Consider the following 72,089-nt stretch of genomic DNA (forward strand, 5'->3'; position numbering starts at 1 on the left):
GATATTGCAGCGCCACGGAAATGTTCCTGGAGGGAAGAGTACACTTCAGAGCGCTTCTCCGCCATCACATGGGAAGCTTATGGCGCAGACTGCGCCAATCAAGTAACAAAATCATCGCTGCCATGGTTGCCTGGATGGAGTCCCCTCTGATGACCCTCTGGAGAAGGGAGATGTGCAAATATCGCCCATAAATGGCTGTTCAAACTCATTTTTGTGTTTATATTTTATCTTTTTTCACTTAAATTCCGCTTTTTTTGTGCCTGTTGGAATCACCTATGTTATTACCTACCTTATTATTATTTTTCTTACTCTAATTATGTATATTATTTCAAATATGGAATGTATTGCATGCACTACCCCTGCTTATTATTATTATTATTTAATCTACTTCCGATTTTATGTCCGGGTTAAATCTTCCCCACAGGAAAAACTAAACCCTTCCACTCACTTTTCCACAAATGATCATCTAGTCAATCAACATTATGTAATTGCATTATATAAGTAAAATAAATACAAAACAATACAAGAACAACACGTCAACTCACCAGAGATCAAATGTGAAAATAATTCACCGACTCCAGATATTTTCATATCAGAGGGTTCGGCTCGGTAGAACTTCTAACAGGACCTATAAATCCTACTGATCCCTCAACATAAATATTTAAAAAATCTTTCGTTATCCTACATGTATTCAAAATGACCGACTTTTGCATCTTTATATATAAATTCTTTGACAGATCTAATACGCCTAAATTTTGAATGAGAGAGCTAGGTATAATGCCAGTAGCCGAAATAACGAATGGTAATATTTTTTTAGTCTGAGAATGCCAAATTATTTTTATTTCATTTCCTAAATCTGTGCATTTTCTTATTTTTTCATTAGCAGACTTTTGAATATAACAGGAATTTGGAATAGCAATTTACTTCCGATTTTATTGTCCGGGTAAAATTATTATTATTACTAAGGCGATGCCATACGTAGTAATGCAAAATCATGTGGTTTAAATTTGGTCGCCTAGAAATATTTCAGATGCTTTAATTAAATACTGCGAGTAGAATACATCTTGGCCTTTGAAATAATCGAGTATTTTTTAGATAAGTCTTTTTATAAGCCCAGAAAAAAATAATGTATAAGGCTTTTGAAAACTGCTTTAAAGTTCAAAATCTCCTACTTACGAACCCATTTTCGGTTATGATTTTATTGTATAATATGGCAAATTAAGTTATTTATAAAATGATCAGAAAAAAATTAAATATTTATGCCTGAACATCCACAAAATAAAATAAAAGGCACTTTTTGGTCATGTTTTTTTCTTGAATAAATCAAAACAGGCAGATGGTGTTAAGCGGCAATTTAAACCTTATCGCCATCTACGTAAAGCGTGTTATTGATAGCGGCTCGATTTAAAATATTACACGACGTAGTGCATCGCCTTAATTTGAAAATTTCAAAAATAAAATTTGAAATCGTTTTTCATCACATTTCAAAATCAGTTTTTAGTTTTTGGATGCAAACAGAATTATTCAATTTATATGGATTTTATTGCAAAGCGGAAATACTCCGATCTTCTATAAGAAGATGCCAGAGGCCTGAGGGGTTCAAAGTAAATTTGAACAATACTTCTTATCACTAAACACATTATAATAATACGCAATACACTTAACAATGGATGTATATTAATATTCCTTATCATAAAAACAATTTTAAAAAATTACATAAATTCTTCAATCTATTGTCACCTTAAAGCAATAGTGGGATATCTTCGAAAAATACACTTTTGAGATAAGTATGCAGTTAGATGTAAAATTGTGAGCTCTACATGATGCATTACTGGGATATTTTGTAAAAAAAAATGCCAGTGTTACAAGTAAAATGTCAATATTGAAATGTTTGGTCACTCAGAGCAACACTGAGATGAATCCTATAATTTCTATACCCGCTATATCCGATTTTTTGACAAAATGATCTGAGTATGACATCTTGTTCACATTTTTGCGAGCAACAAGAGGAGCCTAAAATTGAGTTTCAAAACCCTCCTTATCACGACCAAAAACCATGTTAAAACTGCGAGTGAGAAACCAAATCCGTTATATCATACAGAAAGTTACTATCAAAACGCGCTTTATCGGATTCAACCATAGACATATGAATATTAGTAGACCTGCCCTAAGTGATTAAAAGCGTATTATCCCCACTCCCCATACCGGTTCCATTGGAGCCGGCTGTGCTCGCGTATGGCCTCAAGTGAAATTTGAAAACGTGACGTCATCATTCTTGTGCGAACTATGGTCGAGGCATCATCGGTTCATTTTACGAAATAACACGGCAAAATTTTGACTTGTGCTATGAAAACTTGTAAAAATAGATGTGAAAAAGAGAATAAACCCAATTGTCGTATTACATTCCATATATAAGCATTATTTTACTTTATTTTAAGCTTATTCACATCGTATAATATGGATCAGTTGTAGAAACATGTCTGGACGCGAAACACAAAGCTGGTTGGTTGCTGGGAAGTAAATTATGAACATTTATAAAAGTGTCTTAACTAAATACTTAAACGAAATATTCGACTCTGAAAATAGAAGCGAATTTTTTTGCCGAATTTGGACTTCGCAAATTAGTTCATAACGTGGCGAGTAATTTGCGCTCCCATGTAAAAATGTCTATTCATTCAAAAGCAGATTTTACTTTTAAGAAGTAAATGGTGATATTATAATGCGAGATGCCTATTTACTGTCAGATTGATTTATTGACGAATCACAGTCAGCTTCACCCCCTTCGTTCTTCAACAGTTGATTTTACCCCTCGCCATTATCTTCTCGTCTATTAATTCCTATGTCTGTGGATTCAACCAATCACGAGCAGTCATTTTACCAAAATACAATATGGCCGCCGCTCTGACGCCACGCTCGTGTGTCAAAATGATCTACGCGTGTGTTTCTAAACCCGCCATGTCGGCTCAGTTGACTTTCAAAAGCCTCTATATTACGAAGTGAGTTTCGAAATCCGCTTTATCCATTTTATTTATCGAAATTACTTAATTATTGCTAGACATATATAGAAAAATAAATGCTTTTCGAAATTTTATTACTCCAATTCATTATATAAAAAATTGTATTGCAATTACTTATGTACGCTAGAAATGTGGCAGTAGTTTTTTGCGGTTTTCTCCAAATCAATGAAAGTTGATATAGCGGGTATAGAAATTAGACAACTCAGATATTGATGTTGTCCAACTGTTGCTTTCAAAAGGTCGTTTAAAATACTGAAATAAATTCATTGTCTGTAGCTCTATAGTTTTCAACAAGTTGGGTGATCTTGGAAGAGAAACATAAAGAAACTGAAGGTGAATACTGGTCAGGAGTATGTAGCAAAGTCAGGAAAGGTATGCAGAGCAAAACAAATTATACCTGTACTGTGTACTAATTGTAAATACAAATGTTCAGAATATGTTTTGGAAGTTGGTTATGATTCCATGAATCCTAGTTAGTAGTGGTTATTATTTTGAGAGAGATGGACATAACCAGAGATGTGCTTTATTTCAAATGGAAATGCAAAATGCAAAATAGGTATTTTGCATTTTAAATGCTTTTCTCAATGCATTTTCCATTTTAAATGCTTTTTTGCAACATTCTGACGGCCGGCATAGTCCAGTGGTAACGCATTGGACTGCCATTCCGAAGGTCGCGGGTTCGAACCCGGCGTGCGCAAATAAATTTTATTTAATTAATTTGTGTTATATATATAGTATATTTGCGGCACGTTCCAGAGTGGAAGATACTACCAGTATCGCCCTGGTGTAAGACCACCATTCAGAATTGAAACGTTGCTCCAAATGGCTTTAGCCGTGTTTAGTGACTAGATCTGAATAGCCAGGTACTTCCCCACCTTCCTCTTTCCCTTCCCCACTTACCTTCAGCCTCACAACATCCCCCAATTGGGGATGCCATAGTCTCACTGGCTCCAGACGGGAGCAGTTGGGACTCTTGTGAGGTATTCACTATAAAAATAAAAAAATTCTTCCTACTATCTTCTCCACTCATCTTTTTTTCATAATCCCCAAATATCAGTCGGTCCTCAACCTTGCTACGAGAGATAATTTACATTTGTCAAGTTGCTCCCTGGTAGGAGCCCTGGCAATTGAGTGATACCATTACAAAAAATACTGATTCAAATACTGAACATGGGGCCATGACGCTGTAATATTAAATGTTAGATAGCAGTTTCTATGTTTTTACGTTGGCAACATTAGTCCGCGCAAATTTTTTGTGGTTTCATAATCCTTAGTCAGGTGTTTTTGGATTTACCATCATGTTAACGTTCTACATTGATATCCATTATTAAATGACAAAATTGTTTAAAAATTCTATAATTATTTTGATTGTTTGACCTGAGAAACCATTTTGCATTTTCAATGCATTTTGAAAATAGGTATTTTGCATTTTGCATTTGAAATGCTTTTCTAAAAACCATTTTGCATTTTGCATTTTCAAATGGAAAAGTTTTGACCCATTTCCATTTTGCATTTCAAATGGTTTTGGGTACCCATTTTGCACATCTCTGGACATAACATACGTTATGGTAACCTTAGATATAAGCAATAATACCATAAGCGCTGCGTTAACAGTCAGCTTCCTGCAAAAGGATGATTTAGTTGATGGTGTTATGAATCACATCAACAGCTTGAGTAGAGTGGAATCGCACTATTGTCGTGCAGGATCAGCTCGGATCAACAAATATACAAAAGATGTACAATTTGTACAAATAGAAGTGTGTCTCGGTAGCTAATCTCTATGTTACACACTCTTCTTCTTCTTCTTCGATGGCGCTACAGCCCATATCGAGCTTTGGCCTCCTGCAACAGTCGCCTCCAGCTCCTCCTGTCCTCAGCGGCTGACTTCCAGTTTGTCACCTGGAGAAGCTGTGCTGCATCCCCTCTTACCTCATCTTCCCACCTCAGTCTGGGTCTTCCCACTTTTCTCTTTCCACCTGGGTGACCAGTCAGAATTCTTTTTGGGACGCGTGTATCCGGCATTCTCTGTACATGCCCAGCCCATCTCAGCCTGAGGAGTCTCATGTGTGCAGAGATGCTAGGGGCCTTATATATCGTACAATTCTATATTGTGCTCTTTCATGGGTCACGGGTTAAAATTCTTCACTGTAGTAATAAAGGCAAAAAATTAGATAATTTAGAAGCACTTGAAATCAGAAAATCCCTCAATAATAACTCCAGTATAATAAATAACCAAATTAATCTGTCTTATAGTCCTATTCTAGACATATTTCCAGTAAACCGCTCTGTTCTTCCTGGAATTCCCGTAATTACCCCTTCCACTTTGTCCACCCCTCCCTCAAACACTTCATTTTTGTATTTATTTGTCAATATTTTGGTGTAGTAGATCAGTTTTAAATATTCTCCTGACGAAGGAAGGGATCTTCCGAAACCGGTAGAGTGAAAATAAAACTATCGTGGTCAAAAACAAATTTACCTAACTGTCAGTTATCAAATACAAAAGCACCTACACCGAGGGTCCATTCAATCAGAGTATTAACGTGAGAGAGCGACTAAAGAATGTTCGGAATGACAATAGTATAATTGTAGGACCAGCTTATACAGTTCCATCTACAATTCCACCCAATAAAAATCGTGATTTCTTATTTCTTTGCCAAAGTGGTGTTATACCAAAAAAACCTCATAATTTTTTTGAATTAATTAATACTGCCAATACAGACCGCGATGTACAAGAAGAAAATAACGATGAAGGTTTATTGTAGGTTTCCAGGGAATCAACACATATTTGTTTTATTTTTTTGTTCTTAAAGTTTTCTGTAAAAAAAAATATATACTTTTTATTCTAAAGGTTTTCTGTTATTTTTGATACTTACCTACTTTTTACTCTTGGTTTTCTGTTAATTTTGTTACATACTTTTATTCTTAAGGTTTTCTGTTATTTTTGTTACATAACGCTGCCTTAGTTCTTGTATGTTCAATAGACCATTTAGCAAATTTTACAGGAGACGTTTTTTTTGTTTTTACAGGCAAATTCTAAAAAATTCTCGATTTTGGTCATTACATATGTGTAACAAGAAATTATTAAAGATCATTTTTCGAAGATTGAAGCTATTATATGGCCATATTATGACTTTAAAGGTGGACGTTGAACATGGCATGAAAATGATGAATGATTATTTTGGATATTGAACATATCGTCTGGAGATTGAACAATTCGGCTCCCATAAGTTTGAGGTATTTTTTGTTCAATTAGCCAATTAGTGGTAAATTGCATATACAGGGTGATTGTCAGATTTCAAATACTTTACTTTTATCTTAGTTAGTAGTTGACTCCCAGTATATTTGCCTAGCAAATTCAAGAAGTACATGTAAAATATGGTGAAAAAGCCTATAAATGACATAATTTTAAGACTTACCTTTCTATTTGAGCTACTGTTCTATGGTTTATTGATTCTGCAGCCGGTGAAGTCATTTTTTAGTTCAATAACAGTATATATTCGCAATTAAACGTATTTTTAGTGGAACAATTTCGTTGTTAGAAAACAACTAAAAATCAACATGGCCGCACATTTTAACTAGCCGGCTCCTGATTGGTTGACAGTGGAGATTGAACATTCAAGACCTCAACCTTCTGCGGGATATTGAACAAATATCTATGAACTTTTTAAAAATATTATATTCATAACTTTGAGTGCTTGAATGTTCAATATCCAGGAGATTGAACAAATAAGAACTTAAAACATTATTCCGTGAGTGGATATTGGCACTCGAAAAATGCTTAAAATGTCACTTAAAAACCAAAAAATATGGTTTTTTTGAGCTTCATTAATGCGCAATAGGCTAATGAACATTTTGGCATTCATAACTCAGTTTTGCAAAAAAAGGTCTATTGAACATACAAGAACTAGGACAGTGATACATTATATCACGCTTCTCATTAATAAATTTACAAGCACAAATATAATTTTTTTTCATTTTTATTCCACCTTACTCCCATACAATTGTCGTATTGACAAACTATAGGAGTGAGTACTGTTGAAAATGTATTTATGATTATAAACAGCATGGAAAAACATGTAGAAATAACAATTATTAATTATTTTAAGCAATAATTATTATTATTATTTTTTTTTTTTTGTATTTCTTTGGCATTCACTATGTAACAATTTCTAGACATTTTTTGTTTTTAATGAGTTTTTATTATTCACAATGTACATTTGTTACGTATAAATTTTTTATAAAATTAGCGACCGGTTTCGACACGTCCGTGTCATTAACTAGCTATTTTAAAACTAAATTTTTTAAGTGAATAATAAATAATAATGTAAATAATAAATAAATAATAATGTGAATAATGAGTGTAAATAATAATAATAAATAATAATGTGAATAATGAGTGTAAATAATAATTATTAGCCTGAAACAGTCATCCACATTGAAAAAAATCTCCCTACAAACAATTATTAATTCATAAAATAATTAAAACACTTTGTCACACACAAAACAAAGTGTTTTAATGATTTTATTAATAAAATGGTGCCACAAAGTGAATTTGAAAAATTTGAAGAAGTAATTATTAATTCATTTATCCATCTAAACTCTTAATATTATTACTACGCTACACTGAGATAATTTGAGATGATTACCAAACACTCCACGCAACAGTGAGATATTTCCAGATTTACGTATACTTTGTCAAAATTAGTATGAAAAAATTAATTATTTTTCGATTATTACAATTTTGTGTTGAAGTTAAATAATTTACCTCTCTTATACCGTACCATTAATCTGCAAGATTAGTTAATTTGATGCTGCTAGAGCGCACGCAAACCTAAAAGTCCTATTATCTCAGAACAGCATTTTTTAAGATATCCCACTGAAGATATGTTGAAAAAAATTCATAATTTTGATGAAAAATTTATTTTTTTAAATATTCTACAATAAATAGTTATGTAAGGATGAAACTTACCTTGAGCAGAAGGAAATAAAGACACAAGATACACATGTTTAATAATGATTCAACATCACAAATATATTATCATGAACTACGCATTATATTCAATTGTTATTAGAATAAGTTTTAAAGGTTATGTAAAATAGCATAAGAAGATAATACTAAAAAATAAATACAAAACATGAAAATAATTAGGTCTCAATGGCTGAGTAGTTAGGGGAGTTGTCCCGGTAAGACAGAGATGCTGGATTCGATTCCAAGTTGAAACCGTTTTATTTTCTGGGTATTGTTCTGTATCATGTTTCATTTAGATTTGTCAGTATTATCTTTTCTTGAATATCTATTCTATTTTAAAAAAACATATTATCAACTTTTTTAAACATTTGGCAATTTTTTATCGTTATATACAGTATACTCTCTCGGTAATCAACCAATCGATTGTCAACAACTACGATAATCGGCCGTTACTTTCACTAACTGACCAGGATTCATTATTGTCTTCCTAATGTCGCACTGTGTGTTTCTGAATTAGTTTACAAAATGGACGATCAATTCATGGCTTCTGGAAGTGTACCTCAAGGATTTCAATTAAGTCCATTTTTATTTTTAGTAGGCCTTGACGGAAATCATTTCCCGCAGAGCCATTGTCATCTTTGGGGATACGGAGGGGATCTTTGAAGCAAATGAAGCCGTGAACTTTGGTCTTGACACCTTAAGGTAACACACCTCAGGGTAATTTGCTTTTTTGGAACAACTTGTAGAAATCCTTGGTGTCATGTGTGTCGTGGTGACAAATATGAACTAAACAGTGTTGAAAAAGGATGAAACACCACGCTTTATATTCAAATCGAGAAGTTAACTACAGAAGAAAATAAAAAGTGCACCTGTACGAATTCAAAGGTTCCGAACGCAATTTGAAAAAAAAAAAATAATTTGTGAATATTTGTTTATTTTTATATGAAATGACAAAAAAAAAATGAGTTGACAAATAATGTTTGTAATACATTTGTCTAATTTGTTTTTCTTTAATATTTTTCAGTAATTCTAGTTACAAAAAATGTTAAGTGAGCCATTTCCGCGTTCGCATCAAAAATTATAATATTTTAAAAAGATATGTTAATTTCAAACATAATACAATTTGAAAGCATGTTTGTCACCTTTCAAAAAAACAATTCAAAAATATTCTATTTGTTTGGATTTTATGCAAAGCGGAAATACTCGGACCTTCTGACAAAATATGCCAGCGGAAATACTCCGAAATTCTGTCAGAATATGCCAGCAAAAATACTCCGAAATTCTGTCAGAATATGCCAGCAGAAATACTCCGAAATTCTGTCAAAATATGCCAGCAAAAATATACTCCGAAATTCTGTCAGAATATGCCAGAGGCCGTAGTGTTTGTTTGTTTTTACGAAATAGAGATTAGAGAGAGATAACTGTACTAACAAATTATTATACTAGATTAACAAAAAGGAATAGGTAATGGAAGACAAAAAAATATAAAATTTAACAATTTTATAAACCTCTAAGAATTTTGGACAATTTTGCTTATAATGTATACACAGTAATAAAATATCAACCATCAATTTATAAAGGTGGCCACACATAGCAACAGTCTTTACATAATTATAATAATTCAATGATTGGATCATTTGTACAGCGCCGTTCTTGGTGAGAAATCACCTCAAAGGCACGATATGCACTCTGCTTAACAGACTCAAAGCTGTGATTCCTGGACGCCAGCACGTTTGTGAGGAAGGAGGGTGGCTACCAAACACAGCTAAAGCCATTTCAAGCAACGTTTCAATCCTGAATGGTGGTCAAACACCAGGACGATACCGAGAGTATCTTCTACGAGTATCAGCACAGACATCCACGGTGTGCTGCAGTCAACATCACAACCCCGAGATAAACAACACCCCCCTCACAGCATCACCAAAGATAACATAGGCCCTGAAGGTAAAAGTGACAGTAAATGCAAACTAAAAATTAATCTCTATGTATTTTTGAACTCAGGCAACAATTGAATCCGCAATCTCCAAATTAAAGGAGAAACGCTGTAACAATTTGCTATAAATCTGCTTATTTCTATAACCAAAATAACTTTCACAGCCATTCTGTGTTGTATTTCTGTATGACGAAGTTCTAACATCAACTTTTTAAAGTTTCCATTTATTTAACCTTTCCCTTACTGTGCTAAAAAAATACACGCGTTCCGGTGCTGTGTAGTCAATACACATCTCAAAATAAGCGATTTAATATCGGAAAAATATGAATATTCATAGCTAATCGCTTATGTTTATTATATTTTATATCAAAAGTGATAATAATTGTAATTTAATTGCTGAAAACACGAAAAAACCATCGGCAGATGCTAAAGAAACGTGCGAGGGGTCCACATCTAACGACGGTTCGCGGCCAACTGGCTAGCGGCGCGGCTGGCACAAACACATCTGTGCGGTCGTAGGTATCGATGGTCTAAATTAAATACTACAACTGCAGAAGTGTGGATGTCTCATGTTCCCGCATAGCGAATTAAAGCGGGACATCAATAGCGTGTCATTTCCTCGCACACTCTTCGCGTATTTAGTATCACACGGTTGATTGTATTGGTGTATTTGTTCCCGATTTTTAACAAAAAACTCTGATTTTTAATTAAATTTGATCACTATGTAATATATTATTTTTTAATTCAGTCTATAAATGTATAACGGAAGAATACCTAAAATCTGAACCCAGAATTTATTATATTTATAGAGTTATTAACCTCTCAGAAAAAGACTTTTATTTACTTTGGGTTCCTTTGCGAACTGTCAAAACGTGAAAATTTTTGTGTTATTCACGTGTTTTGTTAAAAGCTTCATAACTCACGTTTTGGGAAACGTAGCCTCATTCTAAAAAATGTTTTGGAAAGATTATGAAATTCACTATCATATTGTTTTGTTATACGTAAATATTTGCGTTTCTAAATATACATTTTCTGAAAACGTCAAATAATATGTAAAAATCGCTGACCATTATTTCAAAGCTGTGAAAAATGTACTTTTTTCTGAGTATCATAAAGAAATAACACTTTATATATTGAAGAAATATAATTAAAAACTATTAGTCACCTCAAAATATTAACCGTCCAAACTAAAATATTTTTAATAAATTATTTAGAAACGCAATAAATTATGAACGAACAAGATGACAGATCCAATCGACTTAGATAATGCACCTCTACGTTCCATAGATATTCTTGAACACAGACGCGTAGCGTTATTCATTATCGATACTCTGTTTTTTAAATCATGGCAATCCGTATACTAGTGATGGAAATAAATCGATTTTTGTAAAATCTCGCGCGTTTACGTGAAAAGACGTACTAATGTCTTGACCGCTATTATCATATTTACGTCTTTTGACGTTCTAATGTTCCGAGTGGTTAAAGTTATTAGAAGCAATATGTAGTAAATACACACCACAGATGAGGAAAGGTTAACAAGGTTCTACTTAGAACCTTTTGCAATTGCCCCTTTGTTTGTATCTAACTTATGAGATGTCAAACATTACAAAGACGATTTCTCATACTAAGTATTTTAAAAGGAATATATTTAATTATAATGTGGACTTATCTAGGAATGGCATAATGGAAATGTAGTTAGAACCTTATACAATGAATTATTATGCCCCAGCTAGTTGCGCATGGTTCTATCTGCACATTTAAATATGTTAAACTAAAATACCGATACTAAAACACAAGATTGAATCACAAAATCAGAAAATGTTAAATAGATTATGAAATCGCGTTAGAACCCTCTCCAACTGAGGTGACGAAATGTTGCAACAAATGGCTTCCAATGCCGTCTAGGTTTTAGGTAAAATTATTATTCTTGGTTAAGGCGATGCACTACGTCGTGTAATATTTTAAATTGAGCCGCTATCAATAATAACCCTTACGTAGATGGCGATAAGGTTTTAATTCCCACTTAACACCATCCGCCTGTTTTGATTTATGCAAGAAAAAAACATGGCCAAAAAGTGCTTTTTATTTTATTTTGTGGATGTTCAGGCATAAATATTTAATTTTTTTTCGATCATTTTATAAATTACTTAATTTGCCACATTATACAATAAAATTATAACCGAAAATGGGTTCGTAAGTAGGAGATTTTGAAATTTAAAGCAGTTTTCATAGGCTTTATACATTATTTTTTTCTGGGCTTATAAAAAGACTTATATAAAAAAATAGTCGATTATTTCAAAGGCCAAGATGTATTCTACTCGCAGTATTTAATTAAAGCACCTGAAACATTTCTAGGCGACCAAATTTTCAAACCAAAAACACATGATTTTGCATTACTACGTATGGCATCGCCTTAATGCTAAGATTACAGAATATAATTAATTAATAAATAATAAAAATATTTTTAATCACTATAAAATGCGTTTTATGACAATACATGATGTCTAGTTTTTCATGTGAAAATTTTTGCTTTTTGATTAATTGACATCAAAAATTCTTGTAGTTTTTGTAAATATGTATATATGTAGTTTAAATTTCTCTCAACAAATGTCATTAGGATATATAGTTTTTTTTTAATGTAGTTTAGAGGTGTCTCCATAGGTGTCAATAGTAGTGTCACATGATAGAGACGACTGTCGGGCGTTTGGGTCTAAAAACGAGATAGCCAAAGTTTTAAACGCAAACACAGATAATGTTTGTATATAGAAAGGTTAGTTTAATGTTCTGGGCGTGACATTTGTACCGTGGTTCGCTACGTTTGGTGATTTAGCAGGAATGCCCGGGTTCATCGGGTGAGAGGTGTTCAGGATGCGCCTGCCCACCAACTGCGTGGCTTGCCAGATCGGTAGACTAGTATGGGGAGACCTTTCGACCTCTCCAACTGGTCTCTCGACGCATCGCCTTGCGCCCCAGTGGGAAGGATATCTTATACAGGGTGTATCGACAAGTACCCGACAAACTTTAACCAGCTATTCCTCAGCACATTTGGAGTAAAAAATGTTATGGGCACTTTGCTGTCCGGTAACATTTTTTTTCCATTAAAAACAAAAAATAAATAAAAAATCCACACTCCGTCACTGTCATTTGCATTGTTTCTCGCGTTCAACAGCTGTTATTAGCAAATGGGTCAAAAAGTGTCCTCGCTCTTTCGTACACACTAAATAATAATAGTTAAAAATGAGACGAATGGTGCCGTGCCATTTCGTTGTGATTGTAAAAGCGCGCCAACGTAGGTATGTGCGTACATTATTCAACGAAACTCGAACAAAATATTGCCAGACGGGTTTTCAAACTTTGACAAAGGATAAAACATTGGTGACATGTGGTGAAAATATGAATAATAAATTTTTTATTAAAAAAAAATGTTACCGGACAGCAAAGTGCCCATAATATTTTTTACTCCAAATGTGCCAAGGAATAGCTGGTTAAAGTTTGTCGGGTACGTGCCGATACACCCTGTATATTACATATTGATCCCTAGATTCCCACCCAATCTTCATACGTTTTACCTTCCAGAACTACCTCTCCTTCCTTCCGCATCCCAAAAGATGACATAAACCCTGAGGGAGGTTATTTTCCTCAATTGTCGTGTGTGGGGTTAATGTAAAAAAAAAAAAATGGTAAATTTTGGATAGGGCCTGACGCGCTTATTACGAATAATTTTTAGAAAAAAACTTTATATTCGCCTTAATTAATATAAAAGAAAACTTTTTGCATTTCGGGCGGCGGAAAATTATGCATTTTGATTTTCAATTGCGTAAAACCAAAATTCACTTCGCGAATCGATGTGGCGACAATGCGCCGCCATTAGGAACGCACTGTTATGTTGGTATCACTGATGAGCTAAATACGACCGTTGCTATCTTCGTGGGGTACCGAGGTTTGTGTAACATGGTTTGTGATACAAAAGAAAGTGCCCCTTAATAACGCCTGCTCGCGTCAAGGCAAGAAAAACATCCCAGTTTTCAAGTGGTTTACCGGCTACGCTAGGTTTGTGTAACATGGTTTGTGATACAAATCCATTTGTCTTCCACGAAGTTAGCCATAGTCGTATCTACGCAATGTATCAGGGATACCAACATAACAGTGACGTACCTAATGGCAGCTGATTGCCGCCGCATCGATTCGCGAAGTGAATTTTGGTTAACGCAATTGAAAATATAAATTCATAATTTTCCGCCGCCCGAAATGCAAAAAGTTTTCTTTTATAGTAATTAAGGCGAATATAAAGTTTTTTTCTAAAAAATATTCGTAATAAGCGTGTCAGGCCCTATCCAAAAATTACCAAAAAAATTACCTACACAATTTTTCGGCATCATTTTAGGTAAATAACATTTCACATAAAATACCAGACACCATGTATAATTAAGCTAGTTACAATCATAAAATAATCAATTAATTTTCAACTTGACATAATTTTACAGTAATTTATAAATAATTATTTAAAATCTAAACCGTTTCATAAACTCCATTGTTAAAATGTGGTTAAACCAAGGATGTATTTTTCTGTATTTATCACAGGAAGAGAAAATCTCTACAAGAAAACAGTTGTGGCCAAGTATGATATGAGATTAGAAGTACGCCGTGTTGCGTTAGCGTCTTATCCATCAGAACACTTTCGAGCGTGTAAACTCGGCCATCCTGACAAATCGGCAATTGCCGAGCATTTAATTGAAGCCGGCCATTACTCTGGATTTGTTCCTAAAGTCCTGCGAAGACCCAAAACGCACAGAACACGCCTAATTAGGAAGGCAATTAAAATTTACAAAAATTCCATTAATATTGATTGAGACGACGGTGCTAAACCCAATTGTTCTTGGTATCCGGTGATTTACGGCTACACCAAAACTAAATGCGGAAAACCATTTTAAATGACACTAATACCAACACGATAATAAGCACACACTACATCACAATCTTCATTTTAATGCTGTCCAAAACGTTGGCTAAAGAAGGAGTTAGCGTAACATCGCATAATATATTACTCACGTAGACCGGCTGTGATCAATCAGCAGTTCAGTCGTACCAACCAAACGGTGTGTTTTAATAAGATGGTGTTTCCTTCGTTTTTAAAAGACAATTTGTAAATTCTACTAAATTAATATATTCACATCAGCGTTTATTGATCTGTATAAATATATATTTTACTGCAGTTCCTTATTCTATTGGTTTTCTGGTCAGTTTACATGTAAATAAGGTACAATTTCGTTAAAGGCACTTTAAATCACTCATCATTTTTCGAAATTAGCCCCAAAATGCATAAAATTTCTGTTCAATTATTGCTATCTATATAATATCAACAAAAAACATAAATTTCAGACTTTTTTTATATTTTTAAATTCTTTTTTACAACCAATTGCGGCGTTAGAAGTTACGAGCACGGTCAGCATATGATTCGACAGCCGGTAGACAAAACCTCCCTAATTTAGCGCGCGCTCTTGATTTGTCATAAACCTTTGGTTAACTGTCGATATATACAACTATTTGAATAAGGTCCTTCTTTATGCTAAATTACTGGCTTTTAATGAAAAAAGGCAGAATCGAAGCTCTAAGAATTGAAAGACGTCGTATACGCAATCAATTGAATCTTTTCGAGCTTGGTATTTAATGTGTGTATGTACCAATGTATTTAAAGCGTGTATTTCAATTCGACATTGTCGATTTATTCGTATTTTGCGTCGCCTTCGAAAACCATTTCTAATTTATTTCATTGTCAATATCGGCTCGGATATCGACATCCTTAACGAACGCAACCGTGCTCGGGAAATGGATATAAAAACATCGTCAGTTAACCTCTCAGACATAGAATTTTATTTATTATGTGTCCCTTTGAGAACTGTCAGAACGTGATAATTTTTTGTTATTTACGAGTTTTACTAAAAGCTTCATAACTCATGTTTTGGGAAATGTAGCCTCATTCTAAAAAGTGTTTTGGAAAGATTATGAAATCCACTATCGCATTGTGTTGTTATACGTAAATATTTGCGTTTCTAAATATACATTTTATGAAAACGTCAAAAATATGTAAAAATCGCTTACAATTATTTCAAAGCCTTGAAAAATGTACTTTTTTCTGAGTAGCATAAAGAAATAACATTTTATATATTGAAGAAATATATTTAAAAACTATTAGTCACCTCAAAATATTAACCGTCCAAACTAAAATATTTTTAATAAATTATTTAGAAACGCAATAAATTATTAACGAAGATCTTGACAGTTTCAATCGGCTTAGATAATGCACCTCTACGTTCCATAGATATTCTTGAATACAGCCGCGTAGCGTTATTCATTATCGATACTCTGTTTTTTAAATCATGGAAATCCGTATACTAGTGATGGAAATTAATCAATTTTTGTAAAATCTTGCGCGTTGACGTGAAAAGACGTTCTAATGTCTTGACCGCTATTATCATATTTACGTCTTTTGACGTTCTAATGTTCTGAGTGGTTAAGCCGATCCAACATCGTTAAGTTATCGATATGACCGTAATATCGTCAATGCAATTCGCATTACAGAAAGTTAACTCCTGCATAATAAAACGACAAATTATTGAGTTACACCTTTTTAGGTTAAACATCAATTTAACATAACAAAATAAAATATTATACTTAAAAATAGCACATAATATTAAACACAGGTGGTACAATACAACATGAGTAAACCATCGATTAGTACTACTCGTAGGATAGCTTATATAGTCTGTTTCGTCAAGTAAATGCCTGTTATGATATGAAATTTTCACAGCAAAAAGTATTATAATGCTTTATTTTTGGGGTATTATGCCGTGTTTCGCTACCTCCTTCTATAGCCAACGTTTTGGACAGCATCACAGTGCCCATCATCATCCGCATTAAACGATCTCCAAAAGGATATAAGAACACATTAGAGCGTGTAAACTCGGCCATCCTGACAAATCGGCAATTGCCGAGAAATTTAATTGAAACCGGACATTACTTTGGATTTGTTCCTGTTCTACACATCTGCCCAGATGATGGACTGTAATGCTCTCCGAAACGTTGGCCAAAGGAGGTAACCCAACATGGCATGAAACCCCAAAAATAAACCACTATAAATTGCACGTGCAGAGAAATAAAGCTACAATTATAGTTTCGGTAAATATACAGAAAACGGGGGCACTGTTTCAGTTCGATAACAATAACGAAGTCAATTTGCGAAAAAGGAAAAAAATTATTTTAGTAGCTATTTGGTAAGAAAAAACACCCGAATAATTAGACTTTTTTGTAACGCCATGTTTTGACATAATAATTTTAAAATTATTTTTTCAGGCTAGTTTTTTTTATAAATATATGTTTTAATTAAATTCAAACTGACAAATTAAGAACCTATTTCAGGGTTGTGGGTTCATCTTTTGGTTTAAATAAGAGAAGAAAAAATCAACCTTACAACAAATAACCTTAAAAGTATTATTGTCTGTATATTTAAGAAAGTTAGTTGAAAGAGTAGTTAATAAACAGTTTACTCAGAGGTGGATATTAATTCTACGATTAAAATTAACGCTTACTCGACAGTTTTATCAGAATATAATTAAATTAAATTAAACGCAGAACACAGACCACTAGCTACCGTTGCTCGAAGTCGGTGACTGGTGTCCCTCTGAAGAAGTTGGTTTTCCTCCGAGCGGGTTGCAAACTCCGCAATTCTTCATCTTTTCCTCCAAATAGAAGACTTTCTGCCTCATGTATTTTAGCGCGTCGTCTTGCTGCCGTATCTGATTCTTTAAGGCGCCGACCGTGTCTTCCAAAGCGCCGAAAAGCGCTTGCGCTTCCGGCTCAGAATCGCCGACCGGCGGAGGCTCGTCCAAACAGAAGAACTCCCGAACGCTACGATCCGATGATAAACGTTTTACGACTGCGTTCACAAATATCTGTAAACCTCTCGCACGTTCGTCCAGGAAAACTGGATCGAAATTGTTGCGAAACAGACGCTTTTCTGGCAGAGGAAGCGACAAATTGCGATATTCTATCTTAAGTTTTTGATAGAGTCGGACGAAATCAGTATATCGACGAAATACCATCCACGATAAGCCGGTTCTTGGGTCGTCGATTCTCAACTTGTATATCGTAAATCTAGCGCGTTCTTCCATGACTTCATATCCAATAATGGGAATCTGTACCGGAATCGTTTGGTGACTCAATCTTCGCAAGTTCGCTAGCTGATTATCGTTCAATATTTCGCTTCCTTGCAACGAATTTAAACGCGAATTAGCCGGTCTCATTCTGACGTTCAGTTCGTTGGGTGATATTTGAACACTTGACGTTAAATTAAGATTCCGAGCGTTCGAATTCATAAATGAAGTCGATAACGGGTGAACTTCGACATAAGACATAGAATTTAGCTGCGGATTTGATTTTGAGAGTGAATTATGCAGCGTGCTTGAGTTGGAATCAATTTCTGGATCTTGTATGGTCGATACTTCTCTGTTATTATTTTGTATATTTAAATCGACGTTAGTCTCCATTTTGGAATTGACTTGTTTCAAATTCTCTATAGATTCATTTTCCTTATTGGCCGATGTTCCGCAAGCATTATTTAAATTATTGTTGACTTTGGAAGCGGCCATTTCTGTAGTAGTTTGCAGTCTTTCTCCAACGATGTTTCTGTGGTCAACTTCAAATTTTTTCCGTTCAGTTAAACTAGTGTGTGTAATATTTTCCATGTTGTTAGTCTGTATGCGTAATTAGTAATTTTCCTTACTAAATTTTTTATTTATATTTCCATATCTTGAACAAGATAATGATGTGATATCTGTAAAAGGAAAAAAATCTATATTCATTATTATTATTTGAGCAAAATTAAGACAAGCGTAAAATCTATTTAAGGTCAATACATTATCAAAGGGGAAATACATAATGCGTCATGTTTATTATTTTTAAATATCTACGCACAAATGATTATAACAGTATGTTGATTAGTGTCAACTTTAAATAGGAGAAATCTAGCATCATTTGAATACCGTACAAGATTCACTGATTCCATCTGTAGCAAGTTATCCCCAATTGGAGGATATTGTGATACTGCAGGGAGGGGAAGGAGATGGAGAACTGAAGGGGGGGTAATACCTGGCTAAAGCCATCTGAAGCAACGTTTCGATTCTCAAATAAGACAAATTCATCAAATAACCGAGTGTTAAAACTCGATCACAGACGCCGTTGTGTTAATTCACCACTCTCCCACTTGTACTGCGAATTTCCGGTCTCTGGGCGTAAATTTAAACTAATCATCGATTCATTGTTACGCGGATGACAGTACAGTTCATGATAGCTTTTTGTTTGACAAGCCCCCAAAGGGCACACAAACTCCAACGGCTCGGAGGGCTTTGAAGCAGAGAATGGACGGTTATCTCCAGAGTATTTCCTCCTGGGGTAAAAATAATCTCGTCCAATTTAATGTTTCAAAGACCCAATCCTGTCTGATTACGTCTAAAAGGGATCCAAATGATAATCTAGTCTCCTTCAACGGAAGCAATCTTCCCAACAGGCCTTCCATTGATATGCTTGGTGTAACTATAAGTGACCAGCTCAGGTACGGGGGCTCCATTGAAGCCAGAGTAAAGTTGGCCTCTCAGAAGCTGGGCGTACTGTACAGGGCCCGCAGATACTTTAATAGTACACAACTGCTGACCCTGTACAAATCGCAAGTGCGCCCTACTGTCGAATTTGGCAGCCATCTCTGGTCCGGAGCCCCTAAATACCTGAAAAAAACCCTTGACTCTGTGCAGAAACGGGCGGTCCGTTTGATAGATTCCCCAATCTTAACAAACGGACTGCAATCTTTAGAGCACAGGCGTCAGGTAGGTATGCTGTCCTTGTTCTATCGGTATTACAATGGAAGATGCTCTGAGGAACTAGCGTCATTGATCCCTTCGGCACCGGTGCGTAGTCGGGATACACGCCAAACGCGCGCCCAACATTTGCACACGGTTGACATTTGTCACATGAGAACGGGTCGCTTCTACGATTCGTTCTTAAGTTCAACAGCTCGGCTGTGGAACGAACTGCCGGCCTCTGTGTTTCCTCCCTCCTACAACATGGGACTCTTCAAGACCCATGTTCACTCCTTCCTCTCCACAAAAAGACCCTCCACACAGCATCAAGATGACATAGGCCCTGAGGGAAATTATTTTCTTCAGGGCCTCCTGTGTGGAGTTAATATATAAATAAAAAAATAAATCTATGGAACTTGACTTGAACCACTTATATTGAAGGAGGTAAACTTGTATGTGCTTAACAAGTATGCTCGTGGCAGATCCCACGCACTTGTTCATACGACTTCTGCCTATCAGAACTCATCAACGGAGCGACTCAACTTCTTGACGATTCTGCATTGACCAACGTCAATTACAGACAGCAACTATCATTCAGGAATCATCATTTCTACATGTTTAAACATTAGTTCCTGCAACTAACGTAGAAAAAATCGAGCCGTAAAAAACAAAGTTTTTTTTTTACCAGAATACAGCTATTTTAAAATATCTTTCAAAGGTCAAAAAAACATTTTATTTTTATTTTAAAAGACAAACATTCCCAGGATACGAATAAAACTAACTAACTAACTAACTAACCATCACGCTGTTTCCCCGCAGGGGTAGGCAGAGAGGACGGACCGCCAAACAACTCAGTCACACCACACACTCCTTGCCTCATTCACATTCATACATCGTCTCATACATACTCTTCTATTATTCTGACTCTTGACATGGCCCGACTCAAGTATCTGATTCACTTGATCGTGCCATGTCTTCCTCGGGCGTCCCCGACTTCTGTTTTCCATTCGCATTGGCATCATATATCCTCCTTTCTTCGCTCATTCGCTCTACATGCCCAAACCATCTAAGCGTCCCTTTCTTAATCTTACCCAATACGCTTACATCAGCCTTGCACTCTTTGCGGATCTCCACATTTCTAACACATACGCCTTAGGGATCTCATTTCAACAGCATTCAGTCTACTTTAATCCTTTCTCTGCCAGTTCCATACATCAGGGTGGGTACCAGCACTCCATTGTGGACTGCTAGCTTGGCTTCTTTGGACAATGTTTAGTTAGCGCCAACTGCGTTCAGTCCTCCATGAATGGAGTTCCCTGCATTTCCCCTTGTTTCAATATCTCTGTCAGCCTTCCCATCCCGCCTCCGAGTCGGTTACACCGGCTGAGAGCAGCGGCGTTAACGTCAAGCAAACCCCCCGCACCGAGCCGCCCTCCTGCCCATTGTTATCATACAGTGCCGCCTTACGCAATAAAAACAAAATTTTAGTCGTAGGAACCAATGACTCGAGTAAGATTAAAGTAATACCCAAACAAAAATTTATTATCGTTTCACGCTTAGATCCCGACACGACGACGGAGGAAGTCATTTCCCATGTCAAAACGAATACAGCTCTCAGCTGTAATGCTGAAAAGTTTATGGCGTTTTCTAAAGAATACTCATCCTTTAAAATAGGAGTCGACGAGCAGAACATAGATTTACTACTAAAAGAAGAACTATGGCCCCGAGGAGTGGTTGTCCGTCATTTTAGATATTATAATAAACGCATTTCAGGTCAAGAAAACGCGAAAAAGCCGACCGAATCAAAATGACTGCTACTATACCAGAACGTGCGAGGACTCAGGTCTAAGATGAATCAATTTCTAGAAAATATTCTTAACCAAGAACATAAATTCATCGTGATTACGGAGTCTTGGCTAAACGATTCGATATTTAACGCGCAAATTTTCGACAGCAGATACACAGTTTTCCGAAAAGACAGAAGCACTCAACAAACACGAGGTGGTGGACTACTGCTCGCTTTACTAAACGAAGAAAACATGCGAGCCGAACGACTTTCCCATCTGGAAACGGGAGACGAAAATTTATGGGTCAAAGTCACAATTCAAGGCTTATGTTTATTTATTTGTTCTGTTTATATCCCACCCAGTTCAAAAACGCATATTTACACGACTTTTTTCGAAACTTTAATTAGTAACTTAACTTACCTTGTTGATAAAAAAATCTTAGTGATTGGTGATTTTAACATTAATTCTTCACAAAATCCACGTGCAGTGAACACTGAGCTTTTATATGTTATGGAACTTTTTCAATTGAAGCAGTTTAATACAGTACTTAACTCATGTAATCGTACTTTGGATCTAGTATTAAGTAACTTTAGTATGTTTACAAAAAAATCCGATTTCTGTCTTGTTCAAGAAGATAATTATCACCCGACACTTGTGTCAGAAATTAGTCTTGATCATGACAGACCGTTGAAAAGTCGTTGTTTACATTCAGAAAATAACTTTCGTGGTTGGAATTTCCGCAAAGGAGACTTTGAGAAGCTGTACAGCCAATTGCGTGACCACAATTGGCTGGCTATCTTGGAGATCTCCGATGTTGACGAAGCAGTTAAGTACTTCTACGATACCCTATACGCGTATTTTGACAAATGTTTTCTAAGAAAAAAAGCGCCGCGAAATGAAAACTATCCTAGATGGTTTTCGCGTGAGATTATCGGGGACATAAAGACGAAGCTTGTATACCATCGACGGTGGAAACGATCAGGTTTGGATAGTGAACACGAGTTATTCAAATCCTATCGTACAAAAATTAAACATAGCATTTCAATAGCACACAAAAAATATATTGTGGAGGTAGAGAATAATGTTAAACACGATCCAAAGTCATTTTGGAAATATGTTTCTGACAAAAAAAATGACAGAGGCCTCTTAAATCATATTATTCTGAATGATTGTACTTACAAAGGAACTGACGTACCGGAAGCTTTCGCAAAATATTTCCAATCTGTCTATAATCCAGAAAAAGCTGATTTTGATTCTTACGTACCAGGACAGATTAGATTGACAAAAGCTCAAAACATATCTATAGAAAACGTTAATAACATGGATTTCAGTTTAGCAATAAGAAAATTGAAACCAAAAACATCATTTGGCCCTGATTTCATTCCACCCTTCGTCATTAAGGGTTGTTCTGAACCACTGTCTAATCCACTTCTACATATATTTAATCTTACGATTAAAAACGGAATTTTTCCTAAACTGTGGAAGCTGTCAAAAGTTACCCCTCTACATAAAGATGGTGACAAGTGTCAGGCAACCAATTACCGTCCTATAGCAATTCTTTCCGCACCTGCCAAGTTATTCGAAATAATTATTCATAAATATGTATATGCCAAGGTTGAACCATTCTTGATCGAACAACAACACGGATTTCGACGTGGCCGTTCAACCACTACAAACTTGATGGCATATACTGATTACGTGGCGAGAGCGCTCGATAATAATGAGCAAGTTGACACGTCATACCATGACTTTGCGAAAGCTTTCGATAAGGTTGATCACTTAGTGCTCTTAAGTAGGCTTGAAGAAATTGGTTTTTCCGAAAACTTAATTAAACTCTTTGCTAACTATTTAAAAGAAAGGGAACAATTCGTTTCCTATGGTGGTTTTAACTCTAACGCGTATCCTACAAACTCTGGTGTGCCGCAGGGTTCCAATTTAGGACCCTTATTGTTTCTAATTTTTATAAATAATATTCGGGGAAAAATCAAATTCGTCCGTTTTTTACTTTTTGCAGATGATATTAAACTGTTCTTAAGAATAAGATCATTAGAAGACTGTAAAAAGCTCCAGGAAGATATAAATGCAATTATTGACTGGAGTATTGACAGCAAACTCGGTTTCAACTTCCAAAAATGCTCAGTTATGTGTTTTACGAGGTCACAAAAGATCGTATATTTTAATTACAAAATGAAAGATACATCACTAAAGCATACGGTGACTTATAAGGACTTAGGAATTGTGTATGACGCTCGCTTAACATTTCACGCTCACATTGAAAAGTTCTGTAAATCAGCTACAAGAATGTTAGGTTTTGTCATACACAATTCAAAGGAACTGACAAACCTTGCAGTCATTAGGCTGCTTTACTTTAGCTTAGTGCGTAGCATTCTCGAGAGTGGATCTCAGGTATGGGGGCCAGAGGACACTGTCTATGTACTAATGGTCGAGAAAATTCAAAAGAAATTTTTACGATACCTCTATATGAGAGAGTTTGGTTTTTACCCATGGCTGTTTCCAACAGCATTTATCTCGGGAATGCTGAATATCTGCAGCCTTAGTTCCAGACGGGACGTCGCATTATTGATGATGGCTTACAAGCTTCTGAATGGTTTAGTATCAATTCCAGACATTCTGTCAAAAATAGGACTTTATGTCCCGGATAATTTCACGAGAGGCCGCCAACACAGGCTTTTAATTCTTCCCAGGTCCAGAACTAACTTACCAATGGTGATGCCCCTGGGAAGACTCACTAGGTTAATTAACTCCCTTCCAGCTAACTTGGATATTTTCCATATGTCCTACAACGACTTTAAGCGCGAAATATTGTATTTGTTTTAACTGTATACTTATGTATAATTTTTTTTCCATATTTTGTTTACCGCTTTTGCATATGTTTTAACTGTATACTTATGTATAAAATTTTCTTCAATAATTTGTTTACCGCTTTTGCAATGTATTGGTTTTTGTACTGTTTTTGCAAATAAATAAAATAAAATAAAATAAAAAAATAAAATAAATCTCTCTAGAACATACTTCCTAAATACACAAACTCATCCACCTGCTGCAAGTATTCCTCAGCAACAACTATATTGCACACTGTTTTCCTACTCTCTCTTTCAAACACCGTGACTATAGACTTACTTACATTCATCATTAACTCGTTCTTCATACATACGTGGTTCATCCTAGACACGAGAGAAATACAAATAACCTGACAATATTTGAAAAACTCCTACTACCACCACAGTGAGCGGAAAATGTTGCTTGTGTTGTGATGGAGGATTTAGCCAGCCGAGGAATTGAACACACTACGCCTGGGTGGGACCCAAACGAGATGCCAACTCAGCCAAACCAATTGTTTTTGGTTTGACTGAGGATTGAACCTTCTTTCGCAGGGACCGGAATCGACCGCGATACCGACCTTGCCCGATGCCAACCGCGTAGGACAGACATTCATTTCGTATATTAACTGTTGTAATTTCGTCAGATTTCAGAGAAATGTATATATTTCCACGTGTGTGAATGTGATTGCCACCAAAAGTTAATAAAATACATCGTCATTGTCAGTAAGTGGTTGAATTACCGAAAATAAAAGTGAAATTCAAATAAAAAAAGGGTTACTTACGGGATGTGTATAAATGTGAATGAAGCACGGAGTGAGTGCCGACACAGTGAGATGTATGACTGTCTTCCTTCTCTGCCTACCCCTGCGGAGAAACAGCGTGATGATTAGTTAGCTTGTTAAAATAAAATATATCTTGGATAGCATAAATATAATAATAATAATAATAATAATATTTGGCTAATTTATATAGCGCCCTTTTCGTAAAAAATCACCTCAAGGGCGCTGTACAAATATATTTCTTAAATAGTTAATACTAGAACTACTGACTTATCTCTAAGACTTATATCTAGTGACTTACGACTAAGGCCTATAACTACTATCTTAACGACATATACACAAGTATTTACATATTTAGCAACTTAAAACTAAAATTAATATTAACAATCTAATCTTACTAACGCCAGAAGAAGAAGGAAGTTCCATTATATTAGGGTGTTTTTATTGTTAGCTGAATATATATGTTAAATGAATGAAATTAATGAATAAAATCAATCGTCAATCTTAAACGCATTTAGATGATTCATCTGCCAACAATTAAACCGATTGACTTGTTATGTTCCCGCTGATATTGTCCATTGTCCATTGGTAGGCAAGTCAATAGAAAAATTGAATGAATGGAATCGCTAGATAATGTAACAATTACAGTATAAAAAAATGAAAAAAAAGATATACATGGATAGAATGACGGATTTATGGAAATGAGTGTCTGAATAAGTGAGTTTTTAGTTTGGATCTAAATTCTGTTGGGCTGGTTATACATCTCAATTCCATAGGAAGTTTATTCCAAGCCTTGGGGCTGGATACTCCGAATGCACGATCACCAAACTTAGTGTTCGGATTTCGCTTAGGCTCTTTCAACCTTCCAATTGCAGATGATGTCGCTGATCTAAGGGTTGACTGCCTTAGACCAGTATTTTCCGGAATGCATAGCTCAGTGATATACGGTGGCGCCATTTCGTTGATAGCTTTAAACACCATCCAGCATAGCTTGTACTGGATCCTTTCAGGACACTTCAGCCAGTGAAGATTTCGGAGGTGCTCCGAAATGTGCGAAAACTTGGGTACCCCGGTGATAAGCCTTGCTGCGGCGTTGAACACTGATTGTAGTTTATCAGTTTCGCATTTAGGAAGATTTGCATAAATGCCGTTGCAATAGTCAAGACGTGATACTATATATGAGTTCACAAGTAATTTAGTTGCCTATCTAATATATTAATATGGATCAGATCAAGGTTCCCTAGTATGTATTATTGTAACAATCATAACACGGTTTCGGGCTACAATTCTATTATAACTAGTCCCGCTAGGCCCAGGCTCATTGCATCTTTGTCATTATTGTATCTCCTTATTGTAACTTGTCTTAAAACTCTGTAGCGATGCTACGAGAAGTTTCTGGAACGATCGCCAATACAAAACGCATTGTAGCGGGAACACTCTAGACACAATGCGAGCATTCGGCGTTCCTACGTACAGTTCGGAAATGTTCTCGATGCATTCGGGAGCCTATATAACGGGGCGCGCCAGATGTACTTTTATTATTATTATTATTATTATGTGCAGAGCAGGCAGCATCCTGCTGATGCGCTCATATCTGATTTGACAACAAGTTTGCCAGTAATTGAGTTGTTTTAAGTTTGAACTAAGTCCTTTCTTCTCTCCAAATGTGAATCCAATAAAGCTTTGAATTGATTTATATTTGTTGCATCGATGACATGTTGTGGGAGTTTGTTCCAAGCATCCACTACTCTATTTGCAAGGAAGTGTTTCCTAGGATTAGATACAAAAGGTGTCCACGGAGATTTATATTTTTATTAGTAGTGAAGATTTGTTGGATGCTAGGGCAACTGTAATGTCCAGATGAAAGTCTCGATCAAGTCACCCCTTTCTTGTAAGGTTGGTAATCTTAGTTCCTTGAGTCTATCTTCGCATCGTAGATCTTTCAGAGCTCTTGGTATTTTGTCTCTGTACTCTCTCTAACAGATTTATATCCTTTGCGAAGTAAGGACTCCATATTTGGAAAGCATATTCCAGGAGAGGTCGCACATATGTTTTATATATTTTTAACATCATGTCCGGTGTTAGGTCAAGGAAGGTTTTCCTGATTAGATATGTTAGTGAATTTGCTCTTTTCACAATTCCAGCGATGTGTGGTTCCCATTTCAAGTCCTGTGATATGGTAACTTCGTCAACTTTATACGATATCAATGACAGCATCCAACGTGCAAAAACCGTCTTTAATATATTATATAATGCACAGAATCGTATACTCTTTTACTAATCCATTGGATTGTATGCGCGCGCTGCTTTGACAGTTTGCTTTGAGCTTGAATACTTCGCCAACGTCTTCTAAATGATAATAGTGAATTGTGTGGTTCGTATCTCGGCCATTTGCGGAAAAAATACTTGTACTTGATATATTGACCTTAATGGATTTACGGAGATAATTTTAGACGGTACCTAATTGTATCTTGTTGGTGGGCTAGCGTCTAGATGTGCATATTTGATATCAAGTACGAGTATAAACATTTGATGTCCAGAATCCCTTCTACAAAAAATCACTAATCCCTAACTAAATTATTATTATTGAATGAGAAGGCATCATTCTCTGTGTCTGTGCTTATAAAGAATTTCTCTTGTTTTAAAGAAAGGTACGCCCAGCAATTCAATTAATTGAATTAAGTTGAAACGAAGTGTAATTTCCATAATAGTGCTTCAGTTAGAGAAATATTTACCCATACGTATTATTTGTTATCATCTTTGTCATATATGAACAATGTTTGAATTGAGAATTTACTGGAAACATTAGAGTGTTTCTTACTTGCCATAATAACAGTTCTAGATGTATTGTAATTTCATTGAGTTTAACCACATAAAACAGAAAAGAATAACAGATACACAACAGAAAAGAGAGGTTACAGCTGAGCTCTCAGCGGTAAGCTCATATGAATACATGACAAAAGCATTATTATCAATGTATTTCACAATAGGAGGCCTAATATCGCTTCAACGTTGAATTCAACAGCAATAATCAATAGACTATTGATAGCCGAATTTAAAACTAATCGTGTCAAAAGCTCACAAGGTTAACTGCCTCCAGTAACCCCACGAAATTATCAGACTGAAACGACATTATGGAAAACATTCAATATAAAACGTAATTGAATCAGTTTTACTTACCGAATAAGTTTAATGGACGCACAGAAGCTGAGAATGATTGTTAATAGTCTTTTAACCAATGTTAAACACAACACGAGAGTATATTAGCGATACAGCTGCAGACAATACAAAGCGCGAAATAAACAAGAATGGAAAATAAAAAATAAATACAACACCATGACGGCTATAACCAGGGTTGCCAATGCATATGTTCTAAAATACCCACAATCCACAATGGATGTTCAAAATCCCCAATTTGGGGAAAACGAAAAGACAATAATTCGTCACATTTTCCAACAAGTTCCTTCATAATTCAAAACCTCTAAAATTTCTCAAATAACTCTACTGAAATTAACTATATTTATTTTTCCGTTTTTGGATCTGTTTGAAAAATTGCTGTGGAAGAAAACGAAATTATTGTACATTCTCACGTGGAATATTGTTTTTCTTAATGTTTAGCTAACTAACCAACTAACCATCACGTTTCTCAGCATAGGTAGGCAGAGAGGACGGACTGCCAAGCAACTTGGTCTTGGCACACACTCCTTGCCTCATTGACATTTATACATTATTTTATTATTCTGACTCTTAACATAACCCGACTCAAGTATCTGATTCACTTGATCGTGCCATGTCTTCCTCGGGTGTCCCAGATTTCTGCTACTATTCACATTTGTGTCACACAAAATGGTTGGAGAATCAAAGGGTCCACTTTTAACCCCTCTGACATTTTGCAATGTACTTCTCATATGTGAACAACGGTCCGAATTCAGAACGTATTTAAAAATAAAATATGCCTTTGAAAACATATCAAAGACTGTTTCAGATTATAAAATTGCCAAAAGACATTATGAAATTTAAAATTTTATTTTTTTAACGCAATCGTAGTTAAAGATTTTAAAATCGCTTACCGATGGTTTTTCGTAGAAACTATAATGACCCTTTTGCAAAACATAAAAAACATATTTAATTAGACAAAGGTATTATAATTTTTTTTATATATTCAATAATTATCAAACTATGCCTTCAGAGTTCGAAACAGCTGTCACGCGTAATAATAATTATACAGCAGAACTTGTTTAAAAATAAACTTTTTTTATAAACCCAATAACAATATTATTGAATATATTAAAAAAATATAATTAAAATGGAGTTCTACAAATTAAACTTGAAAACAATAAATAAAATAAAATACTTAACTTTTTTATTCAAAACTCTAAATTCGACTGTTGCGAACTTCTGCAACTCATAAACTTACGAATACCTACAATAACAACACGACAAAATACACTATTCCACTGCAACACACATAAACGCTATTACATTGTGAAATCCCCAATACAACGGTTTCACACAATGGGAAACCAATACTTAGGTGATGTTGATATATTTAATATTAACTTTGCGAATTATTCCTAAATGGAAGTTGTATTTTTGTAAACCAGTTAAATCGCTGTATTTTTTAATTTATGTTCTTGATCTTTTTTATTTTGTTTATTGCGCATATTATTTTTAACGCAATTTTATTTTTATTATTTTTTTCTCATGTTTCAAAATTGTCTGTCATCAAAATTGTACCACCTACATGTAAAAGCCCTCTGGGCGTTAAATAAATAAATAAAAAGTAGTTTTCGAACATGACAAATATTTTTCAAATGGTAAATGATGTTTCATAGAATTATTTCGGGAGCAACCATGGTAAATGTTTGTATGAAAACTGAAAGCGCAGTATTCTCGCTTTCTAACACTGTTAAACGCATCACACCGTTTTATAAAAATGATACATTTTAAACCTCTTCAGGCTCGGAGATATATAAATAAATAAATATCTCCCAACATTTTCCGAGGGGTTAATCGGTATCAGTTCTAATACTGTAGAATCTCCGCATTTTCCCAACTTCAATGATCTCTCAACAAAATACCAAATCGCTTTTAATTCATAGAAATTCCCCGCAATATGGAAAATTCTCCATGGATTGGCAACCCTTTTGACGGCAGTGTAGTACGTGTTGCTAGTATTAAGATTATTTCATGTCGAAAAATGTTGTCATTTTTTAACAGATAAAAATATTTATTTAAGTGTTTACCTATGCTAATTCAATTACAAAACAGTGGATTAGATATTTTTATTTAATAATTAAATATGAAAAATATGTACAACAATATTAATTATATGTACAATAATAAATAACACAACGGTCAATTGTCTTTCATGTTTGCTTTTACGACATTGTTTCCTGTAAATGTTTAACACCCGTTTTGCATTTTTTTGAAAGAGCGTTTAGTAAATGTTCGAATGTAGAAATCCATAATAAAATTACTCAGTTTGATATATTTATGTTTTTTATTACCATGACCCCAAATTACAGTTGTTATAAAGATATTTACCTCCATTAAGATTAGTTATTATCTGGTAGGAGCCTTGCACTTGCATGTCATTAGTTTTCAGATGGATTTGCATATGTCCGCGTATGTGTACTTTGTCACCGACAGAGGGTCTATCAGCGTAAAACAACAAAACTACATTTGGCCCAAATTGTATTGTTATTATTAGTTAATAAACTGGTTCAATATTAACATCTGTCAAGTTGCTCCCTGGTATGAGTAGGAACCTTGCCATGATGAGCCTGGTGGTACCATTATTAAAAAATACGTGCGATACATTGTAGAATTAACCAATTTTATTTATTTATATTTTAAGTGCATATTTACAGAATAAAAAAAAATCAAATAACAAAGATACATTATACAAATACATAATTGCCTAATTGGCGATTTAAATATATTAATGCTCAGGTGGAAAATGTCGATGTCAGAGGCTAGTGAGTGTAGAAGGACTATCATTCTTCCGAGAGGCATTGCTAATGGTAAGTTAGTCCTACATCTCGGAAGAATGAATGGTTTGTGTCTACGCGCTCTTTCGAAGTTATCAGGAATGTAAATAAGATTTTATTCCAAATTTCTGGATTGTTACCGTTAAACAAGTTATAGGCCATCATCACTCATCAGCAACGCAGCTTTCCGCCTGTTGACAAGACTATCAATGCCCAGCATTCCAGAAAGGAAGGCTGATGGATATAAATAGGGATAGTACCCGAAGTCTCTAAGGTAAAGATAACGTAGAAACTTCTTTTGTACTTTCTCCACCATTGAAGTGTACGTTGCATCCCCGGGTCCCCATATTATTCTGCCACTTTCCAAAATACTACGTACTAAGCTAAAATATAGCAAAGAACCACGGCAGAGCTGCAGAAACGCCTGGAATTACATAGCACAAATCCAAGCATTCTTAAAGCCATGCTGTATATCGTTTTAATATGAACGTTAAACGTTAAGTGTGGGTCAAAGGTTATTCCCATAAACATTATAATAGAATTCACTTCCATCGTAACATTTTACTCGTTCTGTAACTATCATGTTAACATTTTGAGGGCAATATTAAAATGATGGAAAAATATTTATTCAAAACATCATTGAACTACATTTCGGATAGTGTGGATGCAGCACAAGAATTTAAAACGCCATTTTTTAATCTTACCAACCGAACGACAAATAAAAATCAAAACTGTCAAAGTATCTCGTCGAAAAATTGTTTGTTGTGACATAAATTCAAAGAATTATTAATAAAATAACAACCAATTATTAATAATTAACAATGCAATAGAATTTAACGTTATTACAGCGTTCTTCGATTGTGAATTTGTGAATTAAAAGCGATCATGGATATGATCGTTCTGAATCTAGATAGCGATATTGTCTCAACCGACAAACTGTCGTGTATTCTCTGCAAAAATGAGACATTTAAAACGAATGCAAGATTATATAAACATCTTTTGAATGTACACAAAGATTCGTCAACGATTTGCAGATTTTGTCAGAGAACCTTCTTTACGAAGCACGACTATATCAACCATGCTTCTAAACATTCAAATGCCAATAGCCATGTGTATAAATGTTCAATTTGTCCTCAATCCTTCTTCAGCAAGACTTTTCTGCTAGAACATCAGAAAAAACACAGCTCTGTCAGCAATTATGTCGATGGGTTCATGCGTAAAGTTGAGAAATATGATGCTAAAAGCAAAGAGATTAATAAATACAAGAAATACGTACACAAGGTCGCTGAAAAGGATGAAGAAAAGTTGCTTAATGTACCTAATCCTTCGATCGAAGACAAAGATCCTTTTAGTTCTGTCGGTGATTACGTCGACAGATCTATTAGTAAAGCTGAGAAATGCCCTGCTAAACCTAAAAGGAAGTTCCTTAGAGGACCTGGAAAGGAGCCGACTGCTGTTCATGATCCGTTGGACTGCGTTGATAGCTCCTCCTTCGTCAGAGATAAATTGATGAAGTGTTTAGAAGGAATTGTTGATCACACGGCGACTTTGAATACAACCGCAGACAAGAACACTCGTATCACCAAGCGATACTTCGAAAACGGATCCGAGATGGATATCCTCGAAACGAATCAAGAAGAAAGTCCCCGGTCGCCGCATTTAATAAAGACAAATAATGTTCCCACATCCGTCTCAAAGACTTTGCACGAAATCTCTAAAATGGATAATTCTTTAAACATGCTAGCTTGCAAGGAGTGCGACCAACTCTTTTCTAGTGAATCCTTTTTACGCCGACACATGGCGGCGCACACAAAGCGCAATTTGAAGTATAAATATGTGTGTAAATACTGCAGCGTGCGGTATTGTACGCCGAATCGTTTGTTTGCGCATTTTTCAAAGTTCCACAAGAATGAGACCCCCTTTTCGTGCGATATTTGCAGCGTTACGTTTGTTAAGAAGGGGGATTTCTCTAGCCATATACAATCTAAACACAATGCTGACGGCATTATCAAGTTCTTGGAAGACGGACTCATTGCTTATGTTTGCAAATCTAAAATTACAGAAGCAGCTTCGGCAATTGATGGGAATTCGTCGAAACACTGTGATTTGGATAAGACGGACAATCAACAAATTGCTGCTAACGATAATAGTAAGATCGGTGATAGAAAAAGCAACGTTTCAGGGAGTCAAGGAAAGAGTGAAGAGTTGAGACATTGGAAAGGTGATTTGTTGAAGCATTGGGAAGGCGGTTGTGATAAATTGAACAGTTCAAAAGGTGACCATTTGAACCCTGAAAAAAGTGACAAATTGGTCCCTGAACAAGATGGTGATTTGAGTGCAAGAAGTGATGGTAAATGCTCTGAAAAAGATGACAGTTTAAATCTTGAAAAGGTTTATGTATTAACACTTGAAGATGATGATATGTTCTCTGAAAATGGTGAGAGCCCTAGAAACAGTGACGTGTCCCCCGCTAAAGGTGACAAAATACACCTTGAAAATGTTGAGAGTAAAAACACGCACAAAAATGACGACTCAGGTCCCGATAAAAGTGGAAAAGAGAGCTCTACTAAAAATGATGATAACTCAAGTTTACAGAGAAGTAATGGCACGAGCATCGAGCTAGGAGATGTGTTGGCTCTTGTCCAAGTTAACACATCCGAGAGCAGAGACAAACTGAGTAAACGCAATCGAGAATCTCCGATAAAAGCCAAATCAACAACAAAAAGACCGAAATTTACTACAGAAGTTAGCGACACAGACCAATCTAGTTGGGACGAAGACGATGACGAACCGCTGTCCGTAGTACGTAAATTGAAGAGTTTTAAAGCGACGAAAAAACCCAAAAATAAGCATTCTGAACGCTGCGACATCTGCGATATTAAATTAAAAGCGGGCTCAATGAAAAAACACAAAGAACGCCATTCTGGCAATCAGAGATTCCATTGCCGCCTTTGCAAATTAAGCATCAAAGAAGAATTCAAATTCCATCTGCACATGAAAACGCATTTCCAAAACGATAAGTTCCTTTGTATTTGCGGTGTTCGTTTACCAAATAAACAATCGCTAGACGAACATAAAAGAAATGTTCATTCGAAAGACAATCAGACACAGAATTTAACAATGATTCGGTCGGTCGGCAATCTTATGTCGCACGGAAAGCAATCTAATTTGCAATCGTCGCAAGTCTTAGTTAAGAAGGTCAACGAAAAGCCTCGAGTTTTTAACGTGCAATTGTCGGAAGGAAAAGTCGCGGACGTTGTAAAAAATTTAATTCGAAAAGTAGATCCAAGAACATTCGCTGGCGGCGTGAATCCAAACTTATTCAAAGAAAGGGCGTTGAATTTTAGTAATGTCGCTTCGCCTGTCGCTGATAAAAAGAAAATGAACTTTACAATTAAGATGATTTCACCGCAAGAAGCCGAGAAACGTAATAAAATTGTTATAAAACCCGTTCCTGCCGCCAATTTGAAGGTTATGACACCAGAATTTAAGATTCAACAAACTTCTGTACCGAAATTTCAAGACGGTTTGTCAAGGATTATCAAAAAAACTGACGGATTCGACGCAAAAGCAAAATCGTTTCTGTCGGCGTCTCCCAATGTCGGTAAGCAGGTCGAGAAACGGAAATATCTCAAGGTGAACATGAAAGAGCTGATGAGAAGTTCCGCCAAGCCATCACCGACTGTGAGCCCCATTGTTAACGGGTTGCACCTCGTTACCGCCAATCCCCTGGCTCATCTGATCGGAGACGCTGCTATCAGCGAACCAAGTAAAACTCCCAGTAGAAAGGGTAAGAGTTTTGATTACGAGTCGATAATTCAGAAATCTCTTCTGGACCAGATGCAGTGAAATTCATAATACCGAAGTCCCTCTCAACTAAATACAATGGAACCCAATACTAATTGCACTACAAAGTCTATGTTCATTTCGAAGAAGTCTCTGCTCGAACAGTGGATAGACGATCGTGCCCAATAGTCCTGATGATCCTCGTCCTCCAGGAGAGCCAAGGTCCTGCCGAACACTTTGCCAGTGATCGTGAACTTAGAGTTCTCAGTTTGGCGAGCGCCGTGTACGAAATAGCTGAGGTCGACCAACAATACTAATTGAGCAGATTAACCGAGTGTAATCTAAGATATTGTCTGTTAAACATTTCATTTCACTGTAGTGAGAATAATAACACGTTGCATGTATTTTAATCAATCTCGTCTGAGGCCAAACCAACGGAATCACCTATTTTGAGTAGCGATGAAAATCGCCGTGTGGCACGGACAGGACTTTTATATAAAACCAAATGGAGCGTAAATTAAGTTACTCAAAAAACTTCATTCACAGCTCGCAAAATTACGCTTATTTGATAAATTTTGAGTACAATAAATGTAAAAGAAAAATGGCAGTTTTTCCATTAATCAACATTAGTTAATTTACAGCTATAAAAAGTGATGAAACAAAAACTAGGTTAAATAGATTACTTAGGTAAGGTTTAAGGTTCAAGTGACAGCGTTTCTATTATCGGGGCAGATGTGTAACCTCCTTCTTTAGACAAGTGACAACGTTTCTAACATCGGGGCAGATGTGTAATCTCCTTTTTTAGTCAAGGGACAATGTTTCTATCATTGGGGCAGATGTGTAACCTCCTTTAGCCAAGGGACAATGTTTCTATCATTGGGGCAGATGTGTAACCTCCTTTAGCCAAGGGACAATGTTTTTATCATCGGGGCAGATGTGTAATCTCCTTCTTTAGACAAGTGACAACGTTTCTAACATCGGGGCAGATGTGTAATCTCCTTTTTTAGCCAAGGGACAATGTTTCTATCATTGGGGCAGATGTGTAACCTCCTTTAGCCAAGGGACAATGTTTTTATCATCGGGGCAGATGTGTAATCTCCTTCTTTAGACAAGTGACAACGTTTCTAACATCGGGGCAGATGTGTAATCTCCTTTTTTAGCCAAGGGACAATGTTTCTATCATTGGGGCAGATGTGTAACCTCCTTTAGCCAAGGGACAATGTTTTTATCATCGGGGCAGATGTGTAACCTCCTTCTTTAGACAAGTGACAACGTTTCTAACATCGGGGCAGATGTGTAATCTCCTTTTTTAGTCAAGGGACAATGTTTCTATCATTGGGGCAGATGTGTAACCTCCTTTAGCCAAGGGACAATGTTTCTATCATTGGGGCAGATGTGTAACCTCCTTTAGCCAAGGGACAATGTTTTTATCATCGGGGCAGATGTGTAATCTCCTTCTTTAGACAAGTGACAACGTTTCTAACATCGGGGCAGATGTGTAATCTCCTTTTTTAGCCAAGGGACAATGTTTCTATCATTGGGGCAGATGTGTAACCTCCTTTAGCCAAGGGACAATGTTTTTATCATCGGGGCAGATGTGTAATCTCCTTCTTTAGACAAGTGACAACGTTTCTAACATCGGGGCAGATGTGTAATCTCCTTTTTTAGCCAAGGGACAATGTTTCTATCATTGGGGCAGATGTGTAACCTCCTTTAGCCAAGGGACAATGTTTTTATCATCGGGGCAGATGTGTAACCTCCTTCTTTAGACAAGTGACAACGTTTCTAACATCGGGGCAGATGTGTAATCTCCTTTTTTAGTCAAGGGACAATGTTTCTATCATTGGGGCAGATGTGTAACCTCCTTTAGCCAAGGGACAATGTTTCTATCATTGGGGCAGATGTGTAACCTCCTTTAGCCAAGGGACAATGTTTTTATCATCGGGGCAGATGTGTAATCTCCTTCTTTAGACAAGTGACAACGTTTCTAACATCGGGGCAGATGTGTAATCTCCTTTTTTAGCCAAGGGACAATGTTTCTATCATTGGGGCAGATGTGTAACCTCCTTTAGCCAAGGGACAATGTTTTTATCATCGGGGCAGATGTGTAATCTCCTTCTTTAGACAAGTGACAACGTTTCTAACATCGGGGCAGATGTGTAATCTCCTTTTTTAGCCAAGGGACAATGTTTCTATCATTGGGGCAGATGTGTAACCTCCTTTAGCTAAGGGACAGCGTTTCTATTATAGGGGCAGATGTGTAAACGTTGGCTAAAGATGGATGTAGCGCAACATGGCACAACACCCCAAAAATAAATCAAGATATAACTTTTGGCCGTGAAAATTGCGCAAATACATTTTGTGATTTCTTAATGTTGTGTTTCCATAAAATCGTTTTATTCAGATTGTTCTGATTACGACAAATATTCCAAGCGACGTTCGCACAAAGTGTCAGTTTCAAATTGACTTACCTTTATACTGAAAAGGAGCGCATGTCGTCAATCCAGGCATTGCGCTGCCATCTGTTGACATTTTAAAACAATTTTGCTACGAACATAGGATTTGCATAAAACAGCATTAATTATTGAAATATTTTTTTTGTAAATAACTTTATTTAACATCTGTATTTTTTTTGTTTATAATTTATGTGAATTTAAGGCCTGCAATTATTTGTATGTTCTTTTGTAAATAACATTGATTGACTTTAAGGGTAAACGTAATCTAAGCGTTCATAGATGGAAATGATACACCGCCAGTACAATGTAGTATTTGTATGTCTCTCTTGAAAGAATTAAGTTTTAAAACCATTTATTCATATTCATATTGCCATTTGATAAAGGCTTGGTTACATATCCTAATTTAAATGCAGAACTCTTCCAGAATTCATATATTATTGTGCCTGACTGTAAGATAACAGTATTTAAAAATATAATCTACCCATATAAATAAAAATGTAAATGTTCGTTCGTTCAAAATCTTAAATCTCCTAAAGTTCTTCACCCATTGCTTTGAAATTTTGACACAACGTTGCTAAACACACTAACTTTGTTTTGCACCACTCAAGTTCCATCCATGTGTATATTAAACAGTGTTATTTTGATAATTCTATTCAAGAGCCCAACAGTTTACATTTTTAACAAAACTAATTCTACTCTTAAACCATACCTTTTATTTTCTGAGCTGAAACTCGGCGGATAGACTCGTTGTCAATGGCAATGCATTCTATCGACTATCGACACACATACGCATTTCTCCGAAATCAGATGACATCACAACAGTTAATATACAAAATAAATGTCGGTGCCACCTAATCGGCATTTGGCGATGTTGGTAGTGTTGTCGACTCCAATTCCTGGATAGGAAGTTTCAATCGTCAATCAAGTTTTTTTTTAAAAGTTAAAATAGATGTATTTTTGTAAAAAAAATTTGCCATCTGTGAACTATTGTTTATTAAGCTTTTGTGTAAAAAAATTGTAACCATAAATATGTACCCAACGAATAAGTCCCATGGGCGTATGAAAGAGTAATTAATAAATAAATTGTGGTGCAAAACAAACATACATTACATATATATGTATAATATAATACCAGAAAGTAAGGTTACGTCATTTATGCAGGCTCGAAAAATGCTAATATTTAATTGAAATGAATTATTTTTCAACGTACTGCACCAGTTTTTGTTTGCCAGTGTCGTAGACCTCTGCCGTCAGCTCTTTCAGCTACTTCCTCGGCCTCCTGATCCTGTCTGATCTGTCCAATGGCACCGAGTCGGGTGCGGAGCCTGGCATTGTCATGCAGGAGGCTGACTCCCTCAACCCGAGGTCAGCATTCCTGTTCTGCGGTGTAGGGTATTGCAATGCAATAAGACTAAGACATTAATGGTAGTCCCTTTAGGCGATGGGTTCTTCTGAAGTTCTTGTTGAACTTCTTGGTGGCCGGGGAAGATGAATGACGCCACCGAACTGATTGCCTTTTGGATTCTGGGGTACAGTGACCCACGTGGAGTTCCGGTACCTACCCTGATGGATGGAAGTGAGGTATGGAACTGGCAGAGAAAGGGTGAAAGCAGACCGAATCCTGTTAACATGTGGAGTCAAAGAGTGCAAGGCTGATGTAAGAAAGGGACGCTTAGATGGTTTGGGCATGTAGATCGAATGAGCGAAGAAAGGAGTGTAAGGAGAATATATTACGCAAATGCGAATGGTCAACGGAAACAGAAGTCGTGGACGCCCGAGGAAGACATGGCACTATCAAGAGAATCAGACACTTGAGACGGGCCATGTCAAGAGTCAGAATAATAGAAGAGTATGTATGAATGTGAATGAGGCAAGTAGTGTGTGGTGTGACTGAGTTGTTTGGCGGTCCGTCCTCTCTGCCTATCCCTGCGGAGAAACAACTTGTTAGTTAGTTAGGTGACATACCCACGTCTCATCCCCGGTCTAGATAGGAAGCTTCTCTCTCCTGTGCAAAACAATCAAAAATATCACGCGCGACGACCAAACAAACTGATCGTTAGGATCCCGCCTACTTCAGGTGTGCCAACTTGAAAACAATAAAATTCCCCGGCCTCAGGTACCTTACTCTCTGGAAAACCCACGTATTTTAATTTATTTCTTTATTGGTTTTTTTATTTTATATTTTAAGAGGAACGGCCGCACCTCCTTTTTCATGCAAAATTCACATTATTATAATTTTTTTTTTTAATAACATAGTTTGTAAATATATTGAAAATTAAAAAAAATAAAAACCATTGTAAAAAACGTTGTTTATTTTGTTTGAAATTTTAATTTTAATTAATATTTGTGACATATTGACCGTTACATGTATAAATTACTGGTAACGAAAAAAAAAAAAATATTAGATACATATATTATAAACCTTATTGTCACCTCACTATTTTGTCGTTTCATATAAAAATGATTATTAAATTATTCACAAGATTTCATATTTTTTTCTCAAATTGCAGTCGAAACCTTTGGTTTATTTTAAGTCTTGTGGTTATCGTGTAGATTTAATAATAAGAATTTACTCCAGAATGTATGCAGGGATAGTGCAATGCAATATATTCCATATTTTGAAATAATATATAAAATAATTAGAATAAGAAAAATAATAATAAAGAAAATATTATTATTAATCTATTCCATATTCCTGTAATATTCAAAAATCTGTTAATGAAAACATAATAAAATACACAGATTTAGGAAATGAAATAAAAAGAATTTGGCATTCTCAGACTATAAAAATATTACCATTTGTTATTTCGGCTACTGGCATTATACCCAGCTCTCTCATTCTAAATTTAGGCGTATTAGATCTATCAAAGAATTTATATATAAAAATGCAAAAGTCTGTCATTTTGAATACATGTAGGATGACGAAAGATTTTTTTAAATATTTATGTTGAGGGATCAGTAGGATTTATAGGCTCTGTTAGAAGTTCTACCGAGCCGAACCCTCTGATATGAAAATATCTGGAGTCGGTGAATTATTTTCCCATTTGATCTCTGGTGAGTTGACGTGTTGTTCTTGTATTATTTTGCTTATATAATGAACTTACATAATGTGGATTGACTAGATGATCATTTGTGGAAAAGTGTGTGGAAGGGTTTAGTTTTTCCTATGGGGAAGATTTAACCCGGACATAAAATCGGAAGTTAGAAAATAAAATAAAACTTTTAGTTTATGCCATTGTAATCCACCCACAGTTCTGACGAGTGCAGCGAAGTGCGGAATGCGTTGAATAGTATATTTTTCACGTTTGCACTGCAAAAGTGAAAACGCCTTGACAGCATACCTGCTCTAACGGATATCGCTCTTCTTTGCCTTTCCATATCCTCGATGTCTTTCAGATTTGAATATGAAGCATGGTGTTTTCTCTTCCTAACACCATTTAGATCATATGAGAGTAAGGGAGACGGGTAATTTTTTTTTTTTTTATATTTACTCCACACAGGAGGCCCTGAAGAAAATAATTTCCCTCAGGGCCTATGTCATCTTTGGGGATGCTGTGTGGAGGGTCTTTTTGTGGAGAGGAAGGAGTGAACATGGGTCTTGAAGAGTCCCATGTTGTAGGAGGGAGGAAACACAGAGGCCGGCAGTTCGTTCCACAGCCGAGCTGTTGAACTTAAGAACGAATCGTAGAAGCGACCCGTTCTCATGTGACAAGTGTCAACTGTGTACAAATGTTGGGCGCGCGTTTGGCGTGTATCCCGACTACGCACCGGTGCCGAAGGGATCAATGACGCTAGTTCCTCAGAGCATCTTCCATTGTAATACCGATAGAACAAGGGTAATAGTTGTTTGTTCCCAAAACTGAATGAACTAGCGTTAGGGGGTGGTTAGACCTTTTACATTTTTCTGCTATTTTTAGTTTTGTATGAAAAAAGTCACGCAGCCGTTACTCTCAACTCCACAAAGGAAGTCATTTTATTTGTAATATTATATTTTACTGATAATTTGTTTTATAAACATTGGAAATGTTTACTTAAGTAGGTACTATGCATGTATACACGGTATCCGGAAACTCGTAGTACAAGCGGGAAACTGGAGAATCTACACCACATGGGGAACCCAAATAAACATAAAGTTTTTTAATTTGAGCATTTTCACAAAAAAACCAAAAAAAAATATTTTTCGGCTATTTTAGGGTTAAAGTTTTTTCTGGTATTTAGGGTTGAACAACAGATGTTTTAACCCTGCAGAGCAGAAATATTTTATGATTACACCGGATTAAATGACGGGTGATTTCAAAATAATGCTTCAAATCCGAGTTTCTTCATTTGTTTTACTTTCAAATAGTTTTAATTAGTTGGGTACTTTGATCTTCAGTAATAATTTATAAGAATTTGATTAAAAAAAAAAATAAAAATAAAAATCAACTTCTAACTCGATTTACTCGATAACGAAAGCTCAAATAAAAAAAAAAAATATACTACAAAATCGACTCCAAATGTGATGTAGATTCACCAGTTTCCCGCTTGTACTACGAGTTTCCGGACACCCTGTATAATTTTTTTATTTTAAAAATTTAAATAAACATTTTTGAAAACAATATGAAACTTTAATTTTTTAACATCAACTACACCCATTAGTTCTTGTAAAAAATAATTATTCTTGCAACACATCTCGTGGTGATGCTGTATGGAGGGATTTTATGAGTAAAGGAAGGAGATGAAGTTCTGGGAAGGAAAAAAGGTATGAAGGGTATGTGTCCAGGATAACCATCCCTCCCAATGCGGTGCAAGACGGTGGGTCGAGAGAGTCCGGCTGAAGAGGTCAAAGGGTCTCCTGATCCGGCCCGCCACGCAGCTGGCGGGCAGATGCATCCGCGGCCAAAGTCACCGGCCGCTTGGGGTGACCTATGGCAGAGATGTTGGTTGTCCAAGAGGATGGACCGCCTCGGTCTTGACATGGCCAGACTCAAGTATTTGGTTATTTATTGTGTCATGTGATTCTCGGGCGTTCCCGAATTCTTCTACCATTTGCTTCCACGTCACATATTCTACTTACATTCGTTTCTGCGTTCATCCGCTCTACAACTATTACACTTACAGCAACCTCGCAGCAATTTTAACCGGTATAATGTGTAGAATGTTTTAGCACACATACGTCTCAGGGATCTCATTTTGTTAAGATTCAGTCTAGTTTGATCCTGCCAGTTCCATCAGGGTAGGTATCAGCACTCTATTGTGGACTGTTCGTCTCACTCAGTCTTCCATCAATGAAGTATACTTGCCCTAATACGAAATCATTTCGACGAGACAAATCACGTGACCATATTTTTGGCACGAGGACGGTTCGAGAACGCTTTTGCCGAAGAGCGGACATTGAAATAACCATACCATGAGTAGAAAAGTAAGGCAAACGTTTGCAGCGGTGATAATAAAAAAGATTTTTTAGTCGCTATAATCTTGTATTGACAGATCGTAGAACAAACATGACACACTCTACTATAGAAACATGTGCTATGTTGAGTTTCAATCAATAATACAATAAACATGTTTCAAGTGATTTTACTAATATAATTGTTTTTCCTCTCTTATCGACTCCCATTCCTTAATGTTATCCTATTTAGCTATAAACGCTATGAAAACGCAAAATTAAAGCTATAAAAGCTATTTTTTCCATAATTAATGATACATTTCTTAAAAATTAAAGCTATGAACCTGTATCAGACGCAAGTCCTTTACATTGACTGTAAATAAGGGGTGCTGAATCTTCTAGTCGGTCAGCTGCTTTATGTTCAGGGCCTTTTCCGGTTGCTGTGATGTCGCGTATCCAAGGAAAGAGCAGTAGGTAGTCCAAGGAAGCGAGAGGTCAGAAGTCAAAGGCGGTTGTAGTAGTTCCAGCGGGAGAAGCAGTCCAGAGTGAAGCGGTCAGAGTAGATGTCGGAAGAGAGAGACTTGAGATCGCTTTACGCGCGGTATATATAGGACTAGCGGGGGCGTGCACACATCGGTGTGCGCGCGTCTGAAACGGCCCGCGTAAACGAGGTGCATTTTTGTGCAGCTTCGTGTGTTTTCATATGACTTTAATAGTCAATATTAAAATTATTTATTCAATAGTACTCTTTACGCCGCTTCATCTCATGAAAACTGTTTTTCCCTAGCATTTTTAATGTTTTTATAATAAATTGTACAATATGAATCAGTGGGTCCTCAGACCGACATTGGTGTGAGGAAATCCTTATAACTACTTAATATTAATGTTTACATATTTCAATATTACTTTACAACATAGACGCGAGTCCAGCCTTTCAACTTGTATATTTTTATTTAGCATTGTTGCGGCGAGACTCACGCAAATCTAACATTAATTTGCGCAATTATATATGAAAAGAGAAATATTTCTAGCATTATTGTGGCTTTGCGCTGATTGGCTGACCATTGCTGTTCAGTGTTTGGCCTAGCTTCGCCTGGGCAAAGGAGAGGGGATGCTACGTAAATACTGGGTCCATGGCTTGCGATGTGCCCAGTGCTCTCTAGCCGGGGAGGGGATACCACGTAAATACTGTGTCCGGGTGGGCGATGTGCTCAGTACTCGCCGGCCGGGTAAATACTAGCTTTCTTATCCCTCCATGGTCAGAAGCTGCTTTGCGGCCTTTGGGTAACATTGCGTATTGCGTTCGATACATAACCGATGTCTCTATCTATAATCTATCAAACAGACTACTTGTTTCTGCACAGAGTCAAGTATTTTAGGGCTCCAGACCAGAGGAGGATGCCTAATTCAACAGTGGGGCGCACTTGTGCTTTGTACAAGGTCAGCAAGGTATCTGCGGGCCCTGTACACTACGCTCTGATGGGCTGGTTATTAATTCAACAGTGGGGCGCACTTGTGCTTTGTACAAGGTCAGCAAGGTATCTGCGGGCCCTGTACACTACGCTCTGATGGGCTGGTTATTAATTCAACAGTGGGGCGCACTTGTGCTTTGTACAAGGTCAGCAAGGTATCTGCGGGCCCTGTACAGTACGCTCTGATGGGCTGGTTATTAATTCAACAGTGGGGCGCACTTGTGCTTTGTACAAGGTCAGCAAGGTATCTGCGGGCCCTGTACAGTACGCTCTGATGGGCTGGTTATTAATTCAACAGTGGGGCGCACTTGTGCTTTGTACAAGGTCAGCAAGGTATCTGCGGGCCCTGTACAGTACGCTCTGATGGGCTGGTTATTAATTCAACAGTGGGGCGCACTTGTGCTTTGTACAAGGTCAGCAAGGTATCTGCGGGCCCTGTACAGTACGCTCTGATGGGCTGGTTATTAATTCAACAGTGGGGCGCACTTGTGCTTTGTACAAGGTCAGCAAGGTATCTGCGGGCCCTGTACACTACGCTCTGATGGGCTGGTTATTAATTCAACAGTGGGGCGCACTTGTGCTTTGTACAAGGTCAGCAAGGTATCTGCGGGCCCTGTACAGTACGCTCTGATGGGCTGGTATATGATCTCTGTAAAACAAATTATTATAAGCATTAATTACTCGCTTCAAATATCCATACAAATTGAAATATCTCCCGAGTAAAAATAAATGCCGCCGACGGGAATTGAACCTTCTGATGTCCGGTCAGGTGCTCTGTATCACTGAGCTACGTCGGCTTATTCCCAACACGCCAAATAATTCAATATGTACAAGTACTTCAATCGACAATTACTGCTTATTATATTTTTTTCACCAGCTGTAAACAACCAAATTTATTTGAATGCATCTTGTCTTATAAACATTAGTTAATCATTATAAAATAACAATATCTCTACACTGGAATCAGATAGGCAGTTAAATTAAAGTTGACGTAATGTAGTTATTTAACAGTAACATTGTGGTATACAGTAGTGAATGGTGAAACAAGTCGGAGACGCCCGAGAAAGACATTAGCAATAGCGAAGAATTGCTTCTATCCACTAGTCAAATCTTCTTTATTATTTAAATTAAAGATTATCGGTAACTCGTAAAAACTTTATTTAAAAAAAATCTAATATAGGAGTTGATTGAATTCATCGATCAACTGTGAGCCAGTATATCAGTTGTTCTTTATCCTCGCTTGGTTATGTCAAACTTAGCACATAATCCGCATACAGGTCGAACGGATACATATCACCAATATTACACTTTCGTAAAAGCACTCTTTTCAGGGTGAAATGCCTAAAACCCATAGACATATGAATATCAGTAGACCTGCCCTAAGTGATTAAAAGCGTATTATCCCCACTCCCCATACCGGTTCCATTGAGCCGGCTGGGCTCGCGTATGGCTCAAATGAAATTTGAAAACGTGACGTCATCATTCTTGTGCGAACTATGGTCGAGGCATCATCGGTTCATTTTACGAAATAACACGGCAAAATGTTGACTTGTACTATGAAAACTTGTAAAAATAGATGTGAAAAAGAGAATAAACCCAATTGTCGTATTACATTCCATATATAAGCATTATTTTACTTTATTTTAAGCATATTCACATCGTATAATATGAATCAGTTGTTACTATCACATCGAGAAACGTCTGGACGCGAAACACAAAGCTGGTTGGTTGCTGGGAAGTAAATTATGAACATTTATAAAAGTGTCTTAACTAAATACTCTGAAACTAACTACGACTCTGCAAACAGAAGAAATTTACTTTGCCGAATTTGGACTTCGCAAATTAGTTCATAACGTGGCGAGTAATTTGCGCTCCCATGTAAAAATGTCTATTCATTCAAAGCAGATTTTACTTTTAAGAACTAAATGGTGATATTATAATGCGAGATGCCTATTTACTGTCAGATTGATTTATTGACGAATCACAGTCAGCTTAACCCCCTTCGTTCTTCAACAGTTGATTTTACCCCTCGCCATTATCTTCTCGTCTATTAATTCCTATGTCTGTGCTAAAACCAAAATAATATACTGGTGTTTTGCAAAATTGATATTATATTTGTATAGCATGATGCAGTGTACATAGGAGAATATCTGTACTATACAGGAGATACTGACAGTAAATAGATCTAATCCATTGTAAAAATACACAATTGTAAAATTGTGATTACAAGTGTAATGAGAAAATATGAAGCAATATTAGTAAAACGTAAGAGAAACACAAAGTAAAAAAGAATTTACAACAACACTACATATAAGACAAGCCATTAAAACTAATTTACCAACGCTACTCTAATTTGTAGGATTCGACAAAGTGTTGGTATAGATTATGCTTAATTCTATAAATGGAGTCAATAAATAAATCAATAGCACCCCCATACTTGTTGCCCAGATCATGCATCCTATTGGTCAGTGGTCGTGTATGTATTGTAGAAGAATGTTATATTTTGTCTTGTATTCCTAGTCGGCACGTGGAGTTTAATAGTGGCAACGATGGCAGGACTATCAATTAAGTTGTTAATGACTCTGTGTAACACAAACAGGTCTGAAATAATTCTCCTGTCAGACAGTGTTATTAGATGCAATTGATTCATCAAACTGACATAATTAATGTAATCAATAGGAATTCCGAGCTTAAAATTTACGTACTTTCTTAATTTGTGCTGAACTCTTTCTATATTATTGGAGTGAACTTTATATAAAGAGGACCAAATAGGTGAATTATACTCCAATTGACTTCTGACTAATGAAATATAGAGGGTTCTCATACAATCTATGTACTTAAAATCAGTTAAAGTTCTGCAAAGGAAGCCAAGCATCTTTAAATCCTTATAAGTTATATAGTTGATGTTTGCAATAAATGCAGAGATGTGCAAAATGGGTACCCAAAACCATTTGAAATGTAAAATGTAAATGGGTTAAAACTTTTCCATATGAAAATGCAAAATGGGTTTTAGAAAAGCATTTCAAATGCAAAATACTTGTTTTCAAAATGCATTGAAAATGCAAAATGGTTTCTCAGGTCAAACAATTAAAATAATTATAGAATTTTTTTTTTTGTCATTTAATAATGGACATCAATGTAGAACAAACATATTCCATGATGGTAAATCCAAAAACACCACGATTACAGATTATGAAACCACAAAAAATTTGCCCGGGACTAATGTTGCCAACGTAAAAACATAGAAAGCTATCTAACATTTAATATTACAGCGTCATGGCCCCATGTTCAGTATTTGAATCAGTATTTTTTGTAATGGTATCACTCAATTGCCAGGGCTCCTACCAGGGAGCAACTTGACAAATGTAAATTATCTCTCATAGCGAGGTTGAGGACCGACTGATATTTGGGGCTTATGAAAAAAAAATGAGTGGAGATAGTAGGAAGAATGTTGCAAAAAAGCATTTAAAATGGAAAATGCATTGAGAAATGCATTTAAAATGCAAAATGGTTTTTAGAAAAGCATTTAAAATGCAAAATGGAAAATACCCATTTTGCATTTCCATTTGAAATGGATTTATTTGAAATAAAGCACATCTCTGATTAAATGATAAAATTCATCGAATATTACACCAAGTCACGAATTATAAAACTGATATTAATTAATGATGACATGAAATTGGATTTGAGGAAAAAATACTAAAACAATTTTTTTTTTCAGAAGCTACAGTTTATTTATTTGTGTTTTAAATTGTAAAATATAGGTCATCGACCTCTCATGCTAATTTGTATAATATACTTGTTCACTCCTGTGAACAACTCATATGGTCTCTTACCGTCATACTTAGAGATATGATTTGTATAATATACTTGTTCACAGGAGTGAACAACTCATATGGTCTCTTACCGTCATACTTAGAGATATGATTTGTATAATATACTTGTTCACTCCTGTGAACAACTCATATGGTCTCTTACCGTCATACTTAGAGATATGATTTGTATAATATACTTGTTCACAGGAGTGAACAACTCATATGGTCTCTTACCGTCATACTTAGAGATATGATTTGTATAATATACTTGTTCACAGGAGTGAACAACTCATATGGTCTCTTACCGTCATACTTAGAGATATGATTTGTATAATATACTTGTTCACTCCTGTGAACAACTCATATGGTCTCTTACCGTCATACTTAGAGATATGATTTGTATAATATACTTGTTCACAGGAGTGAACAACTCATATGGTCTCTTACCGTCATACTTAGAGATATGATTTGTATAATATACTTGTTCACAGGAGTGAACAACTCATATGGTCTCTTACCGTCATACTTAGAGATATGATTTGTATAATATACTTGTTCACTCCTGTGAACAACTCATATGGTCTCTTACCGTCATACTTAGAGATATGATTTGTATAATATACTTGTTCACTCCTGTGAACAACTCATATGGTCTCTTACCGTCATACTTAGAGATATGATTTGTATAATATACTTGTTCACTCCTGTGAACAACTCATATGGTCTCTTACCGTCATACTTAGAGATATGATTTGTATAATATACTTGTTCACTCCTGTGAACAACTCATATGGTCTCTTACCGTCATACTTAGAGATATGATTTGTATAATATACTTGTTCACAGGAGTGAACAACTCATATGGTCTCTTACCGTCATACTTAGAGATATGATTTGTATAATATACTTGTTCACAGGAGTGAACAACTCATATGGTCTCTTACCGTCATACTTAGAGATATGATTTGTATAATATACTTGTTCACAGGAGTGAACAACTCATATGGTCTCTTACCGTCATACTTAGAGATATGATTTGTATAATATACTTGTTCACTCCTGTGAACAACTCATATGGTCTCTTACCGTCATACTTAGAGATATGATTTGTATAATATACTTGTTCACTCCTGTGAACAACTCATATGGTCTCTTACCGTCATACTTAGAGATATGATTTGTATAATATACTTGTTCACAGGAGTGAACAACTCATATGGTCTCTTACCGTCATACTTAGAGATATGATTTGTATAATATACTTGTTCACAGGAGTGAACAACTCATATGGTCTCTTACCGTCATACTTAGAGATATGATTTGTATAATATACTTGTTCACTCCTGTGAACAACTCATATGGTCTCTTACCGTCATACTTAGAGATATGATTTGTATAATATACTTGTTCACTCCTGTGAACAACTCATATGGTCTCTTACCGTCATACTTAGAGATATGATTTGTATAATATACTTGTTCACTCCTGTGAACAACTCATATGGTCTCTTACCGTCATACTTAGAGATATGATTTGTATAATATACTTGTTCACTCCTGTGAACAACTCATATGGTCTCTTACCGTCATACTTAGAGATATGATTTGTATAATATACTTGTTTACTCCTGTGAACAACTCATATGGTCTCTTACCGACATACTTAGAGATATGATTTGTATAATATACTTGTTCACAGGAGTGAACAACTCATATGGTCTCTTACCGTCATACTTAGAGATATGATTTGTATAATATACTTGTTCACAGGAGTGAACAACTCATATGGTCTCTTACCGTCATACTTAGAGATATGATTTGTATAATATACTTGTTCACTCCTGTGAACAACTCATATGGTCTCTTACCGTCATACTTAGAGATATGATTTGTATAATATACTTGTTCACTCCTGTGAACAACTCATATGGTCTCTTACCGTCATACTTAGAGATATGATTTGTATAATATACTTGTTCACTCCTGTGAACAACTCATATGGTCTCTTACCGTCATACTTAGAGATATGATTTGTATAATATACTTGTTCACTCCTGTGAACAACTCATATGGTCTCTTACCGTCATACTTAGAGATATGATTTGTATAATATACTTGTTCACTCCTGTGAACAACTCATATGGTCTCTTACCGTCATACTTAGAGATATGATTTGTATAATATACTTGTTCACTCCTGTGAACAACTCATATGGTCTCTTACCGTCATACTTAGAGATATTATTTGTATAATATACTTGTTCACAGGAGTGAACAACTCATATGGTCTCTTACCGTCATACTTAGAGATATTATTTGTATAATATACTTGTTCACTCCTGTGAACAACTCATATGGTCTCTTACCGTCATACTTAGAGATATGATTTGTATAATATACTTGTTCACTCCTGTGAACAACTCATATGGTCTCTTACCGTCATACTTAGAGATATGATTTGTATAATATACTTGTTCACTCCTGTGAACAACTCATATGGTCTCTTACCGTCATACTTAGAGATATGATTTGTATAATATACTTGTTCACTCCTGTGAACAACTCATATGGTCTCTTACCGTCATACTTAGAGATATGATTTGTATAATATACTTGTTCACAGGAGTGAACAACTCATATGGTCTCTTACCGTCATACTAAGAGATATGATTTGTATAATATACTTGTTCACTCCTGTGAACAACTCATATGGTCTCTTACCGTCATACTTAGAGATATGATTTGTATAATATACTTGTTCACAGGAGTGAACAACTCATATGGTCTCTTACCGTCATACTTAGAGATATGATTTGTATAATATACTTGTTCACTCCTGTGAACAACTCATATGGTCTCTTACCGTCATACTTAGAGATATGATTTGTATAATATACTTGTTCACAGGATTGAACAACTCATATGGTCTCTTACCGTCATACTTAGAGATATGATTTGTATAATATACTTGTTCACTCCTGTGAACAACTCATATGGTCTCTTACCGTCATACTTAGAGATATGATTTGTATAATATACTTGTTCACTCCTGTGAACAACTCATATGGTCTCTTACCGTCATACTTAGAGATATGATTTGTATAATATACTTGTTCACAGGATTGAACAACTCATATGGTCTCTTACCGTCATACTTAGAGATATGATTTGTATAATATACTTGTTCACTCCTGTGAACAACTCATATGGTCTCTTACCGTCATACTTAGAGATGTGATTTGTATAATATACTTGTTCACAGGAGTGAACAACTCATATGGTCTCTTACCGTCATACTTAGAGATATGATTTGTATAATATACTTGTTCACTCCTGTGAACAACTCATATGGTCTCTTACCGTCATACTTAGAGATATGATTTGTATAATATACTTGTTCACTCCTGTGAACAACTCATATGGTCTCTTACCGTCATACTAAGAGATGTGATTTGTATAATATACTTGTTCACTCCTGTGAACAACTCATATGGTTTATTACCGTCATACTTAGAGATGTGATTTGTATAATATACTTGTTCACAGGAGTGAACAACTCATATGGTCTCTTACTGTCATACTTAGAGATATGATTTGTATAATATACTTGTTCACTCCTGTGAACAACTCATATGGTCTCTTACCGTCATACTTAGAGATGTGATTTGTATAATTTACTTGTTCACTCCTGTGAACAACTCATATGGTCTCTTACCGTCATACTTAGAGATGTGATTTGTATAATATACTTGTTCACAGGAGTGAACAACTCATATGGTATCTTACTGTCATACTTAGAGTGAACATGGATGGGTGATGAAAAGATTAATTGTATAAATTAATGATGGATCTATCGATTGTGACATTAATTGGTAAATTACCGAATACAATAATCTAGTCATCTACGCACACGCACTAACGCAATGTAGGTAGGTAGTGATGAGAACTGATAAGGAAGATTAAATAATAGAATGTTTTAATATCAACAGACGCTATTTTATTAAAAACAATTATTAAAATAATTAATCAAATAAAATAAACATGAGACTCTATCAAACAACTTATCTCCGGGCGTGTCAAGAATAAACGTGTGTTTAACGCCATCTTGATAAAATTTTGACCAACGAACATGTAACATTAATAAATTTAAAACATTTAAAACTTGTAAGGAATGTCTGAGCGGGCGCCAGCGAGTTATAAAATAACTACGCAAGAAGTTAAAATAAGTAATCCCTATTTGAATTATAAGTACATTGTTAAAAAGTTATAAGTGAAAAAGACCTGTCGTGATTTGCAAAGTAGACCCTCATTGTTCAGCGTCGCACGAACACACCGTAGACTCCCAAGTCCAGCAAGCAACTGAGGTCGATGAAGTGCGCTCCGCACTAATAGCTCGAAACAGTAGTGCCAATTGTAGAATGTTGACCAATGTTTATTCTAATCGGTAGGAACTGCCCGTCCAGAAGTACGCACTGCTACATTACCCCCCTTCCAAAGGAAAAAAAAAAATTTCGGCATGAAATTTTTTTTTTTTTTTTTTTAATTTCTCCTCATGCCTCCAAATCCAAGTCCAATAAGTGGTAAAGAGTCACAAAATGCAGATAATGCCTTAGAAGAAGAATCCAGCACGTTCTGTAGAAGTCCGTGATGTGCTCGCTGAGCAAGGATTGAAGCGCCAACACCAAGGAAGTAGAAGGAAGAATTCTCGCTGATGGAATATCTGAATGACCCTCTTCTGACATCAGTGAAGAAGATTGAACTTGCTTGGCGAAGATAATGAGCCCCGATAATTGTATCACCATTCTCCAATGTTGACAACAAATGCAATCTTGAGAAGCTGCACCCTCTTTCTGATAGCAGTGAACGGCCAGGTAGTATCCTATTAAACTCTTCCCGTAGAAGAATGTTGCTTCCCTGAAGAAGGCTCGAACTTGTACAAAATTGCTTCCTCGAAGAATTGATAAAAGTTTGTAAATCTTGAAATTTTGTATTATCTTGAGTTATCTTGACGTGAAGAACCGAAGAGTGATGAAGGCGACTGACTTCCTTGAGGCAAGTGAAAAGAAAGGTATGCTATGCTTGACAAAATGGATTACTGAGCGAGGAATTTAACAACTACTGAAGTGTAAACAAAAACTTGAATAAAATAACAAATGAAAAGATAAACTGTAGTAAAGACTAACAAAATTTATTAAAAATTTTTTATAAAACGAGTCTAGCTAAAAGTGAAAGCTGAGCGCCCAACAAAAGTTAAATTTGAAGCTAAAAAAAAAACACTATAAAATGAAAATAATAACGTCTAAATCCACATTGAAGTTACTGCCCTCTGCGAGCAGAGATGAAAAATTATAAAGTTATCCCAGAAACAAACCCAGATTCATGATAAGATAAAAGAGACCGGCTCAAACAGAACCATATATTGATGACCCAATATTGACAAAAATACAGCTAAGTCCAAATGAAATTGATGCGACTTGTCTTGAGCTCAGAGAGAAGCCACAGCAATTGCATGTGAAAACGCATAGTATTTGTTAAAAAAAAATTACTCATTTACATTCTTAATAATATGAACAAATATAATATTAATAATAATTCAAGCCAAGGACATTAAGAGCAAATAAAGTAAAAAACTTCATGAAAGGATGCAATTTTTAAAAGTTAAAAATATGATTATGTAAATCTCAAATAACCCGAGCGAGTGAAAACTCACTAAATTACAAAATAAATATTAAAAAAATAAATTAATTATTAGATTAATTATTATGACGTAACATTTTTTTTAAAAAATATTTGAAAAGTGTATTAAACAATGACTAAATCAAAGAAAACACCATGCCAATGGTTTCCTAAAACCAGAGAAAAATAGAATGTTCTGAGCATCTGAGGCTATCGCGGAAAACTGCATGAAGTATTTTCTAAATTATTGAATTAAAATAGTCAACCAACACCAAGGCAAACTAAGGTACTAAAGAACAACATATAAAGAACAACCATGCACACAATTAAAATGACACGAGGACCAAACTCGGTACAGAACTGTTAAACCGAAATACAGCTTCGTATATGCCATAATTGAAATACAGTATGTCCCTCTAGAAAGGACAAACCGTACCTCAAAACAAGTCGCCATCGCGTACTTAGTTCATTAAAGAACAATTAGTATCATCTCACAAAGTAAAATCAGCTATTAAAAGATCCCTCGAATAGAAAAATAGCACAAAACAGTGGCCAACTGAGATTGTGAGTTTCACTGCCCTCGGATAACGCATAAAATAATACAATGGATTCAAATCGTGAGATTACAAAATGTTCAATACAATATGATTGCACTTAAATCCAAAAAAATGTGGATTCAATGCGTGAGATTAAAAAACGTCAATCCCCCGCGTTGAATCGGAATGGACAAATTACTCCCCAAAACACATACTACACATGTACACAAGGACAAAACAAAACTTATACAAAAATACACTCAATGTGAAGACACAAAAATGCTAGTCATGTCCTCACAATGAGAGAACACAAGAAAAATTGCAAACCTGAGGGCAAGGCAAGCAATAACCTAATATATAACAAGAGAAAAGGGATTAATTCTCAAATAAAAGTATAACGATTACAACATAAGAAAAAATAGTTCATCAATTAACCCACCCCGAGATCAGTTAGCTTCTTCTAACTTGATTATATCCTTAACATGAAAAGTTCCAACGGGTTTCCCTGTCATATCCGCTAATTGATAAGCAACCGGCGATATCTTGCAAATAATTTTACTACGTATAAATTTGGGGGCTAATTTTGCTGAAAAGTATCTACCAGCGTCTGACAAAGCAAAGGACCTTCTCCAGACAATGTCCCCAACCTCATATTGAACGTCCCTACGACGCAGATTATATTGAACCTTATTACGTTCGTATGATTGTCTTAAGGACGTGCGAACTTGGGAGAAAATGTCATTTAATTCATGTAAATCAGATGCCCATGAATCGCGTTTAGAGAATCTAATGTCTTCCGCGTTAAAGTCTACACCTTTGTAGTCATTTCCCGAAATTACAATCTCTCTACCAAAATTAAGGAAGAACGGAGTATAGCCTGTGACTTCATGAACAGCCGTGTTTATAGCCAGTTCAATTTCAGGTAGATGGCACGCCCAGGATCTGTGATCAGATCCCACAAAAGAACCCAGGGCTGCTACCAACACCTTGTTTACACGCTCAACAGGGTTATTCTGCGGGTGATATCTGCAATTATAAAACAAGTGACGGATATGAAATTTATTGGCCAGCGCTTTCATGTCACGCGATATATATTGTGGGCCATTATCCAAAACAATCGTATCTGGAACACCGAATTTATAAAAGATATCATTTTCCAAAATTTCCGCAATAACACTACCCGTTGCTTTCCTAAGTGGAAAAAGTCTAGTATACTTGGTAAAGAAATCAGAAACCACTAAAAGGTAAGTATAACCGTTTTTGTAAGAATTAGGGTAAGGACCTAATAGATCTGTCGCAATCATTTGCCACGGCCTTTGCACCAGTTTCGGGTCACCCATCAAACCAGGAGGCAGTAAGTTAGAACTTTTATAACCTAGACAAGTATGACATTTACTTACAAATGACTTCACCTCAGCTGCCATTTTTGGCCAGTAATATTTAAGTTTAATCCTATTTAACGTTTTTAAGATGCCAAAATGTGCACAAGAAGGCGGAACGTGATTTTGAACGATGACGTTTTTCCTACACTCTTTTGGGAGAACTTCCTTCCAGTCATAAGACCTGTGTAGAGCCTCCATGCTCTGAATGTGTTTGAAGATGACACCATTGCAAACTTTAAACGCTGGAAATTTTTCCGGATTAGCCAAAATTTTTTCTTTCAAACTTAAGTACCAACGGTCGGAAGTGGAAAAGGACTGATTAATCAAGTCAACATGTAAAGGGTCACGAGACAGTGCGTCCGGAACAATGTTGTCTTTACCGCTCCTATGAATTATTTCAAAATTGAACTGCTGAAGTCTAACCGCCCACCGCGCTAATCTACCCGACGGAGACTTTAAGTTTGTAAGCCATTTTAGACTATAGTGATCAGTGATCACCTTGACAGGAATAGGCGAACCTTCAATATAACCCCTAAATTTCTCTAGTGCAAAGATCATAGCATTTAACTCCTTCTCGGTTGTGGAGTGATTTTTCTCCTGTGCAGATAGTGATCTGGAAATAAAGGAAATAGGGTGTTCTATACCATTAACGTCAGATTGAGAAAGGACCGCCCCCAAACCGGTGTTCGATGCATCGCAACTAATTGTAAAGGGTTTACTAAAGTCGGGACAAGCAAGAACAGGAGCCTTGACCAGAATATTCTTTAATTTAGTAAAGGCAGCATCAGCCTGTTCATTCCATACAAATTTTTTACCAGCAAACTCCTTTTTGGTTAAATTATGCAAAGGTGCTGCAATTAAAGAAAAATTTAAAATGAACCTTTTGTACCAAGAAAGTATACCGATAAACCTACGCAAGCTCTTTTGCGACGTTGGAATGGGGAAGTCAACGATTGCTTTTACTTTTCCCGGGTCAGTTCTCAACCCATCCTTATCAATCACGAAACCTAGGTATTTAAGGGAATCGCGACAAAAGACTGACTTCTCTACGTTAATAGTCAAACCCGCGGCTTGTAACTTTTGTTTAACCCGTCTTAAAAGATCAATGTGTTTTTCAAAGGTAGAGCTAATGATAATTATGTCATCTAGATAACAAAAGACCTTCCCATCGAACTCCGGGCCCAAAACCTTGTCCATTAGCCTCATCATCCGAGAACTTGCACCATGAAGACCAAAAGGCATTGTTACAAAGTGGAATAGGCCTCGTTTAGGGATAGTAAATGCGGTTTTCTCTTTAGAATCTTCCTCTAACGGGATTTGAAAAAAAGCATCATTAAGGTCTAAAGTTGATAGATAACGTGCTCCTCCGAGACTATTTAAGATATCAGATATCAACGGTAGACTATAAGCGTCCCGCCGCGAGACCGCGTTGAGTTTTCTACTATCCAAGCAAAGTCTAAAAGAACCATTTTTCTTAGGCACTAAAAGAATAGGATTATTCCACGAGCTATTGCTGGGTTCTACTACTCCCAGATTTAATAGTCTGTCAAGTTCTCTGTGAGCTTCCGGCAATAAATGAGGAGATATCGGATAAACACGTTGCTTAATAGGTTGACAATCACCCGTGTCAATGACATGTTTTTCAAGAGACGTTCTACCCAAACGATTTCCAGAAAATGCTTCAAATTCATGTATAACGTTATTTAAGATTGATTGTTGAGATGAATCTAAGTTCTCAAAGCTATCCAGTCCTCTTACCTCAGACACGCAACTATTGTCAGAGTCATTAGTCATTAATTTAGTTAACTTGGGACAAATGTTAAAAACTTTCCAAAAGTCGCAACCGAGGATGATGTTAGATTTTATATCTGGCATAACTACAAAATGAAAAATTTTCTTAACGTTACCAAGAACTACCGGAACCGCAATTTTGTGAACGCACTCCACAGTATGACCCGTAGCAGAAGTGAGTGAAAATTTTTTCTTAAGAACAGAAAGATTTATCCCTAGATTTAAAAATTGACGATGAAAATTATTACCAATAATTGAGATATGCGAACCAGAGTCAAGAAGGCCAGAAAAGTTGGAACCCAGAACCTGGAAAATGATGTGTGGACGGCCATCCCTTTTAGCCGCACTTACCACCTTCGAAGTCCAAAGGTTCTTGAAGAAAGCTCTGGTTTCCGACAGCACAGCAAGCCGATGCCTGGCGGTGATGTCAGCGAACGGTGTCGACTTGCCGCTCGCAGACAGGACCCCCAGGACATCTAGTTTTTTGCCTGCCGGCAGTTGCATGAAGGCGCCTTCACCCCAGGACGGCCACAGCGGAAACATCTCACCTCCCTAGAACTCATATTTGACGGGCTACGTTTACTGAACTCAAAAGATTGACGATGATTCCTGAAATTGGGATTATTCTGAGACATTCTGTTATTCCCTCTGCTAAATGCATTATTTGAGGAGGAATGAGAAACATTATTATAATTAAAAGTATTTGCATTTGGCGGGGAAGGTCTGGAATCAGACCAACTGTCTGCTAGTTCAATCATTTTTCCCAATTTTTTCAGACAATTAATGTCCGAGATGACAGAGAGCGATAATTTTTGAATGTATCTCGGTAACATATTACATTGCAATATTTCCAGAATTTCGTCATCTGGTAATTTTGACGACAATTGATTGTTTAAAGTCAAGACCCGCGTTATGAATGAACCCAGGTTCTCTTTTTGTTGCTGGTACGTGGCTCTGATCTGAGCAACTAAACGTCTTTCATGGTCCAGTAGCTCAAATTCTTCCTTTAAAGCAATTACAATATCCGTCCATGACTTAAAAGAAGAACGGTTGACTCTAAACCAGTCTAAAGCATGACCTGTAAAAAGTTCCACCGCAGATGAAAAAAGAGAAGCTGTACTTACGTTCCGAGATAAAGACAAATCGTTGACCCGTTCAATGAAATTATGTACGTTCCCCGTAACGTCGAAGGTTAAGTTCCATTTGTGAACCGGAACTGTGTTAGACGCGACCGCCGAATTAGCCGAAGTAGTGCCATCCTCTGGTTTAGACATGATTAACGCACGACTTCTTGTTAAAATGGTCGAATCCGTCATACCTAACTAACAGGGTAGGTAGAAAAAAATCATTAGAACATGCAAGCAACAATACAACAACCACAATCGCCGCAAAACACAAAAAAATATAAAATAAGTGTGACGTCAGCGTACTAACGAACACGATAATAAGACGTAAACGTCATGAGTTGTGCCGGATAAAAAGCTGCGTAAAATGAAGAATTAATAAAATCTCAGTGACACGATGTATTTCGAACAACACCCGAACATCTACCATGCAAAACGAAAGGTCTTTTTCAAGGGATTATACAAGAAAATTATGAAAAAAAATCAGACATCCCAATACAAGATTAAAACAAGGAAAGAAAAATAAATACTGCATTATTATTTAGTCAAAATTAGGTTCACCCACAAGGGCTGCCATTTGTAACATAATTAGCTAATGGATGGGTGATGAAAAGATTAATTGTATAAATTAATGATGGATCTATCGATTGTGACATTAATTGGTAAATTACCGAATACAATAATCTAGTCATCTACGCACACGCACTAACGCAATGTAGGTAGGTAGTGATGAAATCTGATAAGGAAGATTAAATAATAGAATGTTTTAGTATCAACAGACGCTAATTTATTAAAAACAATTACTAAAATAATTAATCAAATAAAATAAACATGAGACTCTGTCGTGTTTTGTCGGACATAACTACTGCCATTGAGTCGGGTAAACTGGCACTTCTTTCAGTCTTGGACATGAGTGCTGCATTTGACACGATTGACCATGGCTTTCTTATTAAACGATTAGATGAATCATTTGGTTTAAACTGTGATGTTAAGACCTGGCTGACATCGTACCTGGCCAACCGTTTACAAGCCGTAAAAGTAGGAAAAAACCAATCAAATTATGCAACCCTTTCATCTGGAGTACCCCAAGGGTCCGTTCTGGGCCCACTACTCTTCATCCTCTTCACAAATGATGTCGCTAAAATAATAGAATCATTCGGCCTTCTATCTCACTGCTACGCTGATGACCAGCAAGTTTATTTTTACTGCTTACCAGAAGAAATAAACAGTCTAAAAATTCGTATAACTGAGTGTATAGAAGCAATTACTCGCTGGATGACCTCAAATAGATTGAAACTGAATCCCACAAAGACTGAGTTTCTGTGGACTGCTACAAGCAGACGTCAGCATAACATTGAAAACTCCCCAATAACCATTTCCGGAAGTGACATCACTCCAAAAACGTGCATCAAATTACTGGGTGTCAATCTGGACGCTAATTTTTCCCTTAAAACTCAGGTGAACAGAACTGTAAGCACGGGGTTCTTTCAATTAAGGCAAATTAAAGCAGTGCGGAGAAACCTGCCAACAGGGGCGACTAAATTGCTAGTCAATTCCTATGTTGTTTCACGTCTAGATTATTGCAACGGAATATATGCAAGTCTCCCTAAATGTCAAATCAACAAATTACAATCCGTTTTCAACGCCGCGGCAAGGCTTATCACCGGAGTATCTAAATACTCCCACATTTCAGAGCATCTCAAAAATCTGCACTGGCTCAAATGTCCTGAAAGAATCCAGTTCAAGGTATGCTGGATGGTATTTAAGTCACTTAACGGAATGGCTCCGGCTTATTTATCAGAATTGTGTATTCCAGAAGATTCCAATTCCCGACAGTCAACCCTTAGGTCAGCAACGTCATCAGCTATCGGAAGGTTGAAGGAACCAAAGCGCACGCCAGATACTAAGTTCGGTGAGCGTGCTTTTGCCGTGTCAGGACCTAAAGCCTGGAATGGACTGCCACATAATTTGAGAATGATCGCAGACTCGACAGAATTTAGGTCTAAACTTAAAACGCACCTTTTCAGACAGTCGTATCCATAATTTCAGAAACCTCCACTTTCACAGTTGACGGCAATTTAAATTTAAATTAACAAAATGTAAAAAATACTAAAAATAAAATAAAATAAATAAAAATAATAATTAAAAATAAATAAATAAAAATGATAACAACTAACAATTTGTAGGCTTTTAAGACAGTTAAAATACATTTAAATTAATATAAAAACAATAGCAGACTTAAGATCATGCGACGTCCAGTGTTTTTTGATATAGTGTCCTCTGCGTGCAGTTCTATCTTTTATAAGCATAAACTTTTTAATATAAGTGTGTTTGTTGGAAGTGACTTGCCAGGTAAGTATGTTTTGGTATCTTTTCTAAATAACAAATGTAGATCCTAGGAAATAAATTGTACAGCGCCCTTGAGGTGATTTTTCACAAAAACGGCGCTCTACAAATTATCCAATTATTATTATTATTATTATTAAACAACTTATCTCCGGGCGTGTCAAGAATAAACGTGTGTTTAACGCCATCTTGATAAAAATTTTGACTAACGAACATGTAACATTAATAAATTTAAAACATTTAAATCTTGTAAGGAATGTCTGAGCGGGCGCCAGCGAGTTATGAAATAACTACGCAAGAAGTTAAAATAAGTAATCCCTATTTGAATTATAAGTACATTGTTAAAAAAGTTATAAGTGAAAAAGACCTTTCGTGATTTGCAAAGTAGACCCTCATTGTTCAGCGTCGCACGAACACACCGTAGTCTCCCGAGTCCAGCAAGCAACTGAGGTCGATGAAGTGCGCTCTGCACCAAAAGCTCGAAACAGTAGTGCCAATTTTAGAATGTTGACCAATGTTTATTCATATCGGGTAGGAACTGCCCGTCCAGAAGTACGCACTGCTACAATTTATTCAGGCTCTATGGGACCAAATGGGCTGAAAGTTTGGAAATGTGATAAGAATCAGGGTCCAAAACGAAATCAGTCCTCAAATCTGCATAAGGTTGCATTTCTGGAAAAATCATTATTTTACATAGGCACTGTACTGGACGGGAGTCCGCACAAGACTGTAGATTTAGGCGCCGGGTCCAAACCGTGTCTTCAACCGATGAGAATGCTCCTTTACGGCCGATGATGATGATAGTAGTAGATATTGTGATAAAATCTGCCTCCTGCACCCAGGCTTGGTGAATAGTGGGCACTGGGTGTGCTGTCGTCTCTGCTCGCTTCTGGTGTTGGCGGTTTTCCAGAGGAGGGCCGGCTGGTCTCGAAGAGGTAACACCAGAAGATCTTGGAGCAGAAGACTCGGCGAGGTGAGGCAGATGTTGGGCAGGAGTCACTTGTAGATAATAAAACGCTTGGTTTCGGTGGTAAAGATGAACTGATTTATTTTAAATAATATCATATTGTTACAATTTGCGAGGTGCAGTCCAGCTAAGGACTATTTCTCGCGACCTGAGGGTAAGTCACCTGGGGGATGGTTTTTTTCTGCTCTAATGCTTGGGCTGCCTTGACAACTTGGGGGCTTTAAAATACTATGCTTTTTTGTATTTTATACTATATTTTTTGAAGTGAAACTTCTTTACGCGCGTCATGCAATTTCGTGGACCGGAGTAAAACCAACTCATGACCGAAACGAAAATGCGGGACCGATTAAAGTTCATTTGATCTAGTCAAAGTTTTGAAGTAAAATATAAATGCTTCTTAGCTCATCTCGACAACTGGCGTTGGTGGTGTAATGGTCAGCATAGTTGCTTGCCAAGCAGTTGATCCGAGTTCGATTCTCGGCTATGGCAAATTATTTTTTTGTTTTTAACGCCTTTTTTTTTTTCAATGGTTGACGATAATATCAATCCACTAAGTAATATTTTAGGCCTGTAGAATAATTGAAAAGTTAAAGAATGATATAAAATTTTTTATGATGTTAACGATAAAAAAATAAAAAAAAACATAAAATTACCATAAAAAATGGGCCAACGGCACGCGGTGTTCCCAAGCGGTCACCCATCCAAGTACTGACCGCGCCCAATGTTGCTTAACTTCGGTGATCGGACGAGAACCGGTGTGTTCAACATGGTATGGTCGTTGGCAAACGCTAAACAATATTAATTTCTATTCTACCTGCAAATAAATATATGAAAATTAGTATAAAAAAGCCCTAATAATACTGAAAACATTAGCAAGGTGTGTGCGACGTTGATAAAAATAATCATTACATACGCGCTTGAAAAAGATCGTAATTACATCCATAACTTTGTAGGAATTTTTTTTTTCAATGGTTGACCATAATATCAATCCACTAAGTAATATTTTAGGCCTGTAGCATACTTGAAAAGTTAAAGAATTTTATGATATTATTAATTATAGTAACGATAAAAAAATAAAAAAAAACATGAAATTACCATAAAAAATGGGCCAACGGCACGCGGTGTTCCCAAGCGGTCACCCATCCAAGTACTGACCGCGCCCAATGTTGCTTAACTTCGGTGATCGGACGAGAACCGGTGTGTTCAACATGGTATGGTCGTTGGCAAACGCTAAAAAATATTAATTTCTACTCTACCTGCCAATAAATATATGAAAATTAGTATAAAAAAGCCCTAATAATACTGAAAACATTAGCAAGGTGTATGCGACGTTGATAAAAATAATCATTACATACGCGCTTGAAAAAGATCGTAATTATATCCATAAATTTGGAGGAATTTTTTGAAGTGAAACTTCTTTACGCGCGTCATGCAATTTCGAGGACCGGAGTAAAACCGACTCATGACCGTGACGAAAAAAAGGGATCATTTCGCTATAGGAGCCTAGCTAATATTATATACCTAGTTTAACTCACTCTCCTAACTCATCTTCGCTGTCTACAGGCAGAGCGCACGACTGTGGTCGTGAAGAACCGAGGTTCGATCCCCGCTTTAACTAATTTTTTTTTTCTTTTTTTATAACTTTTAATTTTTTTTATCACATGCTACTTATAAATATGTCAATAGACAGAAAAAAAGAGAGAATGAAATGAAAAGAGAGAGAGAGAAGAATACTAGAAGTTTCACTTCTGTCTTGCGTAGGCTTGACACACCCATTTTTTTTTTGTATTTGAGACTGAGTTTTTTTTTTGTCGGTATTAGTTTAGGATTTAACTAATCGAATACTATCTTTTTTGTATCGGTTGTACTTTGAATATTCTTTTTTTAGAGCCAGCATTAGGGTGGGTAGATGATGGATACTGGGTGGGGGTAGGAAGGGTTCTCGTAGGGGCTAGGTTTACCTAGGCACGAAATGCTAGGGTTCGGGTGGGAAGTTAATTTTTTATAAAATGGTATGGCTAAATCCACCATGTGTTTGCGGAGTGGGGGGATGTTCGAGCCTTTATTAATTATGCTGTTTCGTACGAACCAAGGGCTTTTGGTGTACCGTCTGAGTGAGGCATTCTGGAATTGCTCGAGTCGCTTTGTGTTTCCGCTGGCCCATATAGGGCTAGCGTAGGTAATGATGGGGCGGATTTGGGATTTGTATATGAGGAGTTTATTGGATATTGAAGTTTTTGAGTTTTTGTGTAGTAGTGGTGATAAAGCGCCAGCGGTTTGCCGGGCTTTTGTTTAAGTGTTTTTGATGTGGGGTGACCAAGTTAATCTCCTGTCTAGTGTGACTCCAAGATATTTGGCGGTCTTTTGCCATGGTATGACTTGGCCGTACATCGTGATGGTCCCTCTCTGAGCGGTAGTTCGTCCATTTCTGGAGAAATAGACGGCTACGCTCTTTGAGGGATTGACGTCTATGCGCCAGCGGTCATACCACTCTTGGAGTCTGTTTACGTCTTGCTGAAGGCGATGTGTAACCATCCTGGGCGAACCGTGGGTGACCATGAGGGTTGAGTCGTCGGCGTAGAGCATTACTTTGGAGTTTGGGTTGTCTGGGAGGGGGATATCATGAGTGTAAATGTTGAAGAGGGTGGGGGACAGCAGGGAGCCTTGGGGTACTCCTGCTGTCATGAAACGTGGGGATGAGATTGCATCACGGTATCGCACTTGAAAAGTGCGGTGCCGAAGAAATGATTTTAATACACCAAGCAGTTGGGGATCTATGTCTGTTTGGTGGAGTTTGAGAAGTAGGCCGTTTATCCATACTTTATCGAAGGCTTTGGCTATATCCAGGAAAATGGCGCCTGTAGATCTGTTGGAGTTGAAGCCACCAATGACTTGCTCTGTGACCCGTAGTAGTTGGTGGAGGGTTGAGTGCTGGGCTCTGAACCCGTGCTGTTCGTCGGGTAGTGTGGATTTTTCGTTAATGTGCTTGATGAGCCTAGTGAGGAGGATTTTTTCATAAATTTTCCCAATGTTGGAGAGGAGGCTGATTGGACGGTGGTTTACGCAGAAAAGTGGATCTTTGCCCGGTTTGGGGAGTACTATGACGTGCGCGTGTTTCCAACTTTTGGGGAAATAGCGCAGTGTGAAAGCTGTATTAATAAGGTTGACTATGGCTAGGATGCCTTTTTGGGGGAGGGCTTTAAGAGCGAAGTTTGTGATTTCATCCGGGCCGGGGGCTTTTTTGTTTTTGCGGCCTTTTATGGTGCTGCGTACCTCGGCCGGGGTAGTGAAGTAGATGTTGTCAGGGGGGAGGGTGTCAAAAATGTGGTTTACGTTGCGGTTGACGTCGGCGATGTGGTCGGGATCTGCGTGTTTGTAACTGGGGCTAAACTGTTTTTCAAGGCTGTCTGCGAAAGATTCGGCTTTGTCGAGTGCGTCAAATACTAGTCCGTTTTCACCGTGAATTGGGTGGTTTGGGGTCGGTGTTGATTTTAGTTGTCTTGATAAGCGCCAGAGGGAGCCGTCCTTTGGGTTAATTTCTTGTATTTTTTTGTTCCAGGATAAGTTTGTGTTTTCGGAGAGTCTTTGTCTAATTTGTTTTTGTAGTCTATTAATGACAGTCTTTATTCTGGGGTCTGGAGTTCTAGTGAAGCGTCGTTTTAGAAAGTTTTTGTTGGAGATGAGGTCGGCTATGTCTTTTGGTAAGTCGTCGGTCGGGCTGTATGGGAGGCGTACGGGTAAAGGTTTGGATGCGTCATTTATGGCGGTGCGTATTGTGAGGGCGAGATTGTCAACCGCAGAGTCAAGTTCGTTGGTGCTATTTATGTTTGATTTTATGGTGATGTTTTCGTCCACTTTCTGCATAAAGGCCGTCCAATCAGTTTTTTGTTTGGCTTTTGAGGGGGGGGGTTGGTGAATTTATGTAGGGTTAGCAGCACGGGGTTGTGGTCGGAGGAGAGTTCGTTAATGGTTTGAATGCTGTACGCCCAGGATGATTTGTGTATTAGGGCGATATCTAGTACGTCTGGGGTGTGGCCACGTGACGGGAAATGTGTGGGAGTCACGGGGCCGGCGACTACTAGATCGGGATGGGAAGCGGCGAATTTGTGAAGGATTCTTCCGTTTTTGTTAGTGCGCCTACTATTCCAGGCGGAGTGCTTCGAGTTGAAGTCTCCGGCTAGAATAGTAGGGGTGGGGCCATCAAGAAGCAACTCAAGGTCTTTAGGATCAATTACTTTTTGGGGGGGGTTGTATATTAAGTTGATTCTTAATGGCCCGGAAGATTTTGTGAAGATGGTAATGGAGGTGCTCTCTAGTGTAGAGAGGGTAGGTGTAATATTGTGTTGGTGTGTGATTTTATTGTTCACGTAGATGGCTGTGCCACCACCTCGTGAGTGTAACCGGTCATTTTTGTACAGTGTGAAGTTGGCGATTTTTGGTGCTTGTGCGGCTGTGAAGTGTGTTTCGTTTATGAGTAGTATGTCTAATTTGTGTGTGTTGGTGAATAGGCGAGCTTCGAGCAGGTTTTTGTCGAAACCATTGGCATTCCAGAATGCCAAACGGAGCGCGTGGGGAGGGGTGGTGGTGTTAGCCATAATTTAATTTGAAAAAAGGGCAATAATCTGGGGGGTTGCAGAGAGCAGTATACTAATGTAATCTGATGGATTTTGAGCTGAGAGATATTTTGGTAAGAGGTCGGCGAGGAGTTCGCCGATTTTTTGTAAGTTTAATTTTTTGAGGAATTCTGTAAATGAAAAGGGTGCTGAGTTTATTGGGGGGGGGTGTTTGAAGAACCTGAGGGGTTGCGGGTGGGGGGCGGGTTCATGGACTGGGCGTAGGAGATGGAGGGGTTTGTGGGCTTGGATGTAAAGGTGACTTGTGGGTTTACCTCAGGTCGGCGAGCGTGGCGGGTGGAGGGTGCGGGGCGCTTTGGGCAGCCCTGGTAGTTGGCGGGGTGGGGTCCGCCGCAGTTTGTGCATGTGGTGTCACCGTCCTCCCGCTTGTGGGGGCAGGTGGCTGAAAGGTGGTTTTCGGGGCACTTAACGCAGCGGGGGGGCAGGTGACAGCCCCTCGCGGAGTGCCCGAAAAGCTGGCAGCGGTGGCACTGGGAGGGGGCGGTTTTCGGGTTTAGGTATTCCACCTTGATGCGTAGCTGGAAGAGTGTTTCCAGCTCGAATATTTTTCGTCCAGCTTCGCCGTGGTTTAACTGAACGAGGACCAAGGGGGCCGCAACTCTGTTGGGTCCTGAGCGCATGCGGGTGACGCTGATGACAGGGAGGTTGAGCTCTTCTAGCTCCTCTTTTATTTCCTCCGTGGAGGTAGACGGGGGTATCCCGCGCAGGACTGCTTTCGTCGTCTTGTCTTCATAGAGTTGGAAAGTGTGGAAGGGCACTTGGGATTCTTCGAGGAGGCGGGTGGCTGTGCGAAAGCTTGTGGAGTCTTCTGTGTTTAGAACGTAGCCTGTAGGGATTGCCTTCGAGTTGGCGACTTTCACACCGGCTGCCTGAAGTTTTTGGCGCATCGAGTTCCAGTTGGTAGTGGTTCTGATGATGATTGGAGGGATTTTTGCCTTGAAAACTTTCGGGGCGGCCGCGGCGGTGGGGTCTGAGTCTGTGGACTTTGAGCCTGCAGTCGTGATCGTGTCGCTAGTCGTTGAGGCTGGGGGTGCGAGGGCCTCAAAACGGTTTTGAGAAACGGATGCGACGGGAGAGATGGGGCGAGGGGAGTTTGCCTTCCTCCTTTTGTTATTTGTTTTCCCGTAGGGAGTGATCCAGGGTGGCGGCGGGAAGTTTGGATCCTGTTCGTAATCCTCCTGGGTGGTGACGGGCGAGGCCTGGGACGGGAAGAGGGAAGCTACGTCCCCGATGTTGAAGTCGTCTGCATTATTTTGGTAGATTGACGAGTTGGCGGTGGAGCGGGGGTCCTTTTGCGAGTAAGTAGTTTGTGTAACCCTTGTATTTGGCATTGAATTGAGGTACTCAATGAGAGTCTCCCTGGATGGGTTGAGATTCCTCAGGTCGGCCATTGTCTCTTCCATTTTATTGAATTGTTGTTTATTTCACTTTTAAAGAAGAATAATGATTCATGTAGCAACTAGAAATTTAAACTTTGTCTGATGACTCACTTATGGAAATAATAAAAAACATGTAACAATAAAAATTCCTTTGAAAATTTCGCTTTAAAACTGTTTTGTGGCACGGCCGCCGCGCGGTGGGCCGCGCGGTCGATTTTGTTTGGTTTCACTTGTTAATTGTTTGTATGGCACTTTATTGTTTTACACTAAATCACATGCCCTGCGGAACATGTAGACGGGGCAAAATACTTAAACTCTGCGTTTAACGCGGCACAAACCACGAGAAAACTGTTGTTGAGCTGCCGGTGGTGGCGATCGACCTTAGTATCCTGATTTATTTTGAATTATGGGGCTGCTTATATTTAATTAGCCTGACTCGCGCCCGACATTGGGCTAGGAGCCCAAAAGTGGTGGGGGGTTGTACCCGCGCCAACAATGAGTTTATAGCCTAAATGCAACATTTTGTCGGTAATGAATATGCAACATTTTGTCGGTAGTACTGGTGATAGTAGTCGCTTAAATTTGCGAGTTAGAAAAGATTTTGAACGCTTACATGAATGACAATTACATAGTTTAAATGCATAGTAGTTATAGGAATGTGTATCTTGACAACTAGATTTTTTGTTTGTCAAGATACGACAAAAAATAAGAAATGTTTGTAAAATAAATGTGTAAAAATGATGTCAAGCGATCAAATTTGTAAAACATGTTAAGTTAGTATTTTTGCGAGGTCCCCCGTAACATAGCGCTCAGAAAGAGATAAGATTCACTATGCTACGAGGTTCCTGGATTTTTGTACACGCAAAAAAGGTAAAAAATATTGTTCAAAAATGGGTTTACATATGGGTAAAAAACAGCTTTTTTAATATCTCCTCAGCGGTAGTATATCGAAAATAGTGTTTATTTGACTACCGCCGAGGGGATGAACAAGTAAAATACATACATTTGTAACATTTAAAAATTGATTTTTCCTAGAAAAAATGCTGGACATCGATCCGCGCGGCAGGTAAGCCGGCGACGCGGTATCGATGCCGTTCGTAGACAAAGTTTTCAAGCGGCCTGGGCCGAAAATTGGAAAAAATGGCCAGTGGCGGGGAGTGGTGATTTTGCCAGTGGCGTGGGGTAGGCACAATTTATAAAAGTAAAACAATTTTTTATGAAATTAAATAATATGGTCAACTACGTCCGTTACAGGCACTAATTTCAGAGTTGGGTTCGAGCCTTAAAAGCTATTTATTCAGGCTCTATGGGACCAAATGGGCTGAAATTTTGGATATGTGATGAGAATCAGGGTCCAAAAGGAAATCAGTCCTAAAATCTGCATAAAGTTGCATTTAAGGAAAAATCATTATTCTTATAGGAACTAATTTCAGACTTGAGTTCGAGCCTTAAAAGCTATTTATTCAGGCTCTATATGACCAAATGGGCTGAAATAATGGAAATGTGATAAGAATCAGCGTCCAAAACGAAATCAGTCCTAAAATCTGCATAAAGTTGCATTTAAAGAAAATCACTATTCTTAAAGGCACTAATTTCAGACTTGGGTTCGAACTAAAAGACATATTTGCCAACTCTATTGTACCAAATGCGCTGAAATTTTGAAAAAGTGGTATGAATCATGGTCTAAAACGAAAACAGTACTAAAATCTGCATAAAGTTGCATTTAAAGAAAATCACTATTCTTAAAGGCACTAATTTCAGACTTGGGTTCGAACTAAATGACATATTTGCCAACTCTTTTGTACCAAATGCGCTGAAATTTTGAAAAAGTGGTATGAATCATGGTCTAAAACGAAAACAGTACTAAAATCTCAATAAAGTTGCATTTAAGGAAAAATCATAATTCTTATAGGCACCAATTTCAGACTTGGGTTCGAGCCTTAAAAGCTATTTAATCAGGCTCTATGGGTTCGAACTAAAAGACATTTTTTCCAACTCTATTGTTCCAAATGAGCTGAAAATTTGAAAAAGTGGTATGAATCATGGTCTAAAACGAAAACAGTACTAAAATCTGCATAAAGTTGCATTTAAGGAAAAATCATTATTCTTATAGGAACTAATTTCAGACTTGAGTTCGAGCCTTAAAAGCTATGTATTCAGGCTCTATGGGACCAAATGGGCTGAAAATTTAGAAATGTGATAAGAATCAGCGTACAAAACGAAATCAGTCCTAAAATCTGCATAAAGTTGCATTTAAAGAAAATCACTATTCTTAAAGGCACTAATTTCAGACTTGGGTTCGAACTAAAAGGCATATTTGCCAACTCTATTGTACCAAATGCGCTGAAATTTTGAAAAAGTGGTATGAATCATGGTCTAAAACGAAAACAGTACTAAAATCTGCATAAAGTTGCATTTAAAGAAAATCACTATTCTTAAAGGCACTAATTTCAGACTTGGGTTCGAACTAAATTACATATTTGCCAACTCTATTGTACCAAATGCGCTGAAATTTTGAAAAAGTGGTATGAATCATGGTCTAAAACGAAAACAGTACTAAAATCTCAATAAAGTTGCATTTAAGGAAAAATCATAATTCTTATAGGCACCAATTTCAGACTTGGGTTCGAGCCTTAAAAGCTATTTAATCAGGCTCTATGGGTTCGAACTAAAATACATTTTTTCCAACTCTATTGTACCAAATGAGCTGAAAATTTGAAAAAGTGGTATGAATCATGGTCTAAAACGAAAACAGTACTAAAATCTGCATAAAGTTGCATTTAAGGAAAAATCATTATTCTTATAGGAACTAATTTCAGACTTGAGTTCGAGCCTTAAAAGCTATGTATTCAGGCTCTATGGGACCAAATGGGCTGAAAATTTAGAAATGTGATAAGAATCAGCGTACAAAACGAAATCAGTCCTAAAATCTGCATAAAGTTGCATTTAAAGAAAATCACTATTCTTAAAGGCACTAATTTCAGACTTGGGTTCGAACTAAAAGGCATATTTGCCAACTCTATTGTACCAAATGCGCTGAAATTTTGAAAAAGTGGTATGAATCATGGTCTAAAACGAAAACAGTACTAAAATCTGCATAAAGTTGCATTTAAAGAAAATCACTATTCTTAAAGGCACTAATTTCAGACTTGGGTTCGAACTAAATTACATATTTGCCAACTCTATTGTACCAAATGCGCTGAAATTTTGAAAAAGTGGTATGAATCATGGTCTAAAACGAAAACAGTACTAAAATCTGCATAAAAATGCATTTAAGGAAAAATCATTATTCTTATAGGAACTAATTTCAGACTTGAGTTCGAGCCTTAAAAGCTATTTATTCAGGCTCTATTGGACCAAATGGGCTTAAATTTTGGAAATGTGATAAGAATCAGGGTCCAGAACGAAATCAGTCCTAAAATCTGCATAAAGTTGCATTTAAGGAAAAAATATTATTCTTACAGGCACTAATTTCAGACTTGGGTTCGAGCCTTAAAAGCTATTTATTCAGGCTCTATGGTACCAAATGGGCTGAAATTTTGGAAATGTGATAAGAATCAGGGTCCAAAACGAAATCAGTCCTAAATTCTGCATAAAGTTGCATTTCTGGTTAAATCATTATTTTACATAGGCACTAATTTCAGACTTGGGTTTGAGCCTTAAAAGCTATTTATTCAGGCTCTTTTAGACCAAATGGGCTGAAATTTTGGAAATGTGATAAAAATCAGGGTCCAAAACGAAATCAGTCCTAAATTCTGCATAAAGTTGCATTTCTGGTAAAATCATTATTTTATATAGGCACTAATTTCAGACTTGGGTTTGAGCCTTAAAAGCTATTTATTCAGGCTCTTTTAGACCAAATGGGCTTAAATTTTGGAAATGTGATAAGAATCAGGGTCCAAAACGAAATCAGTCCTAAATTCTGCATAAAGTTGCATTTCTGGTTAAATCATTATTTTACATAGGCACTAATTTCAGACTTGGGTTTGAGCCTTAAAAGCTATTTATTCAGGCTCTTTTAGACCAAATGGGCTTAAATTTTGGAAATGTGATAAGAATCAGGGTCCAGAACGAAATCAGTCCTAAAATCTGCATAAAGTTGCATTTAAGGAAAAATCATTATTCTTATAGGAACTAATTTCAGACTTGAGTTCGAGCCTTAAAAGCTATTTATTCAGGCTCTATTGGAC

General features: G+C 36.9%; 1 protein-coding gene and 2 non-coding genes across 3 annotated transcripts; all 3 read right to left on the minus strand.

Moving 5' to 3' along the window:
* Window positions 1–14,230: 14,230 nt before the first annotated feature.
* On the minus strand, window positions 14,231–28,502 carry Snx16 (sorting nexin 16). Its single transcript, XM_089641779.1, has 3 exons — window positions 28,357–28,502; window positions 25,180–25,261; window positions 14,231–18,749 (listed from the first exon to the last, which is right to left on the minus strand). The coding sequence occupies exon 3, from the start codon at window positions 18,658–18,660 to the stop codon at window positions 17,560–17,562; it is 1,101 nt and encodes a 366-aa protein (XP_089497905.1). The 5' UTR covers window positions 18,661–18,749; window positions 25,180–25,261; window positions 28,357–28,502; the 3' UTR covers window positions 14,231–17,559.
* A 34,048-nt stretch (window positions 28,503–62,550) lies between these two features.
* LOC149415710 (5S ribosomal RNA) lies at window positions 62,551–62,669 on the minus strand. Its single transcript, XR_016303738.1, has one exon. It is a non-coding gene; the product is annotated as a 5S ribosomal RNA (ribosomal RNA).
* A 323-nt stretch (window positions 62,670–62,992) lies between these two features.
* LOC149415711 (5S ribosomal RNA) lies at window positions 62,993–63,111 on the minus strand. Its single transcript, XR_016303749.1, has one exon. It is a non-coding gene; the product is annotated as a 5S ribosomal RNA (ribosomal RNA).
* Between the last annotated feature and the right edge of the window lie 8,978 nt (window positions 63,112–72,089).

The sequence above is a fragment of the Hesperophylax consimilis genome, chromosome 17 (assembly GCF_061612785.1).
Source record: "Hesperophylax consimilis isolate HC1 chromosome 17, BYU_Hcon_1.0, whole genome shotgun sequence".
Lineage (NCBI taxonomy): Eukaryota > Metazoa > Arthropoda > Insecta > Trichoptera > Limnephilidae > Hesperophylax > Hesperophylax consimilis.

Excerpts from the sequence above, each read along its gene's own strand:
- Snx16 (XM_089641779.1), bottom strand. The coding sequence starts at position 18,660 with ATGGAAAATATTACACACACTAGTTTAACTGAACGGAAAAAATTTGAA.